Below are 56,003 nucleotides of genomic sequence, written 5' to 3'. Positions count from 1 at the left end.
AGAGAGAGAGAGAGTGTGAGTGTGTGTGTGTGAGTGTGTGTGTGTGTGAAAAGTGGCAGAGATGGATCCAGCTGGTTTGGACGGCCCATTCTTCTGTCATTACTCTACATAATGAGACCGTGTGATTTCTTTCATTTCGTGCAGCTGCTACCACCTGGTGTGCCCAGAAATGATGAAAGCCTTCGGCCCTTACGAATGAGAATATCTCTCCAAATGAGCTGAATACTTGCTGTGGACATAGGGCATGAAAGGTCATGAATTCTATTTGGTTTCTTTCAGTTAAGCCCTGGTATTTCTCATTGCATGACTGTTTGCTTAATTCTATATTTAGATCCTTGAACAAAAATGTTACAAGAGACTTTTTAGCAGTCTCGCCACGATCCTGAACCTTCTTTATTTCCTTATTTGGATAGCAGTGATACCTATGTTTATATGCATAATATATACAGAGGGTACCTAAAAAATGTATACACATTTTAAGAAAGTAAAAAACTATTAAAATTAGAATACTCAATATATTAATATACCGATAATAAAAGATGAATACAAATTGTGTATACATTTTTTTGGCACCCCCGCATACATATGACCAAATAATTATGGTTCGACACACCTTCTCTGAAATAAACTAACCATAGCCTAAAGATACGAGGAATTGTAGTAAAGCAATACATAATTTTTAAAAAATGATTTTAATAGTTTCCCATAGACTAGAGTTCTAGTATTTCTGGCCATCAACTATAACATCACTGGGATAAGGAAAGAGTGGGAAATATTGATAAAAAATGTTGTTACCTGGTAGACTTTTTAAAAAAAAACCTATTTTCGAGTAAGATGCTGAACTACCATTCCTTCTTCCGTCTCATCCTGATATAGGCAGTGGGGTTTTCCCAGGCCCGAGAGGAAGAAGAATTCTCTTTCCTTTATCTCTGACAAGAATCGTTTTCCACAGCTGATGAACAGGAAAACAAAGCATAAGTCTAGCCACTGTGAGGTGTTCCTGCACGTGAGGTCTGAGATGGCACAAAGTTGCCTTGCAGAGACAACAAGGCAAACTTAGAGAACAGGAAAAGACTTCCATGTTCTTCACCAATCCTCCTTCTCACAGATGCTGACACCTCCTTGCTCATCAAACAGCTAACATCCTTCATAAAACCCTGTGCTGTCTGAGCTCCCCCAGTGGTTCCATACCCAGACCTACCTTGAATGGTATTACTGCACACCCAAGACTTTTTTCAGTTCCTTACGCTGCCCCTACTCCCTTATGTGCCTTCTGACTCCTTCAGTTGGGGCCCTCTGACCTGTTTGAGTCATCTATCTAATTCAGTAGTACCTGACAAGACTTGGTGAATTTCAGCCACTGTAGCATGTTGATGAGGCATGCTTGGAAACCCATAATATAACCTGGGAAGCCTGTATCTTATCCGGTTCACCTGTACCCAGGGATGGATAACTTTGGAGGCACAAAAGTTGAATCATGCATGATCACTCATTTTCTACTCTCCCAACCCTTGCCTTTCAGCTTATTTTGAAGTAGCAAGATGGCTGTTTTCAATCTTTAAGTAAGCCATGCTGCCATTTTAGTTATGAAGGCTTGTTGTTTCAGAGTCTATAAGTCAGGTTTGCTGAGGATGGGGCTTCCGTGCTTAAGATATTATGAACATATTTTGTAACTTCTACATGTCTGTCACAGAATTACAGAATCCATAGGTCTTTTTCTATGAGTACGCTCTGAAGAAAAATTCACAAATGGAAAAAGAAAGATAAAATGAAAACACGATGCAAACTTTTCTAACAAATACTGAAAGTGGTAGTTTTGGTGTATTTATTTTTTTGCTTTAATAAGATCGTTATCATATAATTTTTAAAGGTAAAAATATGTAGAGATCAAAGAATTTGAAGAAAAAGATGGAGAGGTCCTCTTGTTTACAAAAATACAAATAAGAGCACTTTTTAAAACTGCGGTTAAAGTGACATCAATAGTTACAAAGCCCCTGGAACAGATGAATTTTGTCACATGGAATAACATTTTAGGCCATTATTGTCATTTATCATTTCTTATCATGAACATTCTTAAATCATTCCCCAAGGAATTCTAAAATTTTTCTAAGAAACTTTTGCATCATCCTAAAGTAGCATTTGTTAAGCTTTATTACTTAGGAAAAAACTCACCCTTTTATGTAATTTTGCATAGCAACATTCAAAACACAGCAAACATGATGATGCATGGAAAATAGAAAGAGTCTGGGAGACATACAGCCATGGTGAGACAGGTCATGTGTTCCCAGAAACCACTTGGGGACCATGGTGCAGCTCTCCCATGGCAGCTACAAGGAACCAAGCCCATCCATGGTTCTCATTTCCTTAAGCTCTTCCTTAGCAATTCTTACAAACAAAGTTTTATTTTATTCTGAAATCAGGTAAAAAGTAAAAAATGAATGTTTATAGAAGGGGGAAAAATCTTTTCAAGATGATGTATACTCCCATAAGGACAGGCTGCATATTTTAGAAGTATAGTAAGTATGCACTGTTCTAAAACAGTTACCATAGAAACAAAACTTTTTCCCATTAGATGGAAGGGTAATTGCAGCAGTACATTTCCACACAAATATCTAACCTACACAAATTAAGCATCGGTTGGGAGTCAAATCCAACAGACTGGATTTAATAGGCAGGTGTAAGTGGGGGAGGATAAGAGCTATAAGAGAAAATGTTTGCACATCAAACAATCAAACTATAAGTTTGCTTTAAAAAATCCATCAAAGTGGGCACTTTGATGCCCACTGCTTTTTATTCTGCTCTAATTTCCCAGGAAGGCATCACCCAGCTCTCAGCTGAAAGCCATGCTAAGCAGTATCAAAGAGGATTCTTCCAGCCTGGTTCATGACAGTTTATTCTGAAAAGGAGCGTAAATGTGACATGCCACTGCATACGTGGATATGTAGGGTTGCTGAACAATGTGATGTGTCGAGTAGGGTAATAATCAGGGAAGCTTCTGCAACGCTGGATTTAAGTCAGGAGTCAGAGTGATGTTTTGGTAGAAGGGCTACTACCATGTTTCATCTATCTTAAGATGCACTTTGAACATCTCTGAAATGAAGCTGCCTTAGAACTGATGGTGTCACATGGTCACTATCAACCAGGTTGCAGCTGCGATGTGAAATCATACACACGTGAGCAAACTTGGTCATTGTAGCTTCAACTGAGTTTTATGCATTGTTGGCTCTACATATGTTGAGTTTAACAGACATTTAAAATGTCTTACAAAAGATTATACTACTATTAATCCCTGAAGTGAAAGTTTTTGTGTACATAGAAAAGTATGGAAACAGAGCAGAGTGGCAAGTTAGATACTAGTTGAAGGAAGTTGTCATTGGATGTAAGATCAATATTATCAAAACTTGCAGAAGAGGAGTCAGTAGTTTGGAATACAATCTCAGAGACAACATTGGAGTACTCTAGTGTCAAATGTATCACCCACACTCCTGACTGCACACAAGATGGTAAGTTATGGACATTGACAATTCTGAATAGAAAGGTGATAAAAATGAGTCTGGCTGTGAATGTAAAGACGTTTAGGATTACCTTAACCTTCATTGTTTTATGTCACATAGGAATACATGAAAAAAAGTTTACATTTAAATCAAAAAGAACTCTTTCTAGAAATCTAAAATAAAAATTCTTAGTGATAAGCATTGTGACAGTTTGTTAGAGTTTTTCCTTCCTAGTGGCACATAAGATAATGGTACATCTTACTATGATAGTATCTTAGATTTAATGAGATATGGGCATGTGAGAAAGATGAGTAAGATAATTATGATCTTAAGAACATGCAATAGAAAAGCAGAGGTTCAATATGGGGAGGGGGGAATCACAGTACATAAGGCCCCCAGAAAAATATCGGTTAACAAATATAATAATTTTAGAATTAGTTTCTCTTAAACATTTGAATAAACAATCTAGAACATGTGAATTTTGATGTAACGTTTCAAAGAATCTAAATATTTTAAATAGTTTAAAAATCTATTTTAAAAAACTATTCTCAATGTGTTTATTAAGAGGATTATAATAATAAAATATCAATCTCAGCATTTATTATAATATCATCCTGTTTATATGAAACATACTTGTGTTCTTTTAAAAAATCTCCAACTATATATGATAATTACATAAAATGTACTTAAACTTATTGGATAATGTTAGAACCATGACTAAATAATGATAGAATAATGCATCTTATTATTCTATCTGGTTATTATTCTGGTTAAAGCTCTTGGTTTATATTTTTCTTTTTTGTGAATTTTCCATTTTATTTAATTTTTTAAAAGCGTAAGGGTCAATTGTCATCAACTTGTTTGGCTCATGTTAAAATAACTAAAAATTTTGAAAACTTAGAATCTTGGCACATTCTTTCACATTCTTTTTTTTTATTTTTTATGTTATAAATTATACTTAGCAGGATCAGAGTCTTTTAGGCTTTATCACTGTATTTTAATTCCCCAAGGGGTATGTCAAGGGATTTTTTTCAAAAAGATTTGGGTACATCACAAAAGGACGATAGCAGTTTAATGCTCTGTAAGATATTGAGCACATTCTAAGGTAATATTATAATTCGAGGCCTAACTCACCAATTTCACTGTTTGTACCACCCATACCCTATATGGCCCTCATGTTAGTGCTAGGTCATCATCTTGCTACATGGGTGGCAGCTGCCTGTCATCTTAATAATTCTGAAGAAAAGCCAGGGAATTTGTTTTAAAGTGTTTGTCCAGATGAAACCACATATGGCCTCCAGGGTGCTCTGGGCCTGAAGCCTAAGCCTGCTGGCTGTGTAGAACCATAGAGTTTATCCAGAAGAAAGTTTGACTGTCTCCTCAAAGCCAACAAAGATAAAAGAAACCTGCATTCGTCCAAAACAGCACAGCTCATGTGTGGGAAATGCACAAGATTAAGGTTTGTCCTCTGAGATGGCCTCAGAAAGGCCAGAGAAGAGAGAGCAAAGTAAACAGCTGCTGGGTCCCTCAGTTTTGTTGTTTTGCGTGCTTAAAAGAATGGAACCCACTTTGAACCGGAGAGTTAATTTTGTCTTGATTAACCCTATTGGTGAATAGGGGGCCTTGAGCACGTAGTCGCAAACTGATTATTACGTCCACTAGGTGATACACTAGCAACATCACTGGGACAGAATCTTATGAAAGGGAAGACTTAACAGGCATTCTGTGGCTTGGAAAGGTCCAATTCCTCTTAATAGTGATTGACCAGGGTGGCCTATAGATAGATGGCAGGAAAGATTCTGACGCAGGCTGGAAAGCTGTTGACGCTTGTTGTTCCATGACAAAACATTCGGTAAAATTGTTACTTGTACTGTCACAGAAGTGAAACCACATGCCTATTTACTATACCCTCAAGGGGAACTGTTCGGTAAAACTCAGAATATTGTGGTGTGTTGGCTGCTACTTGTTGCTTTTAGCAAGAAGTATGAAAGGAGGAACTCAGGTGAGGGATGTACAGTTTGCACAGAAAGATGGAAGTGAGTAGAGTTGTGTCGGGGGAGGTTAAGGGAAAGGCAGCAATGGGAGAATGAGGAAAGATCCCCAAAAGCAAAGGTGTGTCGTTAGAAACCAAGGCAAAGATCATCCACACCCTCGTATTCCCAGTTACTATGCATAGATGTGAAAGTTGGACAGTGAAGAAGGCGGATAGGGAAAATATTGATTCGTTTGAAATACGGTGTTGGAGGAGAGCTCTGCGGATGCCGGGGACCACCAGGAAGATGAACAAGTGGGTCCTAGAGCAAAGTAAGCCTGAAACATCACTGGAGGCAAAAATGAGAAAACTGAAGCTGTTCTCCTTCGGGCACATCATGAGGAGGCAGGCTTCTTTGGAAAGGACAATAATGCTGGGAACAATAGAAGGCAGCAGGGCAAGAGGAAGATCAGACATGAGATGAACTGGCTCCATAACGGAAGCCACAGGCATGGAGTCTACGAGAGCTGAGCAGGGCTGCTGAGGATGGGACACTGGGCATCACTCATTCATACGGTTGCCAGGAGACAGCGCTGACTCAATAGCATGTAACACACAAGGAAGCTTCTCTTAATGTGATCTGTGATCTAAAGTTAATAAACGTGTAGCCTTTCAATATTGGAAAAGACAATCAAGAGAAAAACACAAAACACAGGAAACAGTAGACCCAACACAAATGCCACCGCTAAGGAGCTAAGGAGCTGAAAGCAGATCTCAGATGGTTGCAACGAATCCAAACTGGAAAATTTGACATGGTGTGGCCAAGGACAGGGCAACGTCCCGGGACGTATCCATGGCTTCTCTTCCATCTAGAATGAACACACAGGTATAGTGAAAGTCAATAAAACCACTGCAATATATTGATGGTGTGTGGCTGATAAAGAATGATGAGAAAGGAACAAAGCTATTCCTTATGTGAATGCTTGCACTGATCTGTGATGTGTCTCGGGCAACAGTCTTCTGATCCCCGTAGACTGTGACAGAAGAAAATCACAGATCTGTCAAATTCAAGTAGTTCTCCAGTATACACATATCACTATTTTTATACTATGGATATAATCAATAATGTTGTAAAGATTTTGTAGGGTATCTGATGGACACTTGTCTCATTAGGGAGACCACCTCAGGGATGATGTAGATGCCTGATCACTGCACTGTACACCTGAAGATGAAGCTGAACAATAATGAATGTCAACTATAATTTTATGTGTATATATATATGTATATATGTATATATATATATATATGTATATATATGTGTGTGTGTGTGTGTGTGTGTGTGTGTATGTACATAGTCACAAGAAACGGAGTACTAGGAGTAGAGACAGTGGAAATGTAATGGTTGTATGTGATGGGGGAGGGGCGTTATCACCCTGTGAGGGATATAAATGATAAATGTCTATTACATTGTTTTGTACACCTGAAACTAACAAAAATAAAAATATATCATAGAAATAAATTATATAATGTTATATATTATATAACATTATATAATATTATATAATATAACATATGCATAGAATATTATTTGGACAGATACGTAAGATGGTCACAGTTGTTGCTTCTGGAAAGGGAGATTCAGTGACTGTAGGGAAGGGGTATGAGGGAGATTTATTTCTCCCTATTCACCTCTGGGCACATTTAAACTTTAGACCATGAATGTATATATGGTGAGAGAGAGGGAGAGAGAGGGAGAGAGAGGGAGGAAACATTTTAATAAATTTCTGATAAAATTACAAATGTACATATCTTTTGACCTAGTTATTTCTCTTCTGGGAATGAGTTCATACAAATAAAATCAAATGTGTGAAATGATGAATGTTCAGAGTCACTGAAGCATTGTTTTCAATAGCAAATACTGAAAACAATTTCCATGAAATGACTTCAATAGCCATCAATGGGGCACTGGTGAAATATATTATATATACCATTTAATACCATGTATCCACAACATAGAATGAAGAACATTATGTTTTAATAAAAAATGAGCTCCACAGTATTAGTGAAAAAAGCAAGTATTATTGCATACTCTCATTTGAGTTTTTAAAAAGTGAGAGAAATGTTATGTATATATAATATATATATATATATAATTATTGTGCAAACATATATATTCATAGCTTTTATAAAATATTTCTGAAAAATAGATTAAAAATTGACAACATTGGCTATTCAGGAAAGCAGAACTTGGTGGCAGAGCTGTTCAGGGGTGGGGTGGATACTTTTATTCCAAAAGAATTCCACAGATGTTTCCACATCAGAGGATCATTTAGATAAGAGTATATCCTTGCTTCATAGACGACTTTCATTTGAGTGCCTAAAAGGTATGTATCACCATGCAGTCTGATTTGCTATAGAATCAGCATTCTTTAGAATAAAAAGTCTGCGTCTAAATGCCATATGTGCATGTGCAGTTTAAAATTAATATTGGCATGGCCTTTTTACACCAATCTTGTGAAACAATATCTTCAGTTTTCAGGGATAATAAGCATTAATTTAGTCTGTTACTAATTACAGTTCTTTCTCATCAAGCACATTAGGTGTGAAGGAAAAAAATGTTGCCAGCTCTGACCTCATTCAGCAATGAATGAATCAATCTATTTTATATTGTGAAGACAAGATTTCTTCCCCCCCCCCTTTTTTTTTTTGTCAAAGATATTGTCTAAGAGCATGGTCAGAGAGAATGTTCTTCTATAATTGGAACCGGTCTTTCCAACTAAAAGACATATCCCCTTTCATTTTAAAATTATCTCCTCCTATTCCTCTTCCCATCCTTTCTTCCTTTTCTCCTGTCCTCTCTTCCTTCTTTTTTTCAGCACTAGTTTTCTAAAGAGAACATCTATTTAAAATCCTTAGAGTGAAGAATACCCTGTGGTTGAAAACTTCAAATGCCTATAATTAAGAAAGTTTTCATCTGAAAAGATCTGAAAACCAGTGATGGTTTTCACTCTACTTAACATTCTTTCCAGTAGGTTAAACGGTGGGTTGGGCTGATGAGTGTTGGTGCAAATCATTGGCTCTGGATTCTCTAGTGTTTATCTGCATTCTGATCGGTTTGGAGACCAAACTTTTGCTTTAGCTAAGTTGAAAACAGTCATATAGTTTTATAGTGATGGACAATTAGAACTGAAAGGAGGGTCATACAAAATCTAGGCCAGTTTCTTTGTTTCACAGATATAATTAAGGTTGAGAGACACTAGGTGATTTCCCAGAGATCACATAAATTACTGTTAGAGTCAAATCTGCTGACTTTTTTCACCACAGCACATCTCAGCAGGAAGAAACTAACCTTCAGAAAAATTATCTTGCTCTTTTTGTCCCTTACCTATGTTTGTCTCCTACTTGGAGTAACCAGTGTTTACGAATAAATAACCTTCTGCGGGTTACTAAGAACTTGGAAATGAGAGAAATTAAATTGCCCTCTTAAGAATTGATTGTGACATTAACCAGCATTGGCCTCTTTAACTGCTGAAAAGTGTCCTTGCTCTGTTGAAAAGTTTCTTTCACATTGGTGGTCAGACTGTACTCACGTGAGCTGTATTAATAGGCGCATTAAGTCACAAGCTAATGCGGTGACATTGATCAATGACATGAATGTATCTAGAAAGATGCAATGATTTCAACATAAGAGTTTGGACTGCAAATATAGAACAGGAGAAGGGGAGTCAATGTAGAAATTGACCTATATTCTGCTCAGAGCAGGGGAGAAGTAGGCTTGACAGAGGTACTGAGAATTTCATTCCCATTGTCAAGTTTCTACCTTAGGGAAAGGGTGCTCCTTTCTTCAATTGTCTTGGCTTCCTGGTTTTCTTCTGACCTCTAAGGATGCTCATTCTTTCAGCTACTTGCTCCTTCCTGCTTTCCCATCTGACTTCTAAATGAAAGATTTGCTGAGAGCTTATTCATTCATTGTCTTCTCACTCAATACTATGTCCCAAGGTGATCTTATTCCTGCTGTTGAATTCCGTTTTATCCCTCTACCCCAGATTTCTTTTCTGACTGAAATATCTCTCTCTCTCTCTCTCTCTCTCTCTCTCTCTCTCTCTCTCTCTCTCTCTCTAATCATTTATCTATCATCCAATTTTCAACTAGATGTCACAAGATTGTGGTAAATACAATATGTCTAAAATTGTGTTCTTGATCTCTTCACCATAACCTCTCCCAATCCTGTCTGCCTTTAGACTTTCCAACTCAGAAGATGGCACCTCCACTGCTCAGTTCTCGAATCAGAAATGTTCATCTTTGAAATCTCTCTTCTTCCCCTTTTAATTTATCTCCAACCTATATTTCTCCCCTCCACAGGCCAATAGATTATTTATTTTAATTCTCTCACTATATGAAACTCAAGCATTTCATTTTTGGGTAGGTTTAAACTGTAACTTCAGTAGACTGCAATACATAAAGATTTTGTCAGAATAGTTTCCATTTAGTCTTTCAACTGTGTCTAGCTGACTCTATCGGGATAGCTGCATTTACAGAACTAGCTGTGCTTGGACCATCTTTGCAAGCAAGTTTAGATTTGCAATGCACTTGGCAATTGTCTCCTTTTCTTTCTGTGCAGATGCTCTGTACCACGTGCTTCTCCACCCAGTCTATCATGTACTCTTGCTCCTTTCCACGAATCATATTCTGAATAGAGATATGATAGTCCAGGCAATTCTTTACCTCCTTGTATACTCTATGCAGCTGTTCCTGGTAAGTAACCTCCAGGACCATAGCAAAGTTACATTTTTACTTCTGTAAATGTTTATTGAACCAACAGCTAATTTTTGTTTCCACTAACACAGCCTTAGTCTATGCCACTATCTTCTATCTGGAAGATTATGATAGTCTCCCCCATTCATTCATTCTTTGGCTTCAATTCATGTAGCAAGTGATCATTTAAAAATACTGATTACATTATGCTACCTCTCTGCTTAAAAATGTCAATGCGTCCCTCTTCACCTTTAGCTTGCCTTTGTCCCTTCTCTAAGTACAATTCAGCCCCAATGCTGCCTTCCTCCTATGAGTTGAGGGTTTCCTGCATGAGACCCTTCATAGATTTTATTCTCTTTGCTTGGAATTCTTTTTCCTTCTCTTTCCCATCTCTTCCAACTTCTATTAATTCTTTAGTCTATTTTGAAATGTTAGATCCTCAGAAAGGCATCCCCTTAACTATGAAATCTGATTTAAGAATCCCTATCAAGCTCTTATGTAGCTCTTATGTAGCTTCCCATTTATTTCTTTCAAATCACTAATTTCAATTTCTAATTATAAAAGCAGTTGTGTGATTATTTCTTCCAACATAGCTATTTTGTTTATGCTTCTGCCCAGCAACCAGAACAGTTCTTGGCATGTAGTAGACAATATTTGTTCAATGACAATGAGTGAGGTCTATTAGCCGAAGATATTTTTATAATCTAAATTTCTTTTTTTACTCTGTTTTAGCCAAGGTACCCTTTTGATTATTATTTGTCTTCCCACATAGCTTGAACTAGGAGAGAATGAATTCAGGTAAAAGATATTTCTCAGGTTAAAAAATTGATGTTCATAACAACACCTTTTCATGATAAAAACATGGGATAGAAATTATCTCAACATAATAAAAGGGATATATTAAAAACCCATAGTAAACATCTTATTAAATGGTGAAACACTGAAAGCTTTTCCTCTAAGATCAGGAACAAAGCAAGCATGCCCACTTTGACCACTTCTACTCAACACAGTACTGGAAGTTCTACCCAAAGCAATTAAATAAGAAAAAGAAATAAAACACATCCAAATTGGAAAGAAAGAAGTATAATTGTCTGTTTGTAGATTATACGATCTTCTATGTAGAAAACCCTAAAGATTTCACAAAGAAAACTGTTAGTACTAATAAATCAATTGCATTTCTATATATCAACAATGAAAAATCTGAAAGGAAAATTACAAAAACCATTCTATTTACAACAGCATCAAATATACTTAGTAATTAACTTAGCCAAAAAAGGTGAAAGACTTGTATAATAAAAATTATAGAACATTGCTGAAAGAAATTAAAGACAAAAATAAATGGAAGTATATCCTGTGTTCAAAGATTGGGAGGATCAAAAAAAAAAGAACATCCCATTTTAGTGAAATACAAGTTTTTAAAAGTTGGATGTCAGGAGAGAGGCTATTCTCTTTAATTCCCCACACCCCGATGCATTTATAAGTTGTCTTCTTGATTTTATGTTATCTTTTTAATATTTCTTCCTTCAAATACAGAGGGTGCCAAAAAATGTATACACATTTTAAGAAAGGAAAAAAACTATTAAAATTGTAATACTCACTATATACCGATAACAAAAGATGAATACAAGTCATGTTTGACTTCTGCAATTACAAGAGGTGCTCAAAGTGGTTACCATCAGCATCCAGACACTTCTGATTATGGCAAACTACTGCTTGAACATAGATAACATCTCTTAAAATATGTATACATTTTTTTGGCACCCCCACTATAAGCCTTTCAGCATATATAGCATTATGGATATTGAAAATATTTATATTTGGAAATAGCTGCAGATGACATAAGCTACAATAGAATATACACTGTTTAAGTTTGTGAAGATCAGAATCAATATGTGGAAAACACTTTAGTGCAGTAAGAAAGCATATACTACAGTCTCCAATTCAAAATACTTAAGAGTTTTTAATGTGTTCCTTGTGTCATACAGTGTAGAAAAAAATGTAAATAAAGTTCTGAGTGGTGACTTTATTTTTCAGGGCCCAGAAATTAATGTTTATGTGAAACAACTACACAATAATAATGACTTACATTATAGAACTGGAATAGATAACATTAAACTTTAATTGGTTTACACGTGGAAAACCTGACACTGGTAAAAAAAAATTTCTTTTCTCTTGTGTAAGCAAAAAAATCTAATTATTCTTTAAACATGGCCTAAGCATTTTGGTAAAGACTATTTTTATTCTCCTCATAGTATTTTCCTCTTTGAAAAACTTACTTTCATTTGCATATTTTCCATGTTTTTTTCCTCTATTAAAATAACTATACTTTAAAAATCCATTACTACTTATTGGCAATATAGATAATTTTGTGCTTTTCAATGACACCAATGTCATATTCCAGTTGTTTCATTGTTTCCTCCAGCTTCTGTTTACGCATCCTCTTTGGTATGGAATCGATGAAGACCGAGAGAGACTGGAATTCTTTATACACCTCTTCCCAGTTCTTTTTCAGCCCCTGCAAATGACACACACACACACAAAAAAAACAACCCTAAATACTCAAGCAAACTGTAATAATAAAGTAAATGGTAAAGGAAACTGCACTGGTGAGGAAAATGTAAATAGGTAAAGAAACAAACTGACGAAAATAACTTTGAAAATGATATGTATTTATCAAGTATTTGGCCACAGTAATAAAAATACTGTACAGAGGCCAAACCCTGTCCTGATTGTCTGCTCAGTTCCCAGTGGGAGTATTTATTTCCTCTGTTTTTAATGTTACTGTACTTGTTTTTACCATCAAATATGCATATGCAGTTACGAGTGGTATAAAAACTAAGCTCATAACAAATGCTTTGGTAAAAATGACAACTTCAAATGGATAAACCCAAGCAAAAAACCTTTTTGAAAGGAAATTATTTCTTTAAAAATTTTTAAGTTGTTTTTTTCTTTATAATTTTCCTTTTAAACCACTATCCCCATTTTTAACAGAGAAATCACATTAAAAAACTTGTTTCTGACTTGCATGGCCATATTTTCTAGTATCTGATGAAATGGAATTGTATAAAATGCCAAAATTCAATTTAGCAGGAGATGACCTTTTATGTCTCTTCAGTATATTAGAATTCTTCCTCCATATAGTCAAGGGATCTATACTCCCCATTAATGTAGTCTAGAAATGACGGAAATGTCATTAAATGTAACACACATGCTAATTCAATAATGTAGTTAATTTTTTATATTCTCAATAACCCAACAAATTCAAAATTAGGGGTCTCGTAGGAGCAATAAAGGTTATTTCCCTCTCTGCATAGTTACCATTTCTTATCACAGTGCACTAGAGGCCCCGCTGACAAAATGATCTTAAACTACTAATTGAATTCATGCAATTAAAGTTTATAAATTAGCACTTTCTTTTGTTCACTGTCAGTGCACAAATCATTATATTTACACAAAACACAAAGTAAAATTGAAGTACAATGAAAATATTGCCTTGAAAATATGGTCCATGGCCATACATTTAGTTTTAAGAGAAAATGAGATGTATCTTATTAAATAATGTCTTCATAATAAACCCTCATAGTACAAATTTAGTCTTGTAGAAACTTTTCGGAGACAATCAAATTTCACTGACTTAGTTCCATGCTTAGGTAAAAATAATGGTAATCTAGGGCATACTGCATAGAATAGGTTGGTTGAAAATAAGGACAACAAATTTTGAATACTTGAATGAGATTATATTAAGGACTTGGGAAAGGAAAAAGATAGAAGGAAAAGTATCCATTTAAATTTTTAAGAGGGGAATGGATTAACACAGTTCTTAATAATCTATGAGATCTATTTCAAAAAGAAGTCCTCAAAAGAATTCTATTGTCCCATCGTTTTTCATTATGGAATGGGAAATACATTTCCACACAGCTCTACTGGGTTGTCTACTACAGAGAGGAAATCTATGTATTTATACATTTTCAAATATCAAAGATTTTTTATTGCTAGTTGGATGATATTTCCATATTACTTGTGGTCACAGCAGCTACACTCCGTCTTTGTATTTCCTTTTAAAGGATAGTTTGCTTTATCTTCCAGTATGAACAGTAATGTTTGGATCAAAGTCCACAGCTAAGGATGGGAACTAAATGTAATTAATATTTCATATTATATTAAAATACCCTTTTTGCTGTTCTTAAGACTTTTATTATGTCATCTAAAAAAAATCTTCTACCCATTGCAGCAATGGTGTTTTCCTCTTATTTTTATTTCTTAATTTTTCTCACTTCTGTTTTAATGCTGAAATAATATTCATTTTGGAAAAACTTCAAATGGGGAGAAACTAATAAAATATTGCCTTCATTCAGTTTCATGCTCCTTTTGCACCCACCCCATCCCCATCCATTCTCCACCTTCTTCTCCTGCATTGTGACTAGGGGTGAGGTGGGGGTGGGTGGGATGGTGGTAGAGTTGATTCTTTGGGCTGTGCCCCCACCCCCACCCCGTTGCTCTTTTGTCCTTCAGCCTCTGCCTGAGTTCAGCCAAAAAGGCACTGGTGGAAGAGAGCTTCAGGCATTTCTTCCCCCTCTCCCTTGACATTACCTGACACTAGTTCTGGCTCATTTATCTGTGACTACAACGCCTGTCAGGTGGCCCCTCGTCCAGGCTCCAGCTCTCACTGGGCTCTGGTGACCTCTTTTCTTGCCCAGTCCTTCAAGCCTCTGGTGGTGGTGGATTTTTGCCATCTTTTGTCCTGGGTTGCCTCAGTGCTCCTTGTTGTTTTCCTTAGCCCTGCCTACTTCTGGGAATAGTTCCTTTAAAATTCTCTTCAGAATCCCAGCTGAGCATGCTTTCTATCTCCTACTGGAGATAGAAAACTGATGGAGCCTCCTTTGGTTACTTCCTATGCACGTGTGTAACATGCAGTGGGAAAACACTGTCCTGGAAATTGGTTGATGTGAGTTTTAGTCCCTCTTGAGCTCCGTGATAAGGACTGTGTTTGTTTTGCTCACTACAGTGTCCCCCAGGTTGGGTACAGTGCCTGGAACACAATAGATGTTCAATAAATGATGTATGGATGCCTGAACAAATGAGCTTACTTAACATATTTGCATTTTATATCCTCATCTGTAAAATGAGAAGTTTGGGATCATTAGACAAGATGATCCTTTCCAGGTATAATGAGACTTATTTTACGAAGAATGAGCAGAATGTGGCCTGCTGGAGGACATACAATCATATTGTCATTGAACTATAAGCAACTCTTAACCAGGGAGGAAAGCATGGTTCGGGGCTTGTCAGGAGCATAGGTATGGGCTGTGTTACCACAGCGGCTACACTATGTGACTAATAAGGCATCCAGTGGGCCATCTGCTACTGTCACATCAAAGGGCAAGCAAGGAACTCTAGTGACAGGTTACGAAGCAGGGTATATACTTACCCTTGGGTACATACTTACCCAATATAGCCAAAAAGGTGAGGGGGAAGAGCCTTTTCCTTCTGAGGGAAATTCTTTTTCTCTTTCCCTAGTTTTCAGCATAATTTAGATATAAAAACCTGGCTTCCACAAAAGCATGTACTTTCTAAAAATGGTAGAATCCGAGAGAGAGAGAGAGAGAGAGAGAGAGAGAGAGAGAGAGAGAGAGAGCACACAAATGGGCCAAAGACCAGTGCTTTTCCTGAAAGTGACATGGAAGTCCCACCTCCATGGCTGCCAGCCTCCTGCCAGCCCTTCTTCCTTTCTTCTTTCCAGCACATATTAAACACCTGTGTTTATACTGGGCAATGGGTTAGGCACTGGAGAGACAGGTGTCAGCAAAGAGACACAGTCTCTGCCGTTAGGCCACTCCTGCTGCCTTGGACCCTCTTTTATACTGCAGGTTAAAGTCCAGCTAAAGACCTACCTCTATCTTTTAAAGGATGTTTGTACCTTGGAACCTGATAAAACTCACGATCTGTACAAACACACACTCATATCTATACAGGTACATATTTAGTATATGTGCTGCCAAAGCGAGCACAATACAGGTACATATTTAAGTATCACTAGTCATCAATTAAATTGCAACTTCTTTACAGCAGAAATTTTCTTATGCCCTTCTTAATATGTTTAGCGTTCAGTATAATACTCTATGTAAAACATTTAATAAATGTTTTTTGATGATTATTATGGCATTGATAAAATGGTAAGAATTTATAATAGCGTATGAATCCATTTTTCAACAGAAATTAATGCAGTAAGGAGTTTTTTTTCTATTTTTAAAAGGTCATTACAAATGGTTTTGTAGAAAGCTTCCAAAATAATGAAACAAAGAATAAAGTACTATTTGTTTACCTCTATAAGAAAGCATGACTATAGGAGAGTATGGGTAGGTGCACGGTAAATACTCTCTGAAGATGATAATGGAGTATCCCTGCTCATATCCCCCAATATTTTAAATGCTTCGGATAAAAGTCTTGCATTAAACACTCCAGTGTAAATATGACTTTAAGTCTATTTTATTCAAAATAAGGAAAATATATGTAAAACCTAACACTTGGTTATTTTAAAATTTGAACATTTGGCTTATAGGAAAGTTTTTAAAAATTTGGAGCTAAGGACAGTTTCAATTATTCTAGAGCTCCATCTAGTGAAACATGTCTAATTTATAGATTTATTTTTTTTTTAATTCAGAGACAAGAGAATAAAAATAAAAATGCTTTTTTTGCTTTATTTATGCATGTTTGTTGAAGGATAAAGTGGGTTTCCTTACAACACTAACTACTTCAGGGAAAAATAGAAGTCACCAAGATGGAAACAAAATATTATTCAATAATCCCTATATTACAACCTTTTACTTTCCCCAAAGAGTCAGCTTTGCTGTATGTAGCTGTCACCACAACCAAAAGAGAGTGATCAGATTTAAAAATCAAAGCGCTGCCTTTAATAATCGTTGATGGCAGAACTTTCTTTCAGAAATGTTCTAAAGAGTGACATAGGAATAGAAATTACAGCACACTTACCTGCAGAACGGCTTCCCTTTCTTCATCAGATAGCCTTTTCATAGCTGCTTTCCTGAGTTTTTCCTGGACATAGTTATCATATTCTTCTTGGGCTTTCTTTACTTCCTCATTTCGCTTACATATGTATTTGGGCGTGACACCGTAATCCTTAAAAGGATTTTTCAGGGGAAAAAAATCAATATCCTGAATGCAATCTTATATGTGTGTACATACCAACCAATGACTGGGAGGAAAAGAAATGGTACAGACTTAAAACCTTTGCTTAAACCACTGTAAATTGACAAAATTCGGTGACTTTTTTCCCCATGGGGAACTAGTTGATTCTGGTCTTTTACAAAAAACCATCTGAGTTGTTATTGTGGCTGCTTGTTTTTCCTCTTCTGAATGTTTTCAGTGCCTGCTCTTGGCTGATAACTCAGCCCTTACTTTACTCCTAAGAGTTGGCTTTTCTTTATTTCTTTTCAATGCTGCAGCTTTTATCTTAAAATATCTTGACTATATTGAGGTCTCTTTTGCAAACTCTTGTTCAATATAAAAGGATACATGCTTTCAAAAACAAACTCTCAAAAGACACTAAGTAAGTCTGCTTTAAGAAAAAATTGACTTGGTTGTTCTTGGAAATGCAAAATACATTTTTAGGCTCCTGGGCTGCTTATAAGGACTGACAGTGAGGCAATCATCTGTGATTCTTTCATATTACTGAATGCATGTGATATCTCTAGATAGAGAAATAGAACTACTCTGTTTATTTTTTTAAAAATTACTTGAGAATGTACTTGGTGCTAGATATACTAGTGAATAAGAGAGGCAAACTTTCTGTCCTTATGGAATTTGCATTTTATGGTGACAGAAACTCACCAAAAATAGAGTATAAAATTACACACACACACACACACACACACACATACACGGAGGGTGCCAGGAAAATGTATACACATTTTAAGAAAGGAAAAAACTTTATTAAAATTGTAATACTCAATGTATTGATGTATACAAGATGAATACAAGTCACGTTTGACTTCTGCAATTACAAGAGGTGCTCAAAGTGGTTACCATCAGCATAATTTTAATAGTTTTTTCCTTTGTTAAAATGTGTATACATATTTTTGGCACCATATATATTATGTATACATATATCATAGATATATTACATATATATGTTTTATATATATGTACATATATATGTGTGTGTATATCTATTCCAAAGTAAAAGAAAGGACAGAGTAAGGGGAAAGAAAGTAATAGAAGTTATTTTAGATAAATAAGGAGGTCAGGGAAGACCTCTCTGAGGAAGCAGCTGCTGAGAGATATGTAGTCATTCAAACCATTCACAAACATTCTGGTTCTTCTCTCGTTGGGCACGTGGTAGGACACTTTCCTGCTTCCCTTGAAGTAAGATGCAGCCATGTAAATTGACTTGCTAGTGTGAGTAGAAATGACCTCTGTCCTTTTGGGTAGAAGCCTTAAGTATTAATGGATGACTTGCCATGTTCTTTTTTTGTCTGGATAGAGATGGGTGAAGTTTTTTGTTGCCTGGGTGGGTCATGGAATAAGGATGGGAAGCAGAGCTTCCAACAACCTTCAGTGGACATGTGGCACAAGCAAACAAAAGCACGTAGTTGCTTTTAGTTACTGGGATGTGGGGGTTATTTGTTACCACAGCATAACCTAACCCATTCTCACTGAACAAGGCATAGAAATCTTAGCTATAAATGTGTTCTGGAAAATTGCAAAGCGCTATAGACATAAACTCTAAGAGCACAGTATTCAGGTTGGTTAGTGCAGGAGTAAACAGTCCAATCCATTCCAGGAAACACTGAGGACAACACCTCATTACAGCTTAGTACAATTACTGATGTTCTAAATGATGGTTCTGTGTCACCACAAAAAGATTAAATTATATTTAGCATTCTCTGTTTAATAAAGAGAAATGACGTGATACATTTTAGGAAAAAGAACTATCTTACACATGGGTAAAAGTCTCAATAGAAAACCCTCAGGTCTGAAATATTCCTATGTGCAGGATCATTGAGAGCTAATGCAGTACTATTAACACTAATAAATGCATATAATATAATATATGCTTTTTATTGAACGTTTATTAGCTGCCCGGTTTTGTGTCAGGTGCTTCATATTTTTATAGCATTTAATCCTCACTACAACCCTGTGATAAATTAAAGAACTTGTTGAAGAACACAGAGTTAAGTAAGTGGCCAGAGTCAGAATTTGAAATGATGTCTTACTACTATTACTATATACCTTGGGCAATCATCCATCCTTCAGTTTGTTTTCACAAACTGTTTTCCATGGCACAAATGGGCATATAATATTTTATTTGGAACTAAAGCATGAGGTTCATTCACTTTTAAAAAGCGACATTGCCCTTAAAGGGACCTAACTCTGAAAAGCGGAAAGTAAGTTGCGTAAGTCCTTTATGAGCCTTGGTTGCTTAGCCAGCAACACCAAGAGGACAATAAGTGCTGAGTGTTTGCATGGCTTGGTAAACAAGCACAGGTAGACTAACTTAACGTTTTCCTGTCTCTGTAATGGATTTTTTGTTCAATTTTCTGTTCAAGGCAGAAATGTATTGAAGTGGACAGCCTAGATAGAAGGCAGCCAGAAGGGGCAGACTATGTGGCAGTTGGTGGTATGACCATCAAAGGAAAAGGGGTTTTACCGGTAGTAGAGAAATAATGGACCGGAAGCAGCTTTAAAGAGCCAGGAAAGTGAAATTTCTGCTTTTCCATACTCTATGGGACAAGGGCTATCAGCAGCCTCCTGTGGCCACAGAAGGAGGAAGTACCATGTTTCCCCCAAAATAAGACCTAGCCGGACCATCAGCTCTAATGTGTCCTTTGGAGCAAAAATTAATATAAAACCTGGTCTTATTTTACTATAAGACCAAGTCTATATAATATAATATAATATAATATAATATAATATAATATAATAAATATAATATAATAAATATAATATAATATAATATAATATACCGGGTCGTATGTTAATTTTTGCTCCAAAGGATGCTTTATTGCTGATGATCCAGCTAGGTCTTATTTTCGGGGAAACACGGTATCTGGAGAAGCCTGAAAGAGCTGTTGACATGTGCTGCCAATTCATAGACTCCTGCTCCAGTTTTCCAAAGTCTCTCAGCCTATGGAGCGGAGGGCTTCTCAACAGCTGTAAGGTTCCTGTTTTGATTTTGAACAGGCGCAGGATTTCTCATGGTAGATCATAGGACCACCTCAACGCAAGCCCCTCATACAATGCTATTGCAATTTCTTTTCTTTCTTTCTCTTCCTTCCTATCTTTCTTCTTTCCTTCCATTCTTTTTTGCCACACCGTACTATTGTGTATTATTATAATACACAATATAACACACCTTACTATTGTGTATTATTATTCCTTAGCATTTTTCATTCATGTTTTATTATGTGTGTTTTAAGCATTTTTATGATCTGGAAGTATAAAAAGTAAAATAGGTTTTGTTTACGGTACTTTTTGGTTAGCTTTTTTTCATTTTAAAGCTCTTCTTCCATTTAAAAAAACTAAACCTGAGCTTCTATAATTTTTACCAATGAAATTATATGCCTATCTGATGAGCACCTTTTCAGATAGAAAAAAACGTCTCCAAAAGACTAGATTGTACAGCACTTTCAAAGTCTGCTTTACTCCACAAACTACAAACAAATAAATATATTCAAGTTGAAATAGTAATGTGAATTATTCATACTACACTGATAGGATGGATGGCTCTAAAGTTGTTTTCCTCTTCATTTCTCTCATTCTGCTACCAAGACACTGAAACCTAATGACTAAATCTTATTAGGATCTTGTTAAAGATTATTCCTTCTAGATCTATAATAATGATTGTATTTTTAGTGACGTCCACCTCACCTAAAACTAATATCCTTTAGAGAATGTTTATTATAATTATAAAATATATTAACAATTGAAAGGAAGGGGGAAAATTATAGTTTTCCTCTACTGAACTATATGGTATTCATTCCAAATTCTCTATAATTTTGTCACATTCCATGTAGACCAAACACAGATTTCAGAGGAAATGAGAACTGGTAATCTGGATCATTTGTCTAGTTAGAGCACTAGTAATGATAATATAGACAATCATTCTGAACACCATACTTAAATTATTTGAATTTCAGGCCGATCACATTAATATATCACAAGGCTACCTTTTTATTGATGTGCTTTGGAATTAGTCCTGAAGTTTCAAGATCATGCTTGTCTCCAGTTCTTTTGTCAACATAAATTGGTTTAGGCTTTTTAGCCACTCCCATAATGACATTAGCTGCATTTATATTGATAAAATTTTTTTCACTCTGTACTCCCATCACGGGATGATCAGTCCTCAGTGGCACAGGAGGCTTTTTGGGCTTATTCCGATCAAATACTTTTTCTGTTAAACATAATATTAACTTGTTAATATTCAACTATAAACATTGCTACTCAGTGCTATTTATAACATCCAGATATTTTACCACTAGTATATTGAGGTTTTATTAATAACATATTTAAATATTTAAGGTAGAAGATCAGTAATCATAAATGCAAAAAATTAAGTGCAACATAATCAAATAATATGTTGACAGACAGTATAAAAAGCGAAAGGAAGAAGATAAATATCCCAATATGCTAGGTAATACATTTTCATTAGCTATTGTGAAAATTTTTCTTATAACAATTTCAACAAAAAAAGTTCAGGTTTCCCATTGAAAAAAGTTCAAAGAAACATTAAAACGTTTTTCTGAGTCCTATCAACATTACCAATAATTGCTTCTTTAGAGAATAGTTGTTGTAAAATCACCATGTAAATAATTTCAAACTGGATGTGTTATAAGTCTAAGAATCTATAGAATTTTTTTTCATTAAAACTACTATTATTATAAGATATAAAAATTATGTAATAGCTATGAACCCAACATGCAACTTAACAAATAAAACATTACCAAAATAATTGAAGTAACCTATTTACTCCTCCCTGACTGCATCTCACCTCCTAAAATAACCACTGTCCAGAATTTACTTTATTTCTCTATACTACAGTCTCTTCATTAGCGGCAGGTGAAACTGGCCATTTATACACAGCCTCTTCAACTTGACCATTCCAATTTATCTATTTCGACACAAACACATTAAAATGGCTGTATAAAGATTTAAAATATTTATAAAAATGTTTGTAAATGTAAAAATATTAAAATGTAAAATAATTACAATTTATTTCCAAGAGTTGAAGGCAATAATTCTCTGGAAAAATCTGACTCAGATCTTAACCCTATCACAATTACTAGGGACTTTTTTATTCATTTCTGGATTGTTGGAGCTTTATATGAGTTTATATAATTTTTATTATCAGAAAGAACACAATGTTTATTATTAAAAGTCTATAGACTGGATTAACCTCTTATTATGGGCTGAATTGTGTTCTCCCAATATCCATATGTTGAAGTCCTAACCCCCAGTACCTCAGTATGTGATTGTATTTGAACACAGGACCTTTAAAGAGATACTTAAATTAAAATGAGATCATTAGAGTGGGCCCTAATCCAGAATGACTGACATTTGAATAAGAGGAGGAAATTTGGACACAAGTTCACACAGGGGAAAGACCATGTGAAGAGACAGCGAAAAGACTGGCATCTACAAGCCAGGAAGAGAGGCCTCAGAGCAAACCAAACTCGGACACCTTGACCTTGGACTCTAGCCCTTAGAACTGTGACAAAATAAATTTTTTTGTTTAAGTTAGCCTGTCTGTGATACTTTGTTATGGCAGCCCTAGCAAACCAATACACCTCTGATATTAGTTCAACATCTCCAGGAACATTATTATAAAGGAGTTTAAAATATTCATTAATTAATAAAATATATTTTTGTTGAGCTAATTGCTCAATAATTACTATGTCCCCCTACTATGCTAGGTAATTTTCTAGCAACTGCATATATAGCAGTGAAAAGAGACAAAGTCCTTATTCTCATGAAATTTACATTATAGTGGGGGAAGAAAAAATAAAATTTAATATGTAGGATATAATGTATCTATTTGGTTGAACAATATGTGAAATTCTTTACTGTTTTTGACCTACAAAATAGGTATCATCTTCCTATTTAACATATTACTGAGGTGTCGTGAACATTGTTAGAAATTGAATTATGGAGTTGTACCGTGTTTCCCCGAAAATAAGATCTAACCAGAAAATAAGCCCCAGCATGATTTTTCAGGATGACATCCCCTGAACATAAGCCCTAATGCATCTTTTGGAGCAAAAATTAATATAAGAACTGGTCTTATTTTCGGGGAAACACGGTATGAAGACTGGAACAGAGAATAAGGCCTCATTGTAGAACCTAAGTAGCTTCCTTTTACCAGATACGCCCAACCAAATAAAGTTTGCATGATTTATTTGCCTACAAAACCAGAAGTATCTATCTTATAGATCTTCACATGGAAAATATTCAGAAGTCAAAATTAATTATGAATTGAAAATTCCTGTAACTATAGGAGAATCTATCGCTTTAGAAATGTTAATATAAGAGGTAAAACTGAATTCTCAGAATACAAGGAAACCATTTGGAAAGACTAATAATCCATTGTTAGGTATGTAAGTTGAATAAATTTTAACTTTATTGTTTATGGTTGTTCACCTAATGGTAACTAAAGCCTATTCCTGCCTTTTGTTTATGTTATATTTATCTAAACATCATCTTCTTTCTTATCCCAGGATTAGGAATGGGTTATAGGGTGAAGCTTGAAAGATGGGGGAGGATGTCTCTTCACAAATTATTTGGTGGTAGTGACAATAATCCTGGAAACCAATTTTTCTTTTCTTTTCCTTTTTTTTAGGGTATGTCAAAATGGCAATGTCAGCATAGCCTTATAGTCATGCAGATGTTCTATCAATTGAATTTAGAGAAATGTTCATGTATTTGTTAAGTCTTTTCCAGTGTTACTAGCAAAGTATTATATTCAAAATGGCAGAATATTCAAAAAGAGATTGGCAGCAGCTTTGGACTGGGCTTTTAAAGCTCTTACAATACCCTGAATTTCTTAATTATTCTTAAGGCCAATCAAGTTTTGTGTTTGTTTTACCTTATAATGTTTATAAAATAAAATATAAGCTTCTTCCCTTTTTTTCTTATTTGATACTTGGGATTTATACAGTTTGATTGTTGCATTATATATGCTTAACCCTAGAGTGGATACATGAGGACCTGAGTAATATCATTGGTCCAAAGGAACTAAGAAAAAACTAATTCCGTTTTAAGATGTTCCTGTGTTCACAAGTGCTTGTGAGTCACAAAATACCAAGACTCCACTCGGCGGAAATACAAAACAGACTTTTGAAGACATGAATTTAAGCATGAATACTGTTTTCAAACTTGGCTCCTTCCATCTTTCCTAATAATACCCTCATCCTTTGTCATGGCATGTGGGTTATGAGAGGATTGTGGGACATAAAATATGGACATAGGGAGAAGTTTCACTTTTGTCAAAAGGTACACCCTAGCTAGGCTTGAGATGTTGCATTATTTCTTTGATGACAGAAGACCTAAAAAGGCTAACTTTATAAAAAGATAGGCTCATACCCCTCTCCTATTTATTGTCCTAAAACATTAGGGAAGATACACGTTGGATGGGAAGAAGCTGCTTGCTCACACACACCTGTCACAGATCCCTTTTCATCCACTCTCCATTTTTCTGATAGCCTTCTTTCCCTATATCTATAGACTCTATGACCGTGATTAGTTACATAATTTGTGAGGCCCAGTACAAAATGAAAATGTGGGGCTCCTTGATTCAAAATTAAGAATTTCAAGATGGCAAAAGCAGAGCATTAAACCAACCATGGGATCCATCTAAGCATAGAGCCCCAGGTGACTGCACAGGTAGCATATCCAAGAACTGATTCTGTCTACCACTCATGCATGAAGTCTCCTCCATTACATCTAACTCATTTATTGACCTAATGGCCCCAGAGATCTGGGAGAGTTAAAGCCTACACTCAAGCCTAAAGTGAGCCTGGTAGTTGCTTCAACAAATGATTGTAAATTTTATCTCTTGGAGAAAAGACCCTTACTCACTGGGATTTAGAACTCTTATAATTGTTGCTATTGAATTCATATGGCTAGGGACTAAGATGGCACGGGGTACTGAAGGTGGGGCTTTATTGGATAGTCCAAGGTGTATACAAGATGCTTGCATGACCAAAAGGAAGGTCTATTTTGGGGACAACTTAGCATTCTCTACTCTCTTTTTTGACACATTCTCTACTTCTACTTTCTTTTAGCCTCTCAAATTCTGCTTAATATGAGACAAAGTGGCTATCATCTGTGAACATTTAATATTCATAGACAATAAAATTATTAATTTTAGTTGAATTACTTAACACTGTTAATATTAAAAAGAGTGATAAAACCTACTGGGTGGTAGAGTTTTTTCCTTTGAATGTTTCTTCAGGAATTCCTTTGGAGAAGGTACTTCAACTTTTGGTGGTCCCATGGTTTTCATTGCAGTTTTAAATTTTTGCATGTCCTCTTTTACAGCTGTCTTAAATACTGATATGTACCTAAAATTAAAAAAAAAAAGTTGTAGCATTTATATGTATTTTTAAATTATTTAAATTTTGAAAAAGGATATACATTTCTAATTCATGTAAATCTATAATCAGAGATAGCCATAAAGCATAATTATCTGAGCCCTGTCTATCAGATTTAGGTAAGCTAGATGGAAGCTTTGCCCTAAGAGGTGCCAGCTTAAAGATGATCATAGTATTTCTTTATTATATTTTGAACATCTGAAGTATCAATAATGATTTCACTTCTCCCTTTCCTGATATTGATAATTCTTGTTCTTTCTCCCTCTCTCCTCCTTCCCTCCCCATCCTCTTTCCCCACTGTGCCCCCCACTTTTCTCTGATCAGTCTGGCTAGGGGTTTATAAATTTTATTGACTTTCTCAAAGAACTTGCTTCTCATTGATTTTGTCTTAATGTTTATATATTTTCCGTTTCATGATTTCTGCACTGATTTTTCCTATTTTCCCTTATCGGGGGTTTAATTTGCTTTTTTAAAAATAGAAGTATTTAAAGCTATAGAATTCCCTCTATGCATTGTTTTATAGCTGCATCCCACAAATATTGATATGCAATGCTTTCATTTTCATTCAGCTCAAAATACCTTTTTAATTCCCTTGTGTTATCTTCTTTGACTTGGGATTTTCTTTAGATGTGTTTTGTTTGGTTTCCAAATATTTGGGGATTTTCCACATATTTTTCTGATTTCTAATTAATTTCTATTGAGGTTAGAGAATACACTTTCTATGATTTCAATCCCCTTAAATTTTCTGATACTTGTTTTATGGCAAAAAGTATGGTCTATCTTGGTAAATTTTCTGTATACTCTCAAAAAGAAAGTGTACTTTGCTTTTGTTGGCTGGAATGTTCCATAAGACAATTAGGTCAAAATGGTTGGTAGTGTTTCTAAGTTCTATTAATTACTAAAATCTCTGACTACAGTTGTGGATTTGTCTGTCTCTTTTTAAATTTTTACTTACTTATTTATTTTGCTCAGCTATTTTATTTTTTCAATTTATTTTAGTTTTTAAAGATTTTTATTAAAATATCGCTAACATACAACGTTACATTAATTTCAGGTGTACACCATAGTTATTCAACATTTACGTACCTAAAGTAGTGATCACCATGATAAGTCCAGCAACCATCTGACTCTGTAGCACGTGATCACAATATTATTGACGATGTTTCCTATGCTATACATTACATCCCCGTGGCTTATTTGTTTTATACCTGGAGATTTGAACCTCTTATTCCCCTTCACCATTTCCCTCCTTTTTTAATTTTTTTCAATTACAGTTGACATTCACCATTATTTTGTATCAATTTCAGGTGTACAGCATCATGGTTAACACATTTGTATAATTTAAGAAATGATCACCCTGACTAGTCTAGTACTCACCTGGCACAATACATAGCTATTACCATATTACTGACTATATTTCCTGTTTTTTTTACATCCCCATGACTATTTTGTAACTATCAGTTTCTACTTTCCATTCCCTTCAATTTTCACACCCTTCCTCCCAACCCCCTCCCATTTATCACCCCAACAAATCTAGTACCTTCTGACACCATACATAGTTCTTATAATATTATTGACTATATTCCTTATGAAATACCCTGCATCCCCATGATTACTGTGTAACAACAAATTAGTACTTCTTAATTTATTCCCCTTTTTTCACCTGTACCCACAAACCCTCTCCCATGTAAACCATTAAAATACTCTCAGTATCTATGACTTTGTTTCTGTTTTGTTTATTTTGTTCTTTAGATTCCACATATAATTGAAATCTGAATGCATCTGTCTTTCTGTCTGACATGCTCATACAGCACAATATCCTCCAGGTCCATCTATGCTGCCACAGCAGATGGCAAGGTCCCGTTCCCTTAAATGGCCAAGCAATATTGCATTGTATATATGTACCACCTCCTCTTTATTCATTTTTCCACCGACAGACACCCAAGCTACCTCCACATCTTGGCCATTGTAAACAATGCTGCAATGAACATATGGATGCAATGTCCCCTTGAAGTAACGTTTTGGGTTTCTTCAGATAAATACCCAGAAGTGGGATTATTGTGTCCTTTTTGTGTCTTCTTATAGCCATTGTATTAAGTACATTTTGTCCGGTATAAGTATTGCTACGCAAGCTTTTCTTTTTTTATTCCATTTTCATGAAATCACTTTTTCCATCCCTTTACTTTCCATCTGTGTGTGCTTATCAACTTGAAGTGAGACTCTTGTAGGCAGCATATGCATATGTATGGGTCTTGGTTTCTTATCCATTCAGCCCTCCTGTCTTTTGATTGAAGCATTTAATCCATTTTAAAAGTAACTGTTGATAGATATGTAACTATTACGATTTTATTATTCATAATTTTGATCTTTTTTTTTCCATCTTAAAGAAGTCCCTCTAACATTCCTTGTAATATTGGTTTGGTAATGATGAACTCTTTTAGCTTTTTCTTGTCCGGGAGGCTCTTTATCTGTCCTTCAATTCTAAATGATAACTTTGCTGGGTAGAGTAATCTTAGTTGTACAAGGTATGACAATTAAGTCCACTAACTCATCCTTAAAAACGTGCTACATACCTCATTGCTGAATATCATTATGGTCAACTTCGACATTCTCCCCTTGGAAGTTATGTACCAATATCAGCACCTAGTCCACCCTTCAAAGCAATTTTGGAACTCTTTTTCTGGAATGGCCATCAGAGCTGTTGTCGTATTACCCTTGATGTCCTGAATGTCATCAAAATATCTTCCTTTCAATATTTCCTTTATATTTGGGTAAAGACAGAAGTCATTGGAAACCAGATCAGGTGAGTAGAGAGGGTGCTCCAATACAGTTATTTGTTTACTGGCTAAAAACTCCCTCCTGGACAGAGCTGTGTGAGCAGGTACATTGTCATGGTGCAAGAGACATGAATTGTTGGCGAAAGGTTCAGGTTGTTTTCGTCTAACTTTTTCACACAGCCTTCTTAGCACTTCCAAATAGTAAACTTGGTTAACTGTTTGTCCAGTTCATTCAAATTCATAATGAATAATCCCTCTGATATCAAAAAAGTTTAACATCATTGCTTTGACTCTTGATTTGGACTCATGAAACATTTTTGGTCATGGAAAATTGACTGACTTCCATTGTGTACTTTGATGCTTTTTTTTAAGGTCATATTGGTACACTCATGTTTCATCACGAGTTATAACATGGCCCAAAACATCATCTTGCCTCTCCAAAAGGTTTTGGCAAACTTTGACTCTCCTTTGCTTTTGTTCATCGGTGAGCTCCTTCAGGACCATTTTTGCACACACCTTTCTCATGCCAAGATTTTCAGTTAAGATTTTCCTAACTGTTTCTCTGTCAGTGTTTACTTGGTCTGCTATGCTTCACACAGTCAGCAATGATTTTGACACACAATTCAATGAATTTTTGCAATGTTTTTGTCAGTTCTGCTCGTTACTGGCCACCCTGACCTCTCTTCATCAGTGATGCATTCTCTCCCCTCAGGAAAACGTTTAATCCATTTGTACACTGCCATTTTCTTCATGGTATTATCCCCATAAACTTGGACTAATATGTCCCTGACTCCACTTCCATTCTTGCCAAGTTTAACAAGAAATGGAATGTTTGTTGTTCTAATTCAAGCTGATTCTTGTGACAGCACACAAAAACATGCGACAACAATGATGAATGCCACTGAGCAAGACACCGCCACACGTTGACATGAGCACAGCTGTGAGACACTGATATAGTAAGGTTATGAAACCTTACCAAGCTGTTTGTACAGTGCTGCCAATGTAAACGCATGGCGGCAAGTTCACGACCTTAATTGTCAGAACTTGTAGGACATTGTTTTTTTATCACGTTGAATATTTCCTGCCAATCCTTTCTGGCCTGCAAAGTTTCTGTTGAGAAACCAACTGACAGCCTTATGGGAGCTCCCTTATAAACTGCTTTCTCTTGCTATTTTAACTTAACTTTCTCTTGGTACTCTTAGGATTCTCTGTGTTTTTAACCTTTGTAATCCTAATTATTAATATAGTGTGTCTTGGTGTGGGCCTGTTTGGGTTCAACTTGTTTGGGACTCTCTACACTTCCTGGGCTTGTATGTCTATTTTCTTTGCCAGGTTAGGAAAGTTTTCCATCATTATTTCTTCAAAGAGGTTCTCAATCCCTTGCTTTCTCTCTACTTCTTCTGGTACCCCTATGATGCAAATGTTGTTATGCTTGATGTTGTCCCACAGATGTCTAAAACTATCCTCACGTTTTTGGATTCTTTTTTCTTTCTGCTGTTCTGATTGGGTGTTTTCTGCTACCTTGTGTTGCAAACTGTCGACTCAATCCTCTGCTTTATCTAGTCTGCTGGTGATTCCTTCTAGTGCATTCTTCATTTCAATTATTGTATTCTTCACTTTTGACTGGTTCTTTTTTATGGTTTCTATGTCCTGTTTTTATGCCTGCTATCTCTTTGTTGAAGTTCTAAGTTCCTTGAGCATCCTTTAACCATTGTTTTGAACTCTGTCTCTGTTAGATTGCTTGCCTCCATTTTGTTTAGTTCTTTTTCTGGAGTTTTTCCTGTTCTTTCATTTGTTTCCTCATTTTGTCTGCCTATTTCTTTGTTTCCTCATTTTGTCTGCCTCTCTGTTTGTTTTGTGTATTAGTCAGATCTGCTGCATCCCCCATTTTTGGCCAGGTATCCTTATGTTTTTGGTGCCCTATGGAGCCCATTGGCACAGTCTCTCAGGTCACCTGCACTGAATGCTCCAGAAGTATCCCTTGTGTGGGTTGTGTGTACCCTCCTGTTAATAGTTGAGCTTTGGTTGCTTTTGGAACATCAGTAGTTGGGATTGACCCTTAGGCTGAATGGCTGTGAGGTTTTACCACAGTTTACAGGCTGCTGTGCTCAGGGCTAATCCCACAGGGTGGGACTCACACCAGCAGGCTCTGGGGCCTGTAGAGACTGCCTTTTGGGTGTGCCACTTATGGGGCTAATTGGACAGTGCTCTGCTGTGATCTGAAGTCAACCTCCAAGTATGTTGGTTCTGGGGCCTCTTGTGAGTGGCTTCAGTGCAGTCCTGGGTCAACCACTGCTTGTGACTGGCGAGGGACTACCTGGTAAGAGCTACTAAGTTATCCAAGGTTGTTCACTGCCCGTGCTAATCCTAGACATGTGTGGGAGAAGCCATGCTACAAACTGAGGATATCTGCCACCAGTACCAAGCCTGGGGTAACTCTGAAAAATGCCAAGACACTCCAAGGTCTATTGCCACCTGCCCATTCCCTTAAGGTTCAGCCCATCCAGAGTATGTTGGACTAATAGTTTTCCAAGAAAGAGTGCAATGCAGTCTGGCAGAACTGGCTGCTCTTGGGGAAAGTGCCTCTGGTGTTGTGGGAGTTGGGTGGGGTGTGGTCCAGTGACTCAACAGGGCGGAGCTGTGGTGCTCATCAGACCAATCATAGTCAGATTTGACTGTAAGCGTAGTGGGGAGGCTCAACACAGGAAAGATGGCGCCAGCCTCCTGGCTGCACTGGAGAAGGACCCCTCCTAAGGAAAATACCGACTGTCCTCCAGCCCTCAACCCCAAGGCAAACAACTCAGTCTACCTCCCCGTATGTCTCCGACACCCCAAGTTACTGTCCCTCCACTGGAGCCCAAGGTGAGTGCCTGGGAGTGAGAGAGTCTGTGCGCAGGCCCTTTAAGAGGATGCCTGGGTTTACTTCCACCTTCCATCCCACCCGAAAGGTGAGAATCCCTACTGTTTTTCACAGCCAGATATTGTGGGAGCTCTTCTTCCCTGCACCAGTACTCTGGTCTTGGGAGGCCTCTGTGGACCTAAGGGTCCCTGTTTCCTCTGGGAAAACCTCCACAGCAGAGATATTCCTCCTGGTTCTAATGGAGGTGTGGGGTTAGCCAGTTCAGCTCCTCCTACCTGTCTCAACATGGCTTCTTCTTTATGTCCTTAGTTATAAAACTTCTGTTCATCCAGACTTCAGATGGTTCTCCAGGTTGATTGTTTTATAATTTAGTTGTAATTTTAATTTGTTCATGAAAGGAAGCAGGCATAGTGTTTATCTACTCCATCATCTTAGATATTTGTCTGTTTCATTTCTTAGTTCCATCAGTTTTTGCTTCATCTATTTTGACACTGTTAGTAGGTGCATAACACTTAGGATTATCATATCTTCTTGAAAAACTGAGCATTTTAAAATAATGATTTTTACCCTTGTAAAAATTTTGTATTCTAAAATGTCCCCTCTCTGATTTGAATATAACCACTTTAGCATTCCTTTTCATTTGTAGTAACATAGTATTTTTCTATTCAACTTTTTACTTATTTGTGTCTTTACTTTTAAAGGGGTTTTCTTATAGAAAGCATAGAATTTTTATCCTTTCTAACAATGTCTTTTACTTGGTGTGTTTAGACCATTCACATTTAATGTAATTTTAAAAATATGTTCATGTTTAAATTTTCCGTCTTGTTATTTGTTTTCTTCATATCCTTTTGTTCATTTTTTAAAAATCAGATAACTGCCTTATTTTTTGTTTTTATTTTGCAAAAGTTCTAAGGTTACAATATACATCCTTATCACATCCTACATTCAAGTAATATCATACCACTTCATATATGGTATAAGAACCTCACAAAAGAATACTTGCATTTACCCCTCCCCCAAGCTCAGTCCTAACATTGTAATGTGTTTTACTTCTTTATGTGTTATAAAACCCATAATTCATTGTGATTATTCTCCCTTTAAAAACCGTCTTTTAAAGAAATTTATAAAGAAAAAATAATTTTCAATATTTACACATATATTTACCATTTTCAGTGTTATTTTGTTGTGTAAATCCAAATTTCCAAGTTGTACCCTTTCTTGTGCATTAATAACTTTTTAATTTCTGACTTCCACTGTTTCTGAGAAGATATTTGTTGTCCTTCTTTCTTCCTCTGTATACAATAGGGTGTTTTTTTTTTCTCCTTTGGTATGATGGTTCCTTCTCCTCCCACTCCCCCTTCTTCTCCTCCTTCTTCTTCTCCTTCTTCAGCTTCATTGTGGTTATTGGAATTAGGGATTTCATTAAATTTGTCAAATATTATTCAAATATTTCTTCTGTTTACCCATCTCTCTCCTCTCCTCTGGGGTTCTAATTGCACTTATGTTAGGCTGCTTGATGTTCTCCACAGATCACTGATTCTGTTTCAGTTGTTTTTCTCTGTTTAATGTTGTATTATTCTATTAGTATGTCTTCAAATTCAACAATATTTTCTTCAGTGTTATACCTGCTGTTAATCCCATCCAGTATCCTATATTCTTTTTAGACATGGTATACTTTATGTCTATAAGTTAGATTTGGATCTTTTTAAAAATCCTTCCATTTCTCTTTGTATTTTGCTCATGTTTTCGTCCTTTATGTTTTTTAACACGTGGAGAATATTTGAAAATTTTGGTTTTAATGTCCTCATCTACTAATTCTCTCATTGATGTCAATTTTTCGTCTGTTCATATTGACTGATTTTTCTCTTGGTTGTGCATTATGTTTTTGAGTCCAGGAGAGCTTTTAGTGTAGTTCTAATTCGGCTCCACTACAAAGGCAATATAATTCTGAGTGCACTGCTCAATGCCCTGTGTCTTAGGAGGTGTTTCCACTACAGCTGGTGGAATATGAACTTTATCTGGCTCTGTTGCCTTCTGCTGGTTATGTCCCTGGCCTCAGTAGTTTCATCACACATATATACTGTCATTCAAAGACTTCAGGAAAATCTTCATGCATATTTCTCTCCCTCTCTCTGTCTCACTGCATTTCTCACCTCTCTGGTATTCTGTGCTGTGAATTCTACATGCCTTGACCTCCCTAAACCCTAAACTCTGTCTCCCCAACTCAGGGAAACTACTGGGTTTTGTTTAAATTCCTCTTCCCTGGGCTTTGGCCTGTAAATTCTCTCCAAGGAATATGTTGGGGTAACTGTGGGTTTGTTTCCCTCCTCTTAGGGATGACTGCTCTGCACTGCCTATTGTCCGATGTCTGAAAAACATTGTTTTATTTTTTTTCTTGTTTTTTAGTTGTTTAAAGTGAGAAAGTAAATTCCATCCTTGATTGAAAGCAGAAGTTCAGCTAAACTACTTTTAACAACTTGTATTCTCTCCTTACTTATGTGGATAAGTTTGTTTGAAGAAACATTAAATTTTTTTGTGCTTTTAGGGACCTGTCCTCAATCTTGAATTCAATGTCTAGGAATTAATTATGGTCAAAATTGAATGAGCTCATTAGATACCTTCAGGAAATAAGGTTCAATACAAACCTGTGTCTTAAAATTCCCATGGAAGTTGGAATTGGCAGATATGATCTCAATTGATAAAATATTCCTTTAGGGTGAAAAAGATGTGTGTATACTCTCACCTCTTTTTAATTTGCAATCTTGTATTTCAATACATTACTTTGTGTGCACAAAGCTTACCCACCTGCTATAGAAAAGATATTCTATTCTATATAATTTTTATTTCTCCAAATTACAAAAATAAATGAAACTCAATTGTTGTATGTCAATTACATTTCGATTTTAAAAAATGAATAAAAATCTAGGTTCCCTCCATCTCCTCAATCCATTTTCCAGAATAAATTCTATTTTCCATATTTCTATTTATGTATGAATCATAACTTAATTTTTGAAATTTAGTATGTAATATCTTTCCATATCAGTACATGTAAAGCTTACACTTTCTTTTCAAAAACTACATTTTATTCCATTTTCTTGATGGTGTGGTTTTATTCTAAAGATCTAGGCAAGGACTATTAGACAACTGGCCATACTTTCTAGTTTTTATTAGATGTTAGCTATAGATTAATTATTCTATTAGGTTGGCACAAAAGTAATTGTGATATTTGCAATTATTTTTAACCTGTTAAACTGCAATTACTTTTGCACCAACCTGATAAAATTAAAACTGTCATCTTCAATGAACATACTATACTTGTATTTATTTTATTGCCAATAATCAACACACAGTAAGTCATAGCAATTCTCTAGATACACACTTTTAAAAGTTTATCTTAAATATCACACAGAAAAATACTGACTAAAAGTTGATACAGTTTAATAATGGTTGATTGGGACTTTTTCCCCCTAATGGGTTAGATAAGCATCTGGTTAACTTCTTCTTCTTCTTCTTCTTTTTTTAAAAATTTTAATTTTGGTCCAATATTATTGTAGTGTTTCTCTGTTATGTAGAACTTAGAGACCTAGACTATAGTAGAATATCCCCCAAATTATTTCTTGAAGAGAATTTTATTTATGTACATAGAAACACCTTAAGCCTACCTAAAAGCACTGAAGTGAGAGTCTTCAATCCAGCCACATGCCTATATTAAGTAACTCAATTTCCACAAATGGATGCCAATTCTACTACCAGCTTGGCTAGTTGTCAAAACTGTGCTCTAGACTTAATTGACAACACATGTATGTACATTGTATATTGACTATAACACTGATCTTAACACCGATCTTACTGTTGCTCGATACCTATTGCAAGCTGTTGAGAGAAATAATAAATATCAAAGAAATACCAAAAAGATATGTAGTTAATGTATTCATTTAGACCTGTGCTGGACAATACTGAGTTATTAGCCACATGGATATTAAGCAACTTGAAATGTGGCTAGTGCTATAATGCTGAAATCATACTATTTTGAATGTACTGGGTTAAATAAAATGTATCATTAAAATTAGTTTTACACATGTTTTTCTACCTTTTAAAAGAGGCTGTTAGAAAATTAAAAATTACATATGTGGTTCACATTCTACTCAACAGTCCTACTTTGAGATCAGAAAAATTAATCCTTGATTTGAACAATATAGTCACATAGTTGCATACCCAGACCATATCATATCTATGCCTCCAAAACTGCTTTCATTGTTATGTTTTCGCATGAGGCCACTGGTCTATAACAGAGCAACATGAAACCTCTGGAACTCAGTGTATTTAAAGTGAAAGTGTGGCTGAAGTCTTTATTCATTACATTACACACTTTGTCTTTCCTTTCTACGAACCATAGAGGAAGCATATTTCTGGCTGCACACTGAGAATACTTGTGCTGCTGAGCTACTGCTTTGCTTCTGTCTTACGGAAGAAGAAACTTAGAGTATAAGTGATCTTTAGAAGATCATAAGAACAATCTCTTCTTTGTGGGTTGCCCACTTTCTAGTTAGCACTGAATCTCAGACTTCAAGCAAACATACAAGATTTTAAAGCATACATTTCTTCTACCAAAATTTCATGCTCATTTGTGGTATTACCTTACTTTCCTATCATTTTTTATTTGCTTTGATATCCTTATTTTTAAAAATTGTATTACATTATAATGTGGTAATGTATAAATACTAAATACATCTGATAAATGACATATCTGAAAACTAAATGTGTATATATATATATATATATATATATATATATATATATATATGTACATATACATATATATATATGGTGTGCCAAAAAATGTACACATTTTAAGATATGTTATTTATGTATTACTTTTCGAAGTTGAATTGAAACGGTAGCAATTTGTAGTATGACATTTGCTCAAAAGGTGGCGTTAAGCAAATGAATGCTAGCTTCATTCATTGTATTATAATTTTAATGCAGTGTTTTCTTTTCATAAAATGTGTATACATTTTTTGGCACCCTCTGTATATGTGTATACACACACACACACACACACACACACCCCACACCCCACACACATATGCTATTGAAGGAAAAGGTACTCGTTAGGTTTGTTTTAATTATTTACTCAGGTTAAAAGGCAGTATTCAAACGGGTTAAAATGATATGCTTTGGTGTCAGACATATCTCAATCTTAGCTCTTGTTTATGCTAGCTGCCTCACCTTTTTGGGCCTGAGTTTCCACAAAACTGGGATTATACTACTCATCTCATAGGGTTCTTTGTGAGAACTAAATAATGATCATGTAAACCACAGACCAGTACCTGGAAAATTACATATGTTAATACATTGAACATATTATCACTATTTTTATTAGTAGTATTCTTATTGTTGTTATTTCTGGATATTCAACTTGCTTAAATAAGAAAAAACTGTTTGGCCCTTTACTTGGTATTACCTGTATCCTAGCAGTAAGTTTTTATTCTCTAAAAAGTTGAGTCATGCTGTATTATAAGCGATAGACATAGATAGGTAGACTGACATACTTTCCTACCATGTAATAAACAGATTCTCATACTGTGATATATACGAGTATGTACAGTATGCTTAAAATATTGAACCTTGTTCTGGAATGGAATAAGTGTCTAAAAATTAAGTCTAACACTCACAAAATTTCACTTATCCACAAATTTCACTGGCAACGAGAAATATTTTTGGCATATTTTCTCATCAACATTTTTAGGTACATGTGAAATGCCAGAGAGATGTGCTAATATACCACATGTTATATATAATCCATAAAAATCTAAATGAGAGGCAATAACCCACAATGAACAAACATTAAGTCACTAAGTGCAGATGGATACTACAATTCTCTACTGACAAGAAACCTGCTTGTGAGTGCCCTTACCCTCATCCACATATCTGAAGGGGAAAAGTACCTTTTTGAATTATCCCTTTCATTACTAGTTTCCCAGGCCATCAATTCTTCCACATTCTTTGAGTGATTCTGTTAATTATAGCACGTCTTCAGAGCTGTGTGCTTGCTTTTCCTGGTGACTTGAAATCTTCTATAAGAACTACAAGGTTTAGGTCAAGAATGAGTATATATGACCAAGCGAAGTGCACTTGGGTAAAAATAACACAAGAGATGAAAAGAAGTGTTATTATTGTGCAAGTCTGCAGAGACTGGATAGCCCGATGAAAAATCTGAAGAATAACTTCTAACACTAATCATAAAACTGCCTGAAATTATATATTGCAGCAATGGGAATTTTAGCATAACTTTTCATTATTCTAAAAACAAAGATGTTGGAATATTCTTGTCTTTCTTTGAATACAAGTTCATTTAACAGGACTACTGCTTTTTCCGACTGAATTATTGGCAATAATTAATCAACAAAGTAGATAAAAACCTCAAGAGAAAATGACTATGTCATCTAAGATTTCACAATAGTCAAGATTGCTTAGCAAAGTCAAATACATAAGCAGACTTCAAACAAGGAGATGTTACAAATCTTCAGAAAATGTAACTGTGGAAGTTGAATAGAATGGAAGGGAGTCCAAGAAGAATGAGAAGCTCTGAAAATGAAATGCTGACTACATGTCACAATTACCCCACTGAAAACCAGAAAAGCATTAAAAAAGGAACAACCACTAGGTACTTATGACATTAAATTCCCATTTTCAAAAAGCAGGCATCCAGAAACTCCACACTGATGAATCTGATGTCACTGTTGGGGAGCATTTAAAAACTTACAGAGAAGCAATGATTGCATGAGCCATTTGGAATTTCAGGTTACCAAAACAAACATGATTTAAAAAATGTATAAGATTATTGGAGTCATAAGTCAGGCAAATACCTTAGACATAATAATATGTATCTTGGTGTTAGTAAAGCCTCTTATTAAATTCTTACTGATAAGGCAGAGAAATATGAACTGATTAATGGATGCATTTGGATGACTGATTGAACCCCCAAAAACATTATTCCTGTCAGCCTAGAAAGAAGTGTCTAGTAACCTACCAAAGTGCAAAGTACTTGCCTTGTTCAATGATGGATGGAGATATAAACGACATACTTATTAGATTTGCAAATGACACACAGCTGGGACGGATAGTTAAGAGAGTGTATGAAAAATTCAAAACTATCTCCATAGATTAATGATGACTTTAGATAAAAAAGAATCAGCTAAACAATTATAAAATGGGAGGGACCAAACTTAGTCATAATTTATGTGGGGATTTCAATGTGGAACAACGGTGAGACATGACTGTCAAAATGCTACTAACGCATCAATAAAAGTATTGTGTATCAAGAAGATAATGGTTCTATGGGCTGTTCAGACCATATCTGGAACATTGCCTTAAACAAAAGGAAAAGAGAGTATGATTGGAGATATTAATAATTGGAGCCATCAATAGAAGAGTGACAAATTTGTTGAAGATCTTGGAAACCACCTCATGTATCATGAGCAACTGAAATTTTGAAAACTGATTCATGGCTTCCCATTGACTTATGTCTTAAGTCCCAGTTCACTGTTCAACTCCAAAAGGTTGCTCCTCACTCCACTTTGGTTACATATATCTATCTCATTTATTAATAATATCTGTATTTCTTATTAGGGTTTTCAGTAATATATGGTTTTATTATTAATCAATGATTTAATATTTGTTTCATTTGCCCAAGGAAGCTGTAACCTCTGAGATATGGGTGATCACAGTGCAGTCAATTGCTGATTTCTCCAAAGAAACCATCTCTTTATGAAAGCTGGACAATCACCTTGCCAGTCTTGCAAAGAGCTGCAGTGAGCTTTCTTGAAGCTGGGTTTATAATTCAGTGATGCAAATAAGCCTCATAGCTTAATACATCTCTTATAATTAATTCTTACTATTAGCAAGGGAATTGGGTAAGGGCAAGTTTGTGTTAGTGTGGTGAGAAAGAATTGCTTAAATGTTTTATCATGCTCTGTTTTTATAAGTTAGTAGCTTGCATGCATGACATGGAAACTTTTTAATCTTGTCAAATTCAAAACTCCTCATGCTTTTGCTGATGGAGTAAGCTGACTTTAACTTAACATTGTGCTGTAGCACCACATGTGTATGCATTCTATTCCTTTCACCGCAAATTCCTTTTCCCTACTCATTACTTCAGAGTAACCCAAGGAGTTTGTGTTGTCATTCCAATATTGCCCAAGAATATTCCCCAATGGCAATATTATACACATAACAGGAGCTCAGTTAATGCTTGTCAAATAAATAAAGATTGTTCCTATAAAATTTCTTGAAAAAAATCACCTAGATGCATAGTAAAGCTTTTTTACCAATGAACAGAACACCTAATAAAATACCTTACCATTCAAATTCAGTACTCTACAGAAAATACAATCTACTGGTGGGTCACAAAGAGGAAGAGCTTTATATTCTACAATACAGGAATTTTTAAATCAAAGTCTATTCAGCAATAGTTAATTTGAACACTCCTCATAAAATCTGTAACTGTATCATATCTTACTTTGCATTCTCCTTTTCAATCTCTACTAGATTTTGAGAAGCTAATGTAAAACAATGTACGTATTGCTCTGGTTAAAACAAAGATACTCAGACTTAAATTGGAAGGGTTTGCCCACTTGTTGAAGAGTTTCTGCACCCCCCGTAATTATTAGTAAAAATAATTGACCATTAGATCTGAAAGGGGCTTTAAAGATTATCTAAGTTCATTTGGTTTGTTTTACAGATCAGAAAATAAAAATTTATTCATGATCCCAAAACCTATTAGTTGCAGTGCCTGTTTTTTGTTTTGTTTTGTTGCCCAGTTCTCTTTCAATGTGATTTTGACTTGAATCAAAGGAGGAAAAGGGAGTTTCTCCCCATAGATTTAAATAAGTTCTAAGTTCCTGCAAAGCAGAGTAACAGGAATGTTTACTTTGTGGTGACTCTTTTGAAATTTGGGGAATTTAAGAGGTCCTAACACCTATGAAAAATTTTTAACTCAATGACATATGTTTTGTTCTCTATCGATCCACTCTTCCTTCCATCCAAGTATTAGACCTGAAATAGACCTTAGAAACTATCTAGTCTATCTTGTTTCACTGATCAAAAAACTGAGGCTCAGAAACAAGTTTATATTTGACAATAACCTTGGGGGGAAAAATAAGTACTATCCTTTCAGAAAAGGAGTAGTGTAATCAGAAGCAAAACAATGAACTCTTGAAACCGAATATCAAGTATCCTAACACAGGACAATAAAAGTGTGATGGTCTCTTTTCAACACGAAATTTCACGCTATGTTGTATACCAACCACATTAGTACGAACAATTAGATAAGTTTCAAAACAGTTACATACCGGATTACAGAGACTAACAAACAAGGGCCCTCTCACGGCACTGGATCGCTCTTCGAATTGTGAGATACTAAATACCTAGATTTTGCAACCTGTCGTTTAAGAAGTTTCCATTCAAGGCAACTTGATCCAGACAAAAATATTTTTTATTTTTAAAAGTCATCTGATCCTTAGTTAATCCTGAAATGGAACCAGTTATTCCCCATTCTTGTTTCAAGCAATAATTTGGCTTACCCACATACCTAGGCGGCTGGGGAGGCTCTTTCCAGTCACTGGGTATGAGGTTATAAATGCTCTCAGAAGAGCATGTCGGATCCATGGCCACCAAATGCCTCCTCAAAATATTCAACTTTTTCTCACTATACCAATATCTCCGTCTCTTTCTTCACTGTTTCCCCTTGCCTTTCCTAGTCTCTTGCCTTCTCAAGGAACTCAGGTTTCTCTTTCACAGAATTCCCCTTTGACCTCTTCTCAGCTGTCCTCTCTTGGGAAGAAGATACTTTTCTATTCCTCGTGGGGTCGCTTAGCGTTGTTGACGGCGCTGTTGCCGTGGAAACGGTTACTAGGCGACGGTGAAGCGGTCAGCGACACTGCACACTAGGTTTCCTCTCTTCGCCGCAGCTCCATCTTCTGCCGGAAAAGTTCAATATGGACACCACTGTTTATGCGTCTTTGGGAATAATGGGGTGAAACATGGGGTCCCCTTAAAAATGTTGCTCTTTTTTGCCTCTGTATATTTGAAGAGAAAGAAAAAAAACTATTACGGACACAGGAGCAGCGCGGCGTGCGTGCACGCGTCACACAATCAGGCTCTTGTGCGCAGGCCCCAACTCTGGCAGGGGCGGGGCCAGCGACTGAAGCCACGCTGACGCGCGAAAAACGTCGGGAGCGGGACGACCGAGGGGAGGAGTCAGGGGAGCCGAGAAGACCCGGGTAGGTGGAGCGCCAGACGCGAGTTCTGTGCCCATCGCGGGGCTGCTGTGGGCCGTGGGTGTGGCGCGCGGGCGCGTAGGGCCGCCTCGGCCCGCACTAGCGCAGGCGCGGAGGCCGCAGCGCGTGGGTGGGGCGGGCCTGGCGAGGGTCGCGAGCTGAGCTGTGGGAGCGCTGGGGCGAGGGCCAGGCGGGCGGGGTGCGACCCCGACGCGACACTGGCCGCTGCCGGACACCCGCCCATTTCTTTTCCTTTCCCCCGTCTTCTCAGGGTGATTTTCTTGGTGAGTTATTTGAGGAGAAAGAAAGGGAGACTAGAGAAACCAGGGCGTTCCCATCTCCTGCCTTTCCCCTCCGCGTGCTGTCCCCTTTCCGCTACTCGGTGGTCAGGTCAAGTCGGCCCGCGCTCCTTTCCCGGCCGTCGGTCCCGGCCCGCCCGGAACCCGCGGTGCCCCGCCCCCTCCCGCGCCCCCCCCCGCGCCCCCCCCGCGCCCCCCCCGCGCCCCCTCCCGCGCCCCCCCCGCGCCCCCTCCCGCGCCCCCCCCGCGCCCCCCCGCGCCCCCCCCGCGCCCCCCCCCGCGCCCCCCCCGCGCCCCCTCCCGCGCCCCCTCCCGCGCCCCCTCCCGCGCCCCCCCCCGCGCCCCCCCCGCGCCCCCCCCGCGCCCCCCCGCGCCCCCCCCCGCGCCCCCCCCCGCGCCCCCTCCCGCGCCCCCTCCCGCGCCCCCGTCGCTCGCGGGGTCTCCGCTGGGGCCCGCTTTCCCTCGCGCCGCTGCTCTGCTCGGCTTCGTGTTCCGCTCTGGACCGGGCCCCTCCCCGTAGGTCTTTAACCACGATATGTGGCCTTCATTTCTCAAACGAGCGGCTTTAAACCAGAAGGAGCTTTTCTATGGGCCCTTTAATTTTTACCCTTTCTCTGTCGTTCTCTTTTTTTTTTTTTTCTGGTGTCCGTTTTTGAAAAGGGTCTTTCTGAGAAGCTGTTTCATTCCGTTCTCATCCCATTTGGTCTTTCATAAGCCTATTAATGCACGTTATGACGGCTGAGAGAAGCTCATTTAACAGCCTTGGCCATCCCGAGTCTCTAAAGACATTTTGGCGATATGATTTGGGAAGGAAGATGGATGGTTCTGAACCAACCTTACGTACAGTAGCCGCTCTGCCCAAAGGGAATGAAGAAGCGTGAAGATGGGAGACGACACCGGTTTGGGCCGCCTGGCAGCCCGGGTGCTCGGTGGAGGGGTTAAAACAACCTGGTGGCTTGGCGAACTTTTTAGTTCTACTTAAAAGGCTGTGCGGAACGTGTAGGTCCTTATCATTCCTTTCCAGTTCATGAGATTTTAATGTTTATACCAGGCGTCTAACAAATGTTTTATTTCAGATCAGTGACACCTTGGGAATGATTCTCTTTCACACCAGATTTTCTAGTCAAAACATGTATATACAGATTTGCCTTTTTTTATCTCTCGTTTGAGTATTTCTGGTTTCAGTTTTTTGTTGTTTTTTTAGGTTTGTTTTTTTTTTCTGTTTTTTTTTTAGAGAGAGAGAGAGAACAGAATTTGAGAGAGAACAGAATTTTTCTCTGTACATGCCAAGATTTGAACTAAGGACTCAGAATGATATCATTAGCCAAGTGGATAGTCATTAGCCAAAACTTCTACATTTTGTAAGTAAAAGGAACACTTTGGGACTATTTGTGTTAATCAGTTCCCAAAAGAGCCAGTAAAAGAAAAAAGGCATGATTCTCCACTTAGTAAGCACCAACTGCCTAGTCTTGACTTTCTGGTGTTTACGAATACAGTCTTTTCACTGATGTCAATATATTATGGTGGTTTTAAAAATACTAAACAGAATTTAAGATCTTACTATGCTACATTTAGATTACAGTTATGAAGAAGTTATTAAGTCATTTGGAAGGGAACTCTTTTTTTCTTAGATACTTGGTCTGTAATTCTGTTTGTCTTTTGAAAGCATGTTCACAAACAATAAGTTTATAATTTTTATAATTCACCCAAGAGGGCAATACTATTCAGGGAAATGCCTGTGTCTGGTATGTCCATAGGGAATTAATATTGGTATACCATTAAAGTTGTGAATTTTTTCTGTAAAGGGCTAGATAATAAATATTTTAGGCCTTTGCACGCCACATGGTTTCTGTTGCAACTACTCAGCTCTACCATTCTAGCTCAAAAGCAACCAAAGACAATATTAAACAAGTGAACAAATGAATGAGTAAAGTTGTGTTCCTGCGGAACTTAATTTACAAAAGGGTAGTTGGCCAGATTTGTCCTGTGGCTTGGTAGTTTGCACAGACCCCTGCTGTAAAACGGTTGCACATACAAAGTAGGATTTTTGCTAAAGATTATTTTTATCTACTTAGATGAATAAAATGAGAGTAGGTGGGAATACAAATAAGACAATTGGGAGGAAAATAAACCCTTTATAAAGCCAGATATACTTTACAATATTTTTCCAAGTTACAGTATTAAAAAGTGTACTTAAAAAGTCTTAAATACGCAAGACTACTAAGAGGATATCTAACAGCAAAAGTAAACAACAGGAAATGCTTCGTCAACTTGATACAAGCAAAGATGAGTGGTGAACTTTTAAATTACGCTTGTCATTGTAAGATCCCTGTGATTACAACATGCCACTGGTGTGTGTGGTCCTTCCACCCTCTCCACATCACTGTTTCCAAGGAAGTAGGAGCGAACTGACTGAAGGGTTGAAAGGATTTTTGTTCATTAGTCAGAAGCAGCAGAGGTTTACCTCCCCCTGCCTATTTTGTCCTAGTATAATTGTATTTTTTCTTATTACTATATATTGCCATGTAAAATGTTCACTTTTTTGCCCAAATTGTGAGGGAAAAATAATGCTGCGCATTATACATGGGTAATACTAATTCTGTATCTGTATAACTGTTTTAAATTATTTTATATATGCTTATGAGTTAAAAGTGTAACTGTAGAAATCAATAATGGTATCTGTATGCAGAATAATACCCTTATTACGATAATTGGTTATATTGAACTTATGAACTTATATTGGAAAACGATAATTGGTTATATTGAACTTATGATGAATTTGCAATGAAGAAGAGTTCTTGGTCTTCTGGGTTGTGTAAATATCGTAAATTTGCTACTGGTACAAACATTTCTTACATGTTGTATCGGTTCTTGTGTTTTGTAATTATTTGTTACACAAAATTTCTTATACCATAATATATTAACAAATAAATGTAAAATTCCTTTATAATACAGAAAACAAGGACCTAAATGTAAACAAAAATTTGAATTAAAAAATTAAAACGAAAGATTTTTTTTCCTTGAAAGTTTGGGCCAAGAACATGGTTGCGCATTATACATGGCAAAATACAGTACTTATTGGAAAACAATTTTTTTTTTAATTTACTGGGGTGACAATTGTTAGTAAAGTTACATGGGTTTTAGGGAAACAATTTTTAAGAATTTTTTAAAACCTCAGAATATCTTCATTAGATAATGGACTAGATTTAGTCATTCATCTGAGAAATTTATATAGAGATTTCATTAATATAGATGACAAGCATAATCATGGCATAGTATTTTCAGAAGGTCATTGAACTATATAGCCAATTATGAAAAAATTTTTGAAGTGCTGTCTTGTATTTTATTTCAGAAGAGTATGCAATAAATATTTTAAATGGATGACAAATTGCTACAATGTTTTGACTTAAGTAGGATTTTGACAATTTCCCAGAGGAATTGGAAACTAATTTTATAATGGATTGAAAAATTCTGGATCATTTTGGAAGTAAAAATTGGTAACAGGTTGAGTATGATTTTGGTTGTTATCAATCATCTACTGGTAAACTTAGGAAAACACAGGTTCCTGCAAATTAATGTATATTTCTGGTTTAAAAATATAACTTTATTAGCATTCATAGGAAATAATTTAAAGAGTGATTTCTGTACTTTATTTCCCTTGAATTCTTAATTCAGTTTTAATCAGCTTATCACAATAAAATTGTTAAGTTTCGTGCCTTGGGGTCACACAGTATTTGAATTAATATGTACATGTGGACATTCTGATTTTGATTTTTGAAGTTCTTGCTGTGAGACGGACACGTCACTACCTTTTTATCTATTTGAATGACATGTCTTTTATGTCTAAAAAGTATCCATTGGAATTAGTGGGTCAAAAAGCCCCATAATAAGTGATCAGTAGGAAAACCTATTTGAAAATTATCAACGTATAATGGATTTGTGTAGATCTTCCAATCTCTGAGGAGTTAGTATAACTAAAATATTTTGGTGTAGAACTTGACTCTACAAAAAATATTTGAGAACATTAATGATAAAATAAAACCTGAATACTTTATGGCCAAGAGATGTTGTGTTTAAGATCTGTTTTTGTTTTTTGACTCTTGTGATTGACTTCCATTTAATTTCAACTAGTTTTGTCCTTTGGCTGAAGAAAAATTGCCTATCTATGACCATTATACTGAAAAACATACTAAAATACAAAACGGAAAATGTCTAGTAACATGGCTTTGAATCATAAAGGGAAATGATATGCAGTCAGTTCTCACTTTTCACAGATTTCATATTTGTGAATTCTAGTTGCTAAAATTTACTGTTAATCCCAAATTAACATTTATAGCACTTTTGCAGTCATTCATGGATGTGTGCACAGTAGTGAAAAATTTGAGTTGTCTGATGTGCATGTTCCAAGCTGAGGTCAAACGGGGTGATACTCTGCCTTCCTGTTTCAGGTCTCATACTGTAAACAAATGTCCCTTTCTAATTTTATTTAGTGCCACATTTTTCGCACTTGTGTGCTTTTGGTTGGTGACTTTGCTGTTTAAAATGGCCCCCAGCAGAGTGCTGAAGTGCTGCCTAGTGTTCCTCAGGCAACAGTGCTATCAGGTGCCTAACAGAAAAAGAAAGTGTTAGATTAGCCTCATTCAGGCGTGAGTTGAGAGTGCTGTTGGCTGTGAGTTCAGTGGTAATGAATCAACAATATATATGTTAAATAAGATGCCTGTAAACAGAAACACACGTAAAACAAGGTTATGTATTGATCAGTTGGCAAAACGTTGTAACTAGAGGCTTGAGAAAACTAAGCCTGTAATTCCCATAGGAGCAATGGTTCAATAGTCACTAATTCAATATTCATGGTGACTTTATAGAACACAGCTACCATTAATAACGAGAATTGACTATATACTTAAGTAAACTCAATTTCCAGATAAAACTTACATGCTGTGGGTGTTACTCCATCTTGTCATTTTGTTTGTTTGCAATGGATGTTGAAGCCCTAAAGTTACTTTGTGGCTAAATGTTATAAAACAAAATTTAGTATGTAGCTTAAAGTGTAATTCATCTTTATTTTTCTTTTAAAATGATAATATTTGATACACATTATGGGCACTTAATTGCCTTCTTCCAGATGCAGGAAGATTTTCTTTTATTGAGGAGTATTGGGGAACAGTGTGTTTCTCCAGGGCCCATGAGCTCCAACTCATGGTCTTTCAATCTAGTTGTGAGACTGGCTAGTAATCAGTCACCATTTTCAATCTTTAGTTGCAGGGGGATCACCCACAATCCCATGGGAATTGAACCAGCAACCTTGTTGTTGAACCGGCAACCTTGTTGTTGAGAGCTCATGCTCTAACCAACTGAGCCATCCCGCCACCCACAGGAAGATTTTTATGGTGAAATAATATTGATACAGAATTAATAAACTGGACTGTCATAATTTTCTATTTTTAATTCATAAAAAGCAAAGGGAAAGTAAGATTATAAAAGATAAGGTGAAGTTAACATGCATAATGTTGGTGTTACAGTCTTCTTTTAAAGTCATTGATGTTAAGCATTGTAGCAACCAACATAAAGTGGAAGAAAAGATCAGTTAAAAGATTTGGTGTCCATAAAAACAAATCAGCTACTCAGATAACATACAGTTATTACTAATACAGACATCAAAAAGGTATGCATTGGGAACTAAAAAGGAAGACACAATTTTATAAGCAAAAACCTCCTGAAAAGTAAATTAATCAGGCTGTCTTTATTCAGTGCCCTCAAAATAGCTAGTGTTATGGTACAATACCAGAATACAGTTTAGTAAAAGAAATTGCAGATCAGGTTCAAGCATACAGTTCTCTAGTCCTTGGTTTTACACCAGGGAGAGAATTAGACTGTGCATGGCGTAACAGTTCTTCATTCACAGATGAGTACCAATATTTTCTCTGAAGATTTATAAACAAATCAAACTACAAAAAAATATGCCTAGCCTTGTGCCTGGATACTCTGATTCAATTTGTGTGCTTTTAGTCCGTTGTAATTGAATGACAATTACTATTACTATATATATGAATATTATCATGTGCCAGCCACTGATACATGCTTTGAATTTATTATAAACTCATTTAAATAGTTTAGAGGTAACTGTGTGTGGCAGACGCTTCATTTGCGGTTTTTACTTGTATGCACTTTAATTTGTATGTAGATAATAATTACGTACAAATCATATAGTGACTCAGGTGGATAAAACAACCTGAAAGAGTAATTCAAACACTCATTTCATGGCTTTTAGTCCACTGATTTTTTTCCTTGATCGCTAAGCATACAGTTATAATAGTAGGTGTCGTGAAAGATTTAATATGTTTTTATTTGTTTATATTGTCTTTTATACTGATTGATAGTAGAAATTCATTTTGTACTGTTTAGTAAAAATTTCTATAATTAGGCACATGCTGAAAAAAGCGGTATCTTAACCTTTGAATAACAAGTTGACATGAAAAGGGTCAATTCATTATTTTTCTGTACTTTAAATATTTCAAATAGATATTTTAATAATAGACTAATCTATGTGTAGAATTTTGTGATACTGTATGCAGCTATGATTAATTTGAAATTTTTTTCCATTATAGACTCCACTTTCGCAAAGATAGACTTTGCCTCAACATCAACAAACTTCATCTAAGATTGTTTCCTGTGTGTCATATGTTTACAAGTCAGTGAGAATTAAGCACAGCACGTACAAGCTGAAAAGCCAAATAAGGAAATGTATTCCTTCTCTTGACAGTTGTAATTTAACTTGTAAGTTAAATTCAGTGTTAGCTTGAAATGCTTTAATTGGTTAATTACAAAACAGTTTAAGTAGCATTGATAATCAGAGTAGTAAATGATTGAAAGTTTTCAGGACATTTAAACGTACCATCTCATATTTAATATGCTTAGCTGCAGTTTGGTTCTACCACAGAACATATGAAAAGCCCCACTATGTGTCTGTAAAATTACCTTCGTCAAGTTAAATGAATGCTGCAAAAGTTAACTTACATTTTACATATGACTAAAAATTTGACTTGTCTGGCATGCATTTTTTTTTTAATGGTAAGTATATTTCCAAAGACGGATTTGACAAGTATGGGGGAATTATAGAGTTGCTTTGAATGCCAGAATAATTTTTCCTCTTATCGGAAACATTCCTGAGTTTCTTTGCTGTCACTCTGGAGTTTGAAATTTGAATAAAGTCTCTCCACTGATGATGTTTATAGGACAGAGACAGAAGTGATAGTCCCATGCAGATAAGGTAATAGATATGTAGCCTTTGACCTTGCTGCTGATTATAAATTTTTCTTAACTATTTGCATATTATATCTTTCACTTTAGCTTTTTTTAAGGATTTCAATAAGAAAAATGTAAGAATGATTTTTAACAGTATGCATGTAAAAGGCACATGAGAAGGAAAATGTCATACCTTTGCCCTATGGTTTGGAAAATTAAGCATTTTATAAGCAAATATTTTATTCTGGTTTCCTGTTGTGAATTCTGTAACTAAGAAATATGTGAGTAACATCGTAGTCTAATAGTCTATCACATGTTCATATAAATAAACAGAAATTAAACATAAAGAGTGTTATTTAGCTTTTGTGAATTGCAAGTAAATAGCATCCCAACTCCAAATACTCCTTATTTATATGGGTTGTAAACCATAAAACAGTTTTCATTACAGGAAAAGAAATCCTAATTTGATTTAGTATATATTTTTAAAAAGCATCTATGATATAGCATTTTATGAATACAGTTTCTGTTGCTTAATAATTACAGATTTTTAAAGTTTAGATTATTCAATGCTTTGAGATTTGAAATGATTTAAAACGATAATGTGCAATACATGAGAATTTGGGTTTTGAATACTTTTTTAAATGTCCCATAAATTTGGAACATTTTAAAACAGTTTATATACTATGGGCATGATTATAGTTAATCCTGTAGGGATTGTTAGTCTGTTGAAATTAGTAACCAAATATCTGTTTGTTTTGTTTTTATGTTTTGATAAGGGCTAAAGCCAGTTTTTAGGTTGGCTTGGTCAGAAAAGTGAAAAGAAAATGCTCCACTTTAACCGATGTCAGCATCTGAAACAAATAACCCAGAAATGTTTTTCTGTTATACATGTTAAAACGGATCAACATGCCCAGCTATTTCTTTCAAGAACCGTTGCACTTGCAGAATTAAGGAAGTCGTGGCACTCAACCTACTCTCTTATTGGAGACAAAAATATTATCCTGATGGGACCTCCTGGTGCTGGGAAAACAACAGTAGGTAGAATAATAGGTCAGAAACTGGGTTGTTGTGTCATAGATGTGGATGATGATATCCTTGAAAAAACCTGGAATATGAGTGTGTCTAAAAAATTACAGGATGTTGGTAATGAGCAATTTTTAGAAGAGGAAGGAAAAGCTGTGTTAAACTTCTCTGCATCTGGAAGTGTGATTTCCCTTACGGGGTCCAATCCAATGCATGAGGCTAGCATGTGGCATCTGAAGAAAAATGGAATAATTGTATACCTGGATGTACCTCTAATAGATATAGTTAGTCGTCTAAAATTAATGAAAATAGATAGAATTGTAGGTCAGAATTCTGGAACATCTATGATAGACTTACTTAAATTTAGAAGACTGTATTATAAGAAGTGGTATGATACTCGTGTTTTTTGTGAAAGTGGGGCTTCCCCAGAGGAGGTAGCCAACAAAGTGCTTAATGCAGTTGAACGATACCAAGATGTGGACTCAGAAACATTCATTTCAACAAGACACATTTGGCCTAAAGACTGTGAACAGAAGGTTTCAACAAAATTCTTTAGCGAAGCTGTGATTGAAGGGTTAGCTTCTGATGGTGGACTCTTTGTTCCTCAGAAGGAATTTCCAAAATTAAACCCTGGGGAGTGGAAAAGCCTTGTAGAAGCAACCTACGTAGAAAGAGCACAAATATTATTGGAAAAGTGTATACATCCTGCTGATATACCTGCTGCCAGACTGGGAGAAATGATTGAAACTGCTTATGGGGAAAACTTTGCCTGCTCCAAAATTGCCCCTGTCAGGCACCTTTCAGGAAACCAGTTTATGCTGGAGTTGTTTCATGGACCAACAGGATCATTTAAAGATTTGTCTTTACAGCTTATGCCTCATATGTTTACATACTGTATTCCACCAAGTTGCAATTATATGATACTGGTAGCGACTTCAGGAGACACAGGGAGTGCCGTCTTAAATGGTTTCAGTCGTCTTAACAAAAATGACAAGCAAAGAATAGCCGTGGCCACATTTTTTCCTGAAAATGGAGTAAGTGATTTTCAAAAAGCACAAATAATTGGTAGTCAGAAAGAAAATGGATGGGCAGTAGGTGTCAAGTCAGATTTTGATTTTTGCCAGACAGCTATAAAAAGAATTTTTAAAGATTCTGATTTTACTGGCTTTCTTACTGTGGAATATGGAACAGTCTTAAGTTCAGCTAATTCCATAAACTGGGGCCGGCTGCTTCCCCAAGTAGTTTATCATGCTTCTGCATATCTTGATCTTGTTAGCCAAGGATTTATTTCTTTTGGAAGCCCAGTGGATGTCTGCATTCCCACAGGAAACTTTGGTAATATTTTAGCAGCGGTGTATGCCAAAATGATGGGAATCCCTATTCGAAAATTTATTTGTGCCTCTAATCAGAACCATGTTTTGACTGATTTTATAAAAACAGGACATTATGATCTAAGGGAAAGAAAATTAGCACAGACCTTTTCACCAGCAATAGATATTCTCAAATCTTCAAACCTGGAACGACATTTACACTTGATGGCTAATAAAGATGGACAGTTAATGACAAAATTATTTAACCAATTAGAAGAGCAACATCACTTCCAGATAGAAAAGATTCTAGTTGAGAAACTTCAGCAGGATTTTGTAGCCGACTGGTGCTCTGAGGAAGAGTGCCTTGCAGCTATTCACTCCACCTACAATACTTCAGGGTATATTTTGGATCCACACACTGCTGTTGCAAAAGTGGTTGCAGACAGAATGCAAGACAAAACTTGCCCAGTGATTGTCTCATCAACAGCTCATTACTCAAAGTTCACACCTGCGATCATGCAGGCTTTAAAGATTAAAGAAATCAACCAAATTTCAGCAAGTCAGCTTTATTTACTGGGTTCATTAAATGCATTACCGCCACCACATGAGGCTTTATTAGAGAGAGCAAAGCAGCAAGAGAAGATGGAGTACCAGGTCTGTGTAGCTGATGTGAATGTCATGAAGAGTCATGTGGAAAAACTAATACAAAATCAATTCATATAAGAGTTTTCTGAGTAAAATATTTTTTTTTCTGGTAATAAGCCTGCAATAATAAATCACAAAAATTGATTTGGAGTACTATAGCATTTTTTAATGTAAATATGTATGTCTATATGTAGATCATTATCTTTTGGACTGAACATTGAACGTGCTCCTTGGATCCTTATCCAGAAGTGACAAAAAGGTAGCATAGTGTGTGGACCCTTGTGCTATTGTGGTGTGCTTTGTACTCATGAGGGATATATCAGTTTCCACTTCCTCACCCACACTTTTACGTGGACCAAAATGTCTGGTATTGAATTTGGCAGTTAAATATTTAAGCACAGTTGTTAAGTACTACATGTGTAACCATTACTAGTTGTCTCTTGATGGGAAAGATAATTTACCACTCAAATGGCTAACTTGTTTGGAGGAAGTAGTAAGCTCACCTGTTAAGATAGACCGGTGTTTTCAGCTCTACTCACACTTCATTTAGGCTACAGTTCTGTGTACCCTACACCATCTGAATTAGATAAATGCTTTGTCCTTCTCTCCCCTGTGGATGTTTATAGTTAGCGTGCTGTAGTTTGAAAATAAGACATGTGATTTAAATCCAGGATGTAATAATCAATAGAACTACTTAGTGGATTCAGAAATGTAAAATTACTATTTTAAGAGTTTTCTAAAATTCAGATTATTTGAATTGTCTCAATAGAATTATGTTTATAGTTATAGATAGCAGTTTTCCTGTATTATTTGGAGTCCATTCCTCTATAATCTGTCCATTTTCTCCAATGAACAGTTTTTTGACAACTAAAACCACACACAATTGATGCACATACTTATTTTTTCTTTGTAGTCACAATGCATTTTAACGATACATGTATGAATTTACTGGATGTTTTATTTCTGAATTAAAGATTGTCACTAAAAGGATATGTTAGTGTAATAGACTACTCTCAACCACAAGATGGCATTCCTAACATAATTTGTCTTTGCTGATAACATTCTATTTTATTTTCTGGGATAACTACGTCCATGGGAAAACATTTAAAGTTATAAACAAAAATTTAATAGTTTAATGAGCAGGAATGATTTGTTTAAAATTTTAAAAATTTTAACCTAAATATGTGTTAACATTGGCTCTCTCGCTTAACTTCTAAAATATAGATGGCCATATAGAGAGGCAGCAAGAGGGCAGCCATCTGCAAACCAAGGAGAGAAGCCTAATAAGAACCTATCCTGGCTATGAGAAAATAAGTTTCTGTTGTTAAAAAAAATAAATATAAAGTAGGTTCTAAAATCAAAAATTGAAAAACAGGAGCAATTGTAAGAAAATAATGGAGGATTCAAAATTTACTTATTCATGTATATCTTATCATTTGCTTTTAAGGATATTTGTTTCAGTAGGTGACATTTAGAAATGTTCACTGTGTGTATGAGAATACACTTTCTGAAAGAGGGAGGAACAGTGTTAAAAAAAAAAAAAAGACGTCTTTCAAAAGTAACTACAAATGTTTTAGGCTTCCCAAATTCCAACTTACATCTTTTTGTATTTTTTAAGTTACTTAATAATTTATAAAAACTTTAAAAAAATACAATTCAGTAGTTACAAAATAGTCATGGGTATGTAAAGTACAGCATGGAGAATATTGTCAATAATGTTGCAACAACTATGTATAGTGTCAGATGGGTACTAGACTAATCAGGGGGATCACTGCATAGATGATATAAATGTTAACCACTATGCTGTACACCTGAAATTCATGTTAAAATAATATTGAATGTCAACTGTAACTGAAAAAAACACAATTTTTAAAAAAAGACAAAGGGTAATGCTATATTAGGTGAAAAAGCATGTTACTAGAAAGGTCCAGATAGAAAGGTCCATGGAACAGAACATAAAATCAAAACATACAAATTACTAATGGAAATTAAGTTATAATAAAAATGGGAAAAAGAATATATATTCAATAAAATGTGACTTCATAAATGGAGAGTCATGTGTAGATTAACAATAAATTTGGATATTTACCTTAGTATGTTACAAAATAAATTCCTAATGAAGATAATGTTTAATATCTTTAAATAAAATAAAACTTTAAAAAAAAGACAATTTCTGCCCTCAAGAACTGTAGTTAAGAAGACAATACATAAAAATTAAATCATGTACAACACAAGAGTTATTGCAAGACAGTCCATGAGAAAGTGAAAAATGATACAGTCTATTTTAAGACTTAAAGGAAAGTATACCATGGAATAGTCAGGAAAGGATTCAGAGGACTTAGAACCTGAGGTGAGTCTTGAAGGATGGGAACATTTTTTTAGCTCAGAAGGAAGGGGAAATACATTCTAGGTAGAGAAAAGGGAAACAGGTAAGTTGAAATGTCCAGGAGCCTGCATTCATCTGTGATCAACTTTGTTCTCTCACTCTCCCAAACTGTTATCGTATCCTTGCACTTTTTTTCAAAACCAACTCTGGCCCTTCACTCAGCTAATAACCTTTCTTCACTCAAGAGGAACAGCTATCAGATGTGACATACATTGGATTCCCATCACTAAATGTATAAATCTGCTGTACCTGTTTTTATCCTTTCCTGTTCCCCTTTAATTGAATTAGGTAGCATTCCTCCTCCTTTCAAAGGCTAACCTCTTCAGGTGTGCCTTGAACTCTGTCCTTTAGAGTACTCAAGTAACTTGTTTCATCAGTCATCTCTCCTGTTTCAACTTCCTGCTAATGGAACCTTTCTGTGCCATTCAGATGTTCCCTATCCATATCTTAAAAAGCAGAAAAGCAAAACTAAATATCCACACTTCCCCCCTCTACTCTTATTTATGCTCCAATCAAGATCAAGCCTCTTCAAAAAGAGTTGTCTACATACATGGTCTCTATTCTATTTTCTTCGGAGTCAAATACATGTAGTTTATGGATGAATAGTAAATGCCCATGTACTCACCCCCTCTCTTCAAGAGCAGAAATTACTATACCTTTCATACCCACTGTGGCTCCTTGGATTACATTCATTCTCTTCCCTAGAGTTACCGCTATCCTAAGTTTTCTGTTTGTCATCCCCTTGTTTGTATTTATAGTTTTACACTGCATAGTTTTGGCATTTTTTAAAATTTTATGTAAATGCAATCATACTGTGTGTATGCTTCCATCACCTTCTTTTGCTGAAAAACTTTAAAATTCATCCACGCATATGAGTGAAGCCACAGTTCATTAATTTTTATTACTATATAATATTCCATTGTATGAATACCACAATCTATCCATTCACCAGTTAGTGGACATTTAGATTGCCAGTTTTATCTGTTCTTGTATTCAACAGGTATACTGTTTGTAAAATTTGTTTTGAGGGCTATTGAATAAGGACTTCCAAACATTTGTGATTCTTTCTAATGACATTTAAAAATAGATTTCATCCCTTGGCATTATTAAAATAAAAATTTATAGTTTATGAGATAAAAAATTGGCATCAATTTTCAGGCTATGGTTATAATTCCTAGTTTTCACTATCTTTGACATTATTTTATAATGTCAAATATAGTGAATTTGTAAGATTTCTGAGAAATGGAATTTTAAATTACATATTAATGGAAATTGTAAAATATGTTTCCATCAAAATAGAGTTTAGAAGGTGATAAATTATTTTGTATGAGGTTTTTGTTAATTTTAATAGC

General features: G+C 35.9%; 2 protein-coding genes across 12 annotated transcripts; one reads left to right on the top strand and one right to left on the bottom strand.

The window, feature by feature from the left end:
- Nucleotides 1-10,951: 10,951 nt before the first annotated feature.
- On the bottom strand, nucleotides 10,952-41,632 carry ENKUR (enkurin, TRPC channel interacting protein). 3 transcript variants are annotated; one of them, XM_081050816.1, is made up of 6 exons: nucleotides 41,056-41,632; nucleotides 37,412-37,549; nucleotides 25,651-25,796; nucleotides 21,408-21,631; nucleotides 17,212-17,358; nucleotides 11,291-12,736 (listed from the first exon to the last, which is right to left on the bottom strand). In XM_081050816.1, the coding sequence occupies exons 2-6, from the start codon at nucleotides 37,450-37,452 to the stop codon at nucleotides 12,563-12,565; spliced, it is 732 nt and encodes a 243-aa protein (XP_080906942.1). In that variant the 5' UTR covers nucleotides 37,453-37,549; nucleotides 41,056-41,632; the 3' UTR covers nucleotides 11,291-12,562. The 3 variants fall into 3 exon arrangements, with proteins under 3 accessions (XP_080906941.1, XP_080906942.1, XP_080906943.1); XM_081050815.1 differs by lacking the exon at nucleotides 37,412-37,549 and having other exon boundaries at nucleotides 10,952-12,736; XM_081050817.1 differs by lacking the exon at nucleotides 37,412-37,549 and having other exon boundaries at nucleotides 41,048-41,632.
- Nucleotides 41,633-41,697: 65 nt separating this feature from the next.
- On the top strand, nucleotides 41,698-53,255 carry THNSL1 (threonine synthase like 1). 9 transcript variants are annotated; one of them, XM_081050765.1, is made up of 5 exons: nucleotides 41,761-42,027; nucleotides 43,277-43,403; nucleotides 45,395-45,546; nucleotides 48,651-48,819; nucleotides 50,064-53,255. In XM_081050765.1, the coding sequence occupies exon 5, from the start codon at nucleotides 50,112-50,114 to the stop codon at nucleotides 52,341-52,343; it is 2,232 nt and encodes a 743-aa protein (XP_080906891.1). In that variant the 5' UTR covers nucleotides 41,761-42,027; nucleotides 43,277-43,403; nucleotides 45,395-45,546; nucleotides 48,651-48,819; nucleotides 50,064-50,111; the 3' UTR covers nucleotides 52,344-53,255. The 9 variants fall into 9 exon arrangements, with proteins under 9 accessions (XP_080906896.1, XP_080906889.1, XP_080906890.1 ...); XM_081050768.1 differs by lacking the exon at nucleotides 45,395-45,546 and adding an exon at nucleotides 47,302-47,432 and having other exon boundaries at nucleotides 41,850-42,027; XM_081050763.1 differs by lacking the exons at nucleotides 43,277-43,403; nucleotides 45,395-45,546 and adding an exon at nucleotides 42,758-43,041 and having other exon boundaries at nucleotides 41,740-42,027.
- Nucleotides 53,256-56,003: the final 2,748 nt, after the last annotated feature.

This window comes from Rhinolophus hipposideros (genome assembly GCF_964194185.1).
Source record: "Rhinolophus hipposideros genome assembly, chromosome: 1".
In the NCBI taxonomy this organism is placed as follows: Eukaryota; Metazoa; Chordata; class Mammalia; order Chiroptera; family Rhinolophidae; genus Rhinolophus; species Rhinolophus hipposideros.
Note: the sequence above shows the minus strand (reverse complement) of the source record. Positions and strands in the feature narration are given on the sequence as shown.

Coding starts and splice junctions, on each gene's coding strand:
- ENKUR (XM_081050815.1), bottom strand. CDS start 41,132: ATGGATCCGACATGCTCTTCTGAGAGCATTTATAACCTCATACCCAGT. Junction 21,632..25,650: donor GGAAAAAACTCTACCACCCA/GTAGGTTTTATC, acceptor TATGTTTAACAG/AAAAAGTATTTGATCGGAAT. Junction 17,359..21,407: donor CAAAGCACATCAATAAAAAG/GTAGCCTTGTGA, acceptor AATCCTTTTAAG/GATTACGGTGTCACGCCCAA.
- THNSL1 (XM_081050770.1), top strand. CDS start 50,112: ATGCTCCACTTTAACCGATGTCAGCATCTGAAACAAATAACCCAGAAA.